Here is a 60021-nt window from a genome sequence, read left to right as displayed (position 1 = left end):
TGGAGAGTGGCTTAAGTAATGAACAAGCTTTGTATATTCTGTTCAAGAATGAGAAAACTCGCAATATAAATGAAAATAAAGGAGTTTTATTTCCCCAATTTTTACATTCTTTTCTTCTGTGACTTTTGCTACAGATATTCTGGAAAATCATCATCCTTACCCTGTTAATTGGGAAAAGAGTGAATATCAGAATGGAATTTTCGTTACACTTACATTCCCGATATATTTGGTTTTTGTTAAATAATCGATCAGAATCTGATTTGGTTCCAGCTTCGGACTGAAAACTAGACTCATGAAAAAAACAATTTAATAGCTATTGTCTTCATGAGTGCTCAGCTTTGTTAGGTTCTGTGGTCTTCTATTGATTCTAAAGGAACAAACTTTATTTATTTGCAATTTGATATGTTAATTCTTTGCAAATTAGTCTCTGGATAAAAACAATTGCACAAAAAATATTTTTTAGAGCAACCCATTGTCAAGGGATTAGGTTTAAAATATTTGGAGGTGTGTGCGAAACAAAAATTAAATTCTAAACAATAAGATTCATTGATAGATACGTTTATTGCAAATAACATTTTAAACTTAATCTAAGATAGGTCATGGCGAAAGTCAATAGCGTAGATATCAACAATATCCTAAGGGCGTATGCAAATAACGACGGAAGTATACGGAAACGTGTACTAACAAGATGAGATGGTTGTTAAATAGAAGGTTCAGCTAATTAGGCCCGACCAGTCAAAAACACGCCAAATAAGTGGAGCATACATGCTTAGCACTGCCTATTTCATGTAGGATTTTCTATTACATAGTATAAAATACGACAAAGATAAAGTTGGTGATGATGCTCACCCCTTGAGTGAGGGAGAGCGCGATCGTATGTATCTAGTGACGAGCTTAGCTTAGAAGTGAACTTCGTAAATGAGCGAACAATTGTATTACAGGACGGACGTATTCCCGTACACCCATAATCATGATCATCGGTGATAGATATTCCTGGCATTTGTTACAGTACCAGCTCCTTTCAAATTTTAACCTATTTTCAAATAGGACATCTTCATGCTTGTTTTCTCTTCTCTTTAAGTTTTTATTAAACTACTTTACCTTTGATGCCTTCATTTTTGCATGTCTTAATGGTCCCATTACACTTTATCATCTCCCTCGGTCTCACTAAGTTTCGCTTAACGACCGGATATTCATTCCTAGCCAAGACCTCAACTTAGCAGTTCCATGTTTGCTGCCATGAACATTACTCATGAAGGCTGACGGTCGCAAATGGCCACATGACTCGTCCAGCATCAAAGCCCTGCGTGAGTTGTGCAGTTCCACACAAAGCCGCTCCAGCCGAGCAAGAGCTGGTCTTCTAATGAACCTGCTGAGCCGAAGACTATCTGGGATCTTGTCCCCGCTACCGGGTAGTTCAACACGTCGTTGCTCGAACGTTGCACACAATTTGTTACGAGAATGTTATGTATTTGTATTGTAAATGGTCAGGCTATATATCTGTCGTAGTCGTCGTTTAGGAAACAAGTGAATTTCATAGGTAGAATTGAATGGTGCACATGGCTGAAGAAACTATTGTTCCTGAAATTGGTACCTTCAATGATGTCAGTTACGTGTGCGGTAAAAATTCGTGTATTTTCAGATTCGAACGTTAGGAAAATAGTTCATCTGTCGACATTTCGCCATGAACAGAAAACATTTCCTAGCGTGTTCAATATAATTACCAATTTTAATTTGTAAAAATTTTCTGTGATCTTTGTTTCTAAGCAATTGTAAATTGCCTTCTGAGTTGGAAATCTTACCCAAATTCTAAATTGAAATTAAATGAGAAAAATATTCATTGGCTAATGTTTTCCCGTCCCGGATTATTGAACAAATTTGATTTTTCGAGTTTAACACATGGTGCGTTACCAATCCGCTGTGTTCTACTCCGTTGTATTGTGCTCTCATTCATTCAAAAAATGTATCATCTTGCCAACGATGGCTCGAATATACACTCTGTATATAGTTTATTTTTCTGACGCTCAAGATCTTTTATCGCAAGCAACACAAAACTCGCATTCACCGAGGTATAAAACATTCTGTGTGATGCCAGTGCCACCTGGCACTTTTATACGCAGATAATTCAAAACATGGTTTGCATCACTTAGTACTTCAAATAGAACTTTAAGTATTTTTATTTTTTAGTACAAGAAAGGCAAAATGAATATGTCAGAATCATAACATACCATGATCATATAACACCGATGAATACGGAACACGTACGGAATGAAAGAACCCGTAAGACGCTTTTTAAAAATATCAATGATTGAAATCACTATACAATATACATGTAGGATGATTATTATATTACGGTGTTTTTTATTTATTCAACTAATTCAAACTGCTTAATGTTATGCGACTGCCGGTAAAATTTCTAGTTATCCGTAAAAACTTATGCTGGATTAGTAGCATTGCAAATTTTGTTAGGTAAAGAAGTAATTTAAATCGGATTTAAATCGTTGATAGGGCACAATTTTTTCAAATCAAGACGTGCCTCACACCAAAAAAATGAGCTTATGATCATTTCATGATTGAGCGATGCAGCTTTTTTAATGTCAACATTAAAATCAGGTATCATATAAATTTTGAAAGTGAATTCAATTGATTTGAACGCTTATAATAATTCTATAATCATGCTTCAAACTTCAATACATCCGAATATAATTCTACCCTATGTGAGTTGTGGAGAAGCTGTAACATTATTTAAAAAATTACACGGTTCATCACCTACTACTTTCTGCGAAATCGAGTGTATTAGAAATCTCTACTACATCATTTTACTGCTGTTAATGACTCGTCACCTTCCAGAACTATTTTCCCGATAAATTGGGTGTGAATCTTCACCCAAAGCACCTCATCTTCATTTTTCTGCTTTCTTTAAATTCCAAATAAATGACTTTCAATGTTTCACCGCTCAAATTTCAGCCTCTTCTTCAATTACGCCTACCGTCGTATTACAGTTTCGTTCTCCGTAACCTCCTGGACAGAGTCGTTAAAGACGGCGTGGTGCCTATAACGGAACCAATCTCCTCTGTCGTTCATCGTCTGTAATTAGTCTTCAGTTCAGCTGCGCCCACAAAAAATACCTAGAGGTGTTTCACACATGACAAAAAATGTTAAAAGACGAAGCAATGACACGAAGATGTTTCAATACGTTCTCATAAAGACTTATGATTATGATTTTACGAATGCACTTGTTTGAACATTTCGAATGCGTGTGGTAGCAATTGCATTAAAAATACTGAAAATGGCTTCATTTCAAGCAGCTTTTCCATTACAATTTTAGAGTCAGACACCGAAAAGTTTTACTCCAAGTTACGTATCGCGCATTGGGCGATACGTAGCACTTTTTTTATCACTTTAGGCCTCTGAACAGCAATTAACTGTTACTTGATGGAATATTTTCCTCCGTTCATTTCGCTAAATAGGAAACAGGAATTTCGTCCTTTATTACGAGTAATTTAAGTTTCTTTTAATGAGCAAGAAACAGATAAAAATGTGTCTGGAAAGTTTTATAACTGCTGACTCGACATTTCCTTGTCCAACACGAAAGAACTCAGTTCGAGTTTTTTCTTTCTGAATTTCGACACTCATGATTTATAATAGTCACTCATGAAGGGAATATAGATGTTTCTCGCTAAAAATATAAAAATTTATTCTATCAGAAATATAATCATTTCGGTTATTGATGAACCATTGTAGATTTAAATAATTATTCAGCTCCCACCCTAGTGCAGAATACGGTTGAAATATTTTTCCGTTAATTTCTCACCCTTGATTCCAAATTGTTCCTCATGGTACGCCTTCAAAGCAAATAAAATAAAATAAATCATCGACATTGACTACGATTTTTCAAGCTGATTTGTGTGTAACTCCGAGATCTTTATCCTAAATCTCTCCAAACCTCAAAAATATCGGTAACTAAAATTGCTCGATGATCGGGGATATAACATATGCTAACTTGACCCATACAGACTCATATGGGTGCGCTTGCTAAAAATTTTTATTTTTCTATACAGCTACTTCTCAATGTGTGCCTCTTCTGCCGTACTCAATGCTATTTTGAAATCAATTACGATGAGTGCACGTCAATTAGATTCTTCACTTCTCACAGCTTAGATTTTGCACGAACAAACCAAACTCTACAATGAGCATTTTAATAATATTCTCTTAATTTTGTTCTGCTAGAAATGTTGAATATGTCAGTGAAAGATAATTATAGCCGCTTTAACCCATGAAAAACCTCGATGTTCTGAAACCGAAGTATTTGAGTTAACTTTTAAAATGTTATACAAAATATCTCTCACATGTTTTAAATGAATTTGAAAATACACACGAGTCAGTCCAACTAAAATTTATACACTAATCTTATTAATCAATCGGCCATTAGTATACATACTACAATTATTTGTAAGCATAGTACAAAGAACTAGTTGATCTGGGAGCTCCCACACAAGTGTTGAATGCACATACGAAGTTTTTCCCTGAAGTGAAAAGGAAGGGTGTTTAACAATGCCTAAGCCATTTGAGTTAATTAGAAATGAAAGACGTTCATAAAGCTCATTGCCACTAGTTCAATTTACCTACCAAATGACAACGTAATTAGAACGAAATTGAGAAGCAGATCTCAAAGCTACGAACAAGTGAAACTTCATCATGAAATTGCTGTAAATCCGTTGGGTGTGGGAAAACGCAATAAAAATGCACTTTAAGGTGAAAAATCTGAATGTTTTGTATATTACAAAATTATGAGGTTATAAATGATTTGAATCCGTTTCTAATTTGAAATGGCATTTCGAATGACATTCTAAACATTTTTGTAAATAAATACTCAAATTTAATTTCTTAAATACTATGATACGAACTCATCATAGGTTAAAATACCTGAAAGATTTCTATGCAGTGTATCGCCGAAAAAAATATTAGGTGAATTGGTAAGTTCGAATGAAATTTCACTTTGAAAAGATGCGTTTCAAGGTTCAAGACTGTGTTTAGAACACATTCCGGAATAATTTCAGTTTAATCAACAGTAATGATCAGCTCGCTAAGAAAAATGGAAGCAAAAATAAAAAAAATCATTTTAATTTCAAATTTCATTTTTTTTTTAATTTCATTTATTCGAATTTCATTTGTTCAAATTTAATTTGTTCAAATTTCATTTCTTCAAATTTTATTTGTTCAAATTTCATTTAAATTTCATTTTTAAGCTTAATTTTTATTTGTTAAAAAGAGTGAGAATATAAAGAATTATTTCGAGGTTTTCTGGACGTCTGCCATCTCTCTGACGTGCTTTCATTCCATTCAAATTGAGCCTTGAATATTTTTTCTCAGATACGGCAATATCCGGCCTAGAGTTCGCAAGACCTGCATATTTATCAGCGCTTCGCATGATGATTCCATAATGCGGATTTATACCAGCTAGCCCTAGAACTATACACACAAATTACTTCTCATTCAATAAAAAATTAAATTTTTCTTATGTAATTTATCACTACTGATATTGAAATTCCAGGAAGATTCCTGATGAATACAAAACACGTTCCAGAATCTACTAAACTTAAATTAATCTTAGTCAGTAAAATCCACAAATATTTTTTGCAAGTATAAGCCAGAGAAAGTGTTTAAATATTTTCAACGTTACAAGAGTCGACTTAATCAACAATTACTGATTTACACATGAAAAGGTTATAAATTGCATTTAGTTTGAAAAAATTTGGGAGTGGGAGTGCGGAACAAGAATAAATAGCAATGTTACTGTGCTGCATGTGCAACGCCCGATGTTTAGCGCTAGGTATGATGTGAATTAATAAGATGCGAATTATCAAGAAAAGGGTGCGAATTATTAGGATGTTACAGAGGGATGTATTAACTGGCTGTGATATAATGGGGTATTTTTAAATCACTCCAATCGTCGTCATTAATACGAATATTGCTGCATATAGTTGGAAAATACCTCAGATCAAAACGAAACAGATAATGCCTGCCTGACTTGTGAGGTATTTTTTAGAGTGATCGAAGGAAGAAATAAAGAAATAAAATTTAAATTTGTATTGTTATACTGTTTTTTGAGTTAAGGTTCTATAATTCACTAGCAAAATAATAATTTATTCGTGACAGAATTTCTTTTAAAAATTTTCTTGTGTGCTAAAAAAGTTGCGAATTTTATGATAACATCAAAGAAAGCATGAGCGTTCGTATATTTCCTTTTAACAAATGCTTAAACTGTTCACATTATTGTGAGTTTAGAAATCTGTGAAATTGCCCATTAATAAAAGTTGACTCTTTTGAGAGAAGAAATGCAACTCTAAAATATGCTCAATATTTTTGATATTGTGTAACCAATATTTAGGTATTTAGCTACTAAATAATCATCTTCAAATGGATGTCAAATGGCAGCCGCCAGTCGATGAGCTATCGACTTGATCATGTTTTCTTGCTCATGCTCGAGCGTGACTGAGTTTGTTGACGTAGTTACCTCTCATAACAAGCTTCGCTTATGGTAAATATGTGACCTAAAGCACCGGGATCTGATTGCGAGCCGTCCGCACTTCGTCAAGTCCTAAAATATCCGCTTGTTGTAATCTCTAGATGCCAATTTCCTGCCAGTCGGGTTCAATTTAAGGGGCAAAATACTAGCAGTGAGGCATATATTTTTATTTGGAAAGAAATACAATTTCCGGAATTTAATTAGAAAGTAATTTGAAGGGACGAAAAATTTCTTAGAGCGGATGTTTTTTTTCGACTTTCAAAATTTTTCCTTTGAACTTGAATGTGCAAAACCGTCAGCGGGTTTCTAAAAGCAATAATTAACAATTAAAAGCTCATTTCAATCATTAATTTTAAAATTCGACGACATTTTTGGCATTATTTTTTGTCAGTCTTGAGTTAGTCATTTTTGCGAAGTTTATCTTCATACAAAAATTGAGTACCACTTAAATCATCCATCGTCGATTATACAAATTTACATTCATCATCAGATGGAGGTAAGGAGGTAAATATTCTATAAATATCATGATAAACAACAAAATTTAGACACGATGAATATGTCTTGAGCCGAAATTCTGGCGCATTGGGAGTACTCTGTATTTAGAATTTCAAATTTTAATACTATAAATAATATAGAATGTATAATTTTTTAATATAAGCCCAAATATTTCAAAAACAGTACGTGACTGTATGTTACTCTTTTTGTTGAATCTCTTTTAAAGATTATTATGGAAGTTGACCCAGTTTGATTATTTCAGGAGCTAATTCCGCCAGTTACGATCCATTACATCAATCTTTATTGATTTTTCATTATATCTCGTTATCGTTATTCGAACTCCAGTGAAATTGATAAGACGCTAATTGCCCATAGATTGTACATCGTTGAATGAATGAAAGTTGTCTTGTTTTTCGGTACATTGAATTATTTTATAACGTAAAGAAAACACCAAACAGTGGAAGCAGACTCTTTTTCATCCAGAAATTCATACATCATCATACATTCATCATACATTTTCAAATTTTGTATTGCAACTGCTTTTGCAAAAGATTTTCTAATAAAACTAGAAGTGAATAAATTGTTCACACCTAACAATTTATTTCTTGTGAATCGAAATGAATTTTTTTAAACCAAACGCTGCAAAGTAAACTTTGCTGTAACAAACCGTGTCAAAAGAAAACTTCAAAAACGAATCATGAGGCACCGCATGTATTGTCTCGATCTTTCGGGCAATAGATAAATGTTACGAGCTTGCATATGGGAAGAACAAGAAAAATATCTTTCATTCAAATATCTTTCACGCTCATGTCGTAAGCCAGCACCGTGCGTGTTCTTTATCGCATTGCAGCTTTCATCATTTGGTGAGCCTTCCTATGGCTGATGCTGCTTAAAAAATATCGTCTTCAATATCGATTTCAAAATAATTATCAATAAATTTTAGTTGAAAAAATTATTTTACACCAAAAAGTGATAAATAATCTACACAGAATGTACAATAAATATACCCAGCACTTAAAGTTTCAAGCATTTAACTGCGGGAGGAAAAAAAATGCAAATTGTATTTTATAATAAAGTAATACTTAACAACGAATGCAACAAGCCCGTATATATTACTGAATCGTCGTTGGATTCAAGATCATTGAGAACTTTACTCTAGAGGAACATCAGTGTAATCTGAAAAAATTTCGTAAAATTGTACTTCATAAATTTGCTGTGGAAGATGGCTGAGTTTCAGTTTGGATACCGACGACAAGCCTCACCAAATTTAAGAGTAAATATATATTGATCAGGATTTAAATTTATTTGCACGCTATTATATTAACCAACATATAAATTGAATGTATTTTGACATTGCATTTAAAAACATATTATCAGATTTTCATTTTGCCACGTGTTCATGAATTTTATGTAAAAATATTATACCAAAATTTACCTCAACAAATTTAAAGATCCTATGTTAGAATTCTGAATCAGGGATTATGTTAGAATTCAGGGATTAGAAATCCCTGACATTCATTTTTGACATTGAAATTTATTCAACCATTGACTTGAATTCCACATGATCCTGTAAAGATCAAGTTAAGGATTCAGTGCAACACTTAGCACTGCTGCGGTAGAATTCAGCTGTGCTTTCAGAGGCCTGTTTTATTGGAGAGCTTAGATTAAGTGCGCGGCTGGTGATGCGTTTTACGAGAGATCCAAACAAGCTGAGGATTTAGCTGTGCTCAGTACGCAGACGTCCCGAGGGCATCTCTATTGCGTTTTTCGCCTCCTTTGGTACCCTGCAGGAGGAAGGATCTCGCTGGCTTTGTTTTACGACGTTAATGCCCTGCTTTGTCACGAAGACCTGGTCTACGCGATGTCCCTTTGGAATATCTTGATGCACAGCATTCTCTACTTGATGCGAGAATAGCGGTTGTTTATCGAGGGGAACGAGACTTACTTAGCAAAGATTGTCCCGATAGTACCGAGAATTGCAGGACTTGCGCACATTATGCTCGTGAGTTTCGCTCGTCGCAGAAAGCATTAGTCGAGATTTGCTAGCAGACACTTGCTAATTTAATTGCGATTTGATAGCAAGGTTTTCATCGCTCTCAGACGTGAGCTCAGCAGATTCCAGTTAGTTGCAAAGTTTAAACCGAGTAAGGTCTCAGTTCATTTTTTTACATCTTATAAAATTCCTTGAGTTGTGAAAAAAGTAATTCGCTTCTCAAGTCTACACGAAGTTGTGAGAAAATGAAGAGAAAGCTGTACATTGATCTCATATAATGTCGATCTGTTGAGAATAATTATGTTCCTAAATATGAACAATGTCGACAGAAAAATATAGCTTTTTTCATTTTGGACTTATTTATAAGCTACTGCGCTTATCTGGAATTATAGCTTATATGCAGAAATTTAACTGTCCTGAATTCAACCAAGTTAGAAAAGTGATAAAATCAAATTACACTTACTCCTCCTTTTTAGATGTGTTACTCTCGTTTAGGAGTGAAGTTCTCTTATCTTATTAATCTTCGCTCTATGAGCATATGGGTGGATATTTCAGTCCAACTAAATCCAAATTAAAGGTAGTGATTAGACTAGCTAATTATTTTTACGTAGAAATATAATCATTGATTTTTCACCACAAGACCCATTACCGGAACCTTCATCGATTTTTAGTTAACTGTAAAACGGGATTATCTTAACAGGAACAGCATTACGTATAATCACAATTTTCCTTTTCTCTATACTATGAAGCAAGTAAACGAATTGATACATTATTCTATTAATTCGCTCTGATAAGATTTTAAGCTAATTACGTTGCATTATTTTCCAAAATTATTAGTAATTCTGTCGTAGGTGACGATATGATATTTGATTTATTATTTATTATTATTTATAAATACTGCTGTATATATTAATATGTATATTTTATTAATGATTATTTATTTAAAATAAATTTGGCGCTTTTGTACTGCAGTTCCCCTGGTACCAGGCCATTCGTTAATAATTGATGCTGTCAACAGCCTCCGAGGACACGAATAATTGCTTTCAATATTCCAGTGTCCATTGGAAAATAAAACCCTTTTTCCATTCAGGTAAATTATTTCAGCTTATATTTGCAGGAAATGTTTCTTAAAAAAAATTTTCCTAAGAAAATGTATCTCATTTTACAAGGTATTTCAATATCGTTTCAGAAAGCGTGAAGTAAACATTAGGAATTTCCAACATACTTTTTAAGAAGTTTTATGGATGGAATGATGTATTTTTTAAGTAATGCTAGAGTTTTCCGTCATGTAATAGATAATATTTATTTTAAAATGCTCACAAATACTCCTAAAATACTAATCTGCAAATATGTATAATGTTCAATAATATGACTAAATTTCGTCCCTTGATAGCTCAGCTTTCATGGTGCAATATATACTAGGTACATACAGTGTATACCATACGTTTATCCCTATTATTATACATAACTTTTTCATACATTTCTGCATGAAAATTGACCCAAATGTTTACCAGATCCAATTCCAAAGAACTAAAAGGAAAATATATATGATAAATCAAAGTTTTTTTGAAGCCCCATGTACAATATTCAATGCCCTGTTAACAATATCTTTTTGAAGTGTCTATTAATTTCACAGCCCAATTTGTGTATATTTTCTGTAATTGTAATTATTGTGTATTATGTATTGTGTATTGTGTAATATTGTGTAATTATTGTGAATTATTGTGACTAATTTTCTGTAATTAGACCTTACAATTCTTTTACTGTAGACCAATAAGCCATTTTGCAAATTCACGCGATCAAATACATTCAATTCAGCTGAATTAATTGACTCTGGAATAAATAACCTCAAGCAGCATATGTTGCGACCAGTACCTATATAATAATGTCTTCCGTCCCTTTCTAATTTGTAACTAACTTGAACTTTAATGTTTATTCAATATTTTTTGTGTAAGTTCGCATTAAAACAACTGGAGTCAATGCTGATCGATTTAACATAGATTTTCCTTCTTCACAACTAGCGTTCAAATTTTGTGAATAATAGAGATAAGCTGCGCCAATATTATAGTGCCCAGTCAGACAAAAGGATGCATCACTGAACAAGCAACGCTGGCCACTTAGCAAATTTACCGAGAGACTTGATATGGATGATGCTCTGGCTATCACAATATTATTCCACTAACAATAGAAGTAAATAACCATTGGGACCTAATACGAAATGATGGGATAATAAAATATATTTACGCTCCAGTATAAATACATTTACTTCCCATTTATTGGCACATTCTCATAGACGGCCAGCCAACAATGCATAGCTATATAAACTGGAAAATTCTGGAAACAAATTCAAAATCTTGAAACATTGACGTACGCAACTATCCTATACCCCATAATAAAAAATTTTATTTCGTTTTGAATTTTATTGTCCAATCATTAAATATCTGAATTTCAAATAATTCAGAAAATAAGTATTTGTTTCTGAGTGAATTAGTTGTGGATTTTTAAAAATATACTTAGTCCCACTGATCAATGCGCGCATAATAAATTTTATCTCTGAAAATTTCGAACTCCAAAATCTTAAAGAAGAATTTATTGTTATCGCATTTTTTAGTCATCTGCTGTTAAAAAATTTATCCAATCCCCATATTCTGACAATAGCAATAATAATTTTATAAATTAGAGTAATTTCCATCTGTTTAACAGTGGTTCACACGCTTTATACGAGTAAATTCAATGAATGGTGAGCGTGGTATAATAGAATAGCACGGCGCGAGACTAGCTTATAGGTCTTTGTGTCTCTATAGAATGCAGGCAAGCCATATTCAAAATCCTGAGTACACTAATAAGCTTTTCGTGAGGTATTCCCGATATTATAACTATAAAAATTCCAATTCAAGCATCCTTAATTATTATTCTCTTTATTTTTCACGAAATTAAGAATATATTCATTCAGATCAGAGTATAATGTTTGAAGAGGAACCTTTCCTCGTGATCAGTATCGTTTACTCATATTTTGTCGCAAAAATTAGATAATTTGACTAGGGGTTCCTTGTTACAACTTCTCAAGGTATAATTAACGGTTTTTAAATTATAAGACTTAACACTATTCGTATTCATTAATTGATCACCATCATGCAGTGGTTATTAATCATAAACATATCTTTCTTTCATTCGTTTGTCTTCGTATGATACTATCATGCCAATTAAATTTAATGAAATAGCTCAAATTAAATTTCAGTTTTTCATGTTCATTAAATTTCATGTGCAACCACCGTTGAGAAGTGCATGCATGAGAAGAAGTGTTGAGAAGTGCATGTCATAAAATTTCCAATTATACTATATATAAGTAATTTCATTTTTAGTAGTTTCATGCCATTATAAATACTTGTCAGGACACGCTGTATGAATTATTCTTTAGGAATTCAATCAAAATGATTACCTGAGTGTGATCTTTTTGGGTGCGGAAGAGTTCAGACGAGAAATTTGAAAAAAATTGCGTTGTAATTAATCGAATTAAAAATTTTCCCAAAAATCATAACTTGCTTTAGAAATGCACCCAAAACAATAAACAAATCATCGAATCGAAATCGAATTCTGTCGCAAAAACAAATAATAAAAAATTTTAAGGGATAGACGCCGTTTAGCATTATTAACGTAAGATGAAGAGACAACAATATTGCTTTTATAACTCTTTATTAGTTCGAAAGTAATACAGTCATTGTAGTTTTGAGTTACAGAAAGAGAGCTGCGGAATTCTATTAATTGTTGAAAGATTGATATGCCTTGGAAAGCCGCGGTTGTGAGTCCTGTCCGGATGTAATGTGGTTTAGTGAAAAAAGATTCAGAAAAAGATTTTATTTAGGTTTCATTTTGATTGATCATAACTTGCTTCGAAAATGCACCCAAAATAATAAACAAATCATCGAATAGTAGGCCTAATCGAACGGTCGGAAAAAACATTATGTCTTTGCAAGAAATTTAGCGAATTATTTTTTTGTGGGGGGGGGTAGAGAGAGAGAAGCCTCGCGACTTGAGTTCAAGCCACAATGCTCAGCTAGAAAAAAAAGGTTGAACTTGAATCTGAATCTTACTCTACAACATGTCTTTTTACCCTAAAGCTTGTCATCACTTAGCTTTATCCTTACACTCCTGACGTGCCAAATCAAATAGAAATTAATATACCCCTTCCCGTAGCCTGCACGTTCTCAGTGCTCACTCTCTTCATATATATTTGCAACCTCCATAAAAAATTTAAGAGCTCTAACAGTTGAACCTTGTAGTTATTGCAATCCACTTCCTGGCTTTTCTCACACTCATTTTGCCATCACTCCAACCTCTCATCCATCCGGGATCACCTCCATGCAGGGCCTTTATTTCTCACATCTATAAGAACGCATGCCACCGTGAGGCACTCTGCTGTTTCGTTCGCACTCGAATAGCGAATAAAATATTCATTCCCTCTTCCTACGTGTACAAAGATACTTTTAAAAACTGCATTTCTCCACTTCACGGTTTTGCATTAGCGTATAGTTTGAAACCCATTCCAATTTCTAGGCTCTGCTTATGTTGCATTGTATGCATGTGTATTAGTTGCATCGCATGCACCATTGATACCATGCATTGCTGTTAAGTAACAAAAATTATGGTTCGATTTGAAGTAAATGTTTCAAAACTGCACATCTAAGGATGGTAATTCGACTGCTCCTCACACATAGAAAACATATTTATAAAAACTATACCTCAGAAACCGACAGGAAATTTGCGATTTCCCTTTCACACTATACTGTTAATCATGCAAACTATTCTCACGATATCTTTTCTTCGTCGATCTTAGGTTATGATACATTAATACTGTGAGCTTTCGCCGTAAGTGATTTATTGGCTGAATGGCGCATATATCACTAAATTGTTCTATTTTATTAGGCATTCAAATTTTGAAAAGTGCCGAAATTACTTTAATTAAGCTAACTATAGTTTTGGGTTAATCACCCAAGTTTCTTAGGTAAATGACAGTTAAGAAACTATTCATACCTTTCTGGAGGCGGATCAGCATTATTTACAATTCAAGAAAATATTAATTATTACAATATGTAATATATGCACATCTATTCATAACAAATATTTTAAACGTTGTTTCCGTATTATTCAAGAATTATTGCCATCAGTTTGATTCCAAATGAAGGAAGTAAATAATTACGTACCTACAGTTCGGTACACAAAAATAAACCGAAATATTAATGACGGGAGAATTGTACATCTATTGTTCTAAATTATATCTCAAGGGAACTTTTGGTATATTGACAAAATGACAGAAAATGTAGTGCATAATGTCCTTATCGTGCGCTAACGATGCATCCTGACGCGATTAAAATGCGACAGTCAAGCATTGAAATGCCCCTTCTCTCTGTCCCGACCGTTATCAACTCCAGATAAGAGAACACTCAGAACAATACAGGAAAAGTAGAGCTATCAAGAATTGCTTTAAAAATATATATATTCTGTCGCTTCAGACATCATTTGCTGCATTTCTCAGCTGACTTCCAAGATCCGTTTTTATATTGTGTTGAAAAATATTAAATAATGCAACGATAATCCATGTTTCTTTCTTCTCAAATATTATTCATGACTAATTAGTTTATTTATTGTCATCTGCAATTATTACTGTCTTGAGTAAAATAGGTTTTGAAAAGTTTTGAATTTTCATTTATTTCATAATAACTTAATCAATGAAATGGTTTTTAATCTTGATGATGACGAGAAAGAAATGATGAAAGCCAAGATACCTACTTTGTGGTGCACTCCTGCCAAATTTTCATGAGACTATAATTAGTTTAAAAAAACATGCCTGTGGGTACCGTATGTGCACATATAAAATTAAAATTAACATATATTTTTACGGCCGAGCAAGAAAGCATGCCGGAACAACACGATACGTTATAAAAAATAACTGCATTGATGCCAGGAGTAAAAATATACCACTGACACATTACCGTTCTAAGCTTAAATAATGAATACAGGCTATTACATACTTCACTTTTGAACTTGGATAATCCCAGAACAAATTATACAAAGAACATCATCTCATCACTCATAACATAAATCGTATTGTCCGTTGATGGATGGATGGATATATTCCGAGTACTTATTTCATTAAAAGTCAGAGATTTTGCAAAACAGAACTGGCGGCGATCGTCTTTCCTTAAAAACTACCATCAAATAAATGAGTAAAGGTTCAGACGTTTCGTAATTTTCACACATGCCATTTAAATTTTTCCTGCGGATGCCTCTCCGTCTACTAGACGCGAGCGTGGACGGAATTATTTCAATGATTAAAATCCATTTATAACATACGAAATAAAATGAATGCTTGGTAATTGCATTCTTTTTTAGTCCTGCACAGCATGTATTTTAGCATATCATTTGATTGCTATCTATACATAATTTTGCACATGTCGCTCCTCCTATAATTTTTGTCGCAAAAAGAGAGAGGGAGGGAAAGGAGTGTTATTGAGTTGGTGTCTTCAGAGCCAGCTCCGGCTTTACAAGGCTGCTGTCGTAGTTATGAAGGCAGCTTATTACTACCCATCCGTTACATTTATCTTAACCGTTTGGGGGCGACTAACATTCAACATCAATCCACTCACCACACCAGCAACATTAGTTCATTCCCTGTGCATGGACAGAAGAGTCACGCGTATCATTCTTTGAAAATATGTTATCTACTTCTTATCTTGTTATAGCGTGAACGAAGTAAGGCTATAAGAACAAATTGCCAAGGTAATGGAGAACAGTTTAATTCAAAGTCTATGTGATATAAAATACCACTTCTCCTGAACCTAATCGACATTTCTGCAGTGTAAGAAAAGTAAATTAATTTATGATCAAAATTCGTCTTACTTAGTAAAGTAATTTATTTTTGAATCAATCGAAAATTTCCTCAATAATAATAGCACATAGTGTTAACCCAAAAAAACGGTTTTCCACAGATCTTGATTTCTCTGGCTTTTTGATGCGTTTAAAGAAGAATATCATCCAGAAATTATTCTTTGTTCGTTTGCGATCGAGCAGATGTTTTCTATGGCATATTATAAAAAATAATGTGAATAAGGATTATCACGTTAAATATTCATTTAATTCATTTGTGATAAGCAACATTGCTGCAACGTTGAAGCTCCAACTTAATATAAGGTAATCTAACTTCAATGTGAAGAGGTATACACGCGTTTCTCTTTAGGAGAACGTTCGATACGCGTTCTGTACTCGTTGCCTGAACGAACCTAGTGTCGCCTTTAAGAAGGTTTAACCGTGCACTGCGTGCAGCTGTTTATCATTCGTACTAGAGTACGAACTACGAAGAAAGAGGGCACTCGTGAATTTTGACCTGTGTTAAAGTTTTATGCTAAGACACCAAAAAGCAGAGACTAAGAAACTAACTTTGAAGAAATCAAGTATCCATCAGTGTCTCTGTAAAGTCTCCAATTCATTAACTGTGAGTACCTAAGGGCTAAGTTTGCTCCCGACACGAATTCACTTCGATTAATATGTGTAAAGTTGCGTAATATAGTGGAATTTATTAGTTCATCTGTAGTGCATAACATCAAACGTAAGAACGTAGATTTTTGTCTCTTTTAACTTTTTACAGGCGCATTTATTTTGCAGTTTGCTCATAAAATTTGCTTTAACTGAAAGAATAAATTCTACTGTTGCTCAATTGTCACGTTTTCTATGATTCCGGTAGTCGCTCAAAGAAAATTTCTTTAGTCAACTACTTTATTTCAATCCCCGAAAACGGACACATCGCGAAATTGAAATGACAGCTGATTTACTACAGCCACTTACGAAAATATTTTTAAGCTGGGAGTTGAACTGTTGAAATGAATTAGTTTGTGATTTGTTTCAATTCGGAATAAAACAGTCGTAGGAAGTTGCAATATACTAGTACCCACTACCCAATAGGATCATAGGATGTTGCGATTTCTGTTCTATAATAAAAATTAGTTCGTGCTTAAACTAAATTATTATATTTTATTTGAGGAGGTGTATGTTTGAAATTTAAAAAGATGTATAGCCGTGCGCTTATCCACGCAATTGAACTGAATAGATGTTGTGGCTGACATTAGCTCACATTGTAAGTATGTTGGATACGGCTTGACAATTGTAATCTAACATTGAATATTGATTATCTACAGGTTTCCTGATCGCTCCGAGGCCAACTATAAACGACCCACAAACACGCCGTCAAATTTGTTGAACTATTTTGCTGTCACATTCGAAATGGAACTCTTATCGACGCTGCTGGATGGCACAAGGAGGACGTTCCCGTGGCTGAAAGATAACGACGGTCGGCGTCGTCAGTGCACAGTGAAGCTCATGGTCCGGCAGATTGACGGTGGCGTGGCCGAACACTGGGCGCTTTATTTCGATTGGACCGATCGAGCTGCCACGTACGAAGCCAACGACGAAGACGGGTACCTAATTCCTTACTGGAATAGAGGTTATCCGGATGTTACCTACACGTGGACGATGTCTCGTCGCTTTAGCTTGGAGTGCTCACCCCAACAAATCAATTCTAAGGCCCGCCAAATTTCCCTGAACGGCTTACCCTACTTACTGACTGATAGGAACTGTCACCATTGGGCCATTGAACTCGCTTCGCAGGTTGGTCTCAACATCAATGAAGCTCTGGAAAGTTACCTTCCTGGAGATTTGAAGAGCGTCATCAACTTTGGGTATGCCATCAACAACGCAACGCAATGTTTCTCCCAGGCGGGGTCATTGTTCGCTGGGTCAACGGTCTCCTCGAACACAGGTCACGCTCGTGCCCTGGCTCGAGCTGCTCCAGAGGCCGCGATGGTTTCCTCCAGAGTATCTCGCGCCTCTGCCAGGGCAATGGATGGCGCCGATGGACGACAGTTGCAAAGGATAAGCAGCGACGACTCGACGGAACAAACTTTCAAGGCCGTGGCTGGGGCCGTTATGTTCGCAGGATATGCTCTTGGAACCCTACTAAAGAATATTGCTGGTGATGAGGATGAGTCACCAACCACTCAGTCTAGAAGAAGTAATTAATGAGATTTCTACTAAAATGTGCATATAGAATCTAAAATAATTAGATAAATGCCTTGTCTGTTCTGGTGCTTATAGATTTGCAAAATAACTCATCTTCTACTGAAAAAAAATTATTTCCCGGTCCACACTCCACAATCATGAACAAGAAGTGTGGCTGCTTGTAGTTTAAATATTTTTTGAAAAGGCTTTCTCATGAGGCACGATGCCTGTGGCTGTGAAAGAATTTTTTTTAAGGGCTTTATAAGTTGATTATGCCTTTAAACTTGTGCACTTAACTTGCTACAGTAAGCATTTTTCCTTCAAAAATCGGGCATAATTTATGAAGTAGAACGTGTAGGAATATCTTCTCAAGACATTCCGGTATTTGAAGAGAATCTATACCGAGTATTTCATTGATTTTTTTCTCTTTATCAAAATTTTCGGGTCAATTGGGTTGTAACAAATTGATTTATTGCAGCCCGGTAAAATCTGGCTGATTTATTTTTTTTACAGTTATGGACTTTCCTTGTGGTTATTTTGTTTGATAACAAAACCATAACTCGTAACCTTTAAATATTAATTAGCTGCATTAATAAAGCGTCCAAATGCGAAGCTCGCAAGCTAGTAATGAATGTGTTTCAAAGCACGTAACAGAAATGTCATTCTTCAGATAAATGATCTGAATGAGTTGGCTTTGTACAGGATTAGGAAATTGTTCACGTGGTTTTTGACAATTGGCAAAATTTTATTGCTCGTTTCCAAACCTGGCAAATTATGATAAGATGTCAATCAATGATATTCTTTGATGATTATTGTAATAACTTTCTCGTATGAGATTATTTTATAATCATGAATGTTCTTCAATGATATTAGGTATTGCTTAATATAGTTTGTACAGTTCAGTCTTTTTGTTCAATTATGCTTTACAATTTTTCTCACACGTCCATTATATACATTGTGTTAATTAGCACAAGGTTTTATGGACGATGTAGAGGTGTTTTTTTTATTTCTATTGTTCCGCTAATAATTAGAACTAATCTTTTACTAATCATCGTTGCTTCAATCATAATTGAAGACGCTAATCCGTAATTCAATAGTTTGAACACTCAATAATTTTGAGGGATTTTTGCATTTTTCTGTGGAGTAAAAATAAAAATAGCATCTAATTATTTTTCTCTGCTTTTGGAAAAGTTTCAAGCTGTTTGATAGTTCTCTTGATTTATTTAACTTCAAATTTATTTTAAATTATGATTAGTTAGCGAATTCGTATAGCATGGTATAAATGTGAACCTAGTGGCCTTTTCAAGTGCCAGCTATACGATGGTCATAGTTCGCGTTAGGTTAAGCATAAATCGCGCATATTTTAGCCTTGTGCTTAAAAGGACATTGTAATTTTTAGCTAATAAAGTTTATATTTGTTACGATGTTCTCTATCTTCCTTCATTGACTGTAGGGGCAGTATAGTAACATTGACGTTACAAACATGTTCATAGCACTGAAGAAGCTTGATATAGCAATTCGCTGCTACCTTATTCTGATGATATTGATAATGATCAGACTATGAAGAAGCTCAGAAAAGCGTTTCATTTAGGTTTTGCTCTTCGAGTGGGTGCAATAAATCCGTGAAGGCTTTAATTCGCTTAAACACGATATGTCTAAGGATTTAAGTTAAAAAAGTGATGTTAAATTTGATAGAATTCTCGATCTGAGCCTAAAATTCTTATATTGTCATCTAATCGTCTAATCACTAATGTATTGTCGTTTTCCTGATAAGCTACGTAAGATGTTGTAATTTTCCCAGACACCAATAAGGTTTAGATAGAACATGCCTCACAATCGTTGTGTACACGTTGTATGTAATCAACCATACCAGTTCGACGATGTTATCATATCTCGGAGTGTTTCCTTTTTTAGAAGACGCCGCCATGACAATCGCCGGAGAAGGCAAATGCTACCCATCAGCCTCTAATATGTAGGTAAATATGAAGTTTATTTTACCCAATATCATATGCCGATTATTTTGCACGTTAAAGGAGTTTAATTTTTATATAACGGTGGACTGCTGGGATCTAGTGAGTGACGCCTGGAAACAGTTTCAAATCATTTCAAGATTATCTTGTCTTAAAGCTGGAAACACTTTTTTGTAGAAAAGAATACTAACTCAAAATCTTTCATGACTTAGCAAATGTTCGCGCACCACGCCCAAAAGACCGTTATTGGTACAATCGTAAAAAGTTGGAAACCACTTTTCACATATGCAATGCAACCATGAACAGTATTCTGGAATAAATGTAATCGCTTATAATCACATTCGCACCAAGTCTAAGCTTTGACTCTTACACATGTGTTTGTTGTCTTGAGCAATCATTTTTGAGATTATCCCACCTTAATTTCAAGAGAAATGTACTTTTGCATTGAAATACAATTATAAATGTTAACATGCGAGTGTCGATACAATTGGGGATAAATGTATGATTGTTGAGTTGATACAAGAATGAATGGTGATACAAGAATGAGTATTTAAATCGCGTTTTTTGCTCGTAAACAAAAAGATGTATTAAAAGACGTGTAGAAGGCATGAGTTCTATGTCGCGATCTATAACAACAGCGGCTAGCTCTTGCTGCATAAACACCGTGGATGCGGCAATAATATATCAACAAAAAAGATTGCATTAGATAGATTCAACTTAGTTCTTTCATTTCTTTTCACACTGTTCCACATTTTTGCAAGCGTCATAATCGTTCTTTGTCATTTTTTTCAGACCACCGATTTTCCCTTGATAACTCTTAGGTGCGAGTGTTTAATTTCAGTTAAAAAAATTCTACCTTCTACCCACTCATCTCGGCCCGCTCCCTGATTCTGAAATGTTTTTTTAGAGGAGGCATGAAATCTTCATTCCCTCACCAACCAAAATGGATCTTTTCCTTCATGGACAAATGGTTTAACTTATGCTATATAAAAATATGAAGTTAATCTAGTTATGACTCATTTGTTGTGGCATCTTCTCAATTCATAAATCGATTTGAGAAAGAATATCACTATTTCTGTTAGTAGAGAAAAATAGATGTGAACAAATTTATTTTATAAATGATTATTTTTTCTCTTACTACTTATTATGCCGGTAAACTTAACAAATCAAATGTGTTTGACATTAAAACTCAATTATGAATTGGGACCTGTATTTTGCAAAAAATCCTGATTTGCATGTGGTTAATGCATAGAATATCCACGCTTACATCTTTTACATGGACTTTAAAAAGTCATTTTAGAAAAGAATGCCATGAAAAAATTAAATGTGTAAAATCTACTGGAAAATAATTATCATTAATAAAAAAAATATAACTCAGTACTCACTGCAGTGAGTGACAGAGAGCGCATTTTCTCGTCGACGAAAACTTGAGGTCACGGACAGACGGACAGACGGACAGACAGACAGACAGACAGCCAGACGGACGGACGGACATGGCGAGCACAATAGTACATTTTTTCCATAAATGAGAAAATGCGCTAAAAATACTCATAAATTCTACGGTGCTAAGCATCTAACAGACAAAAAGCATAACGTCTACGTTGAGGCTGTTACTCTTTGTACGATAAGCTAACCATGATTGCGACAAGATATGCACGTGTTTATCTTTGGACGCGTTCTGTACTGCCAATGTTGCTTGAACGGACCTTGTATCGCATTTAAAAGGGCTTAGCCGTGCTGCAGCAGATCACTTCTATCGGGACACGAAGCAAGTATTAACTGCCGACCTGTGAAACAGTGCCGACTACTATTAAAAATCCCAGAAAATCAGAGAGGAATAAAATAAATCTGAAGATTTCACCATTGCTTACACTGTCTTCCATTTATTTGAGGCGAAGAGGTTCTCATAAATTTGTAACAATTTGAAGGTGAGTGACATCTTCCTGACTAGGGTGTGAAAGACTTTGGGAGGGAATTTTTATGATTAAAGAATAATGATAGCCAGCAAACACCAGCAAGACGAGTCTTTATAATACAGGCATAAAATTATTTCAATAAAGAATATCCGGCATGAAGAATGGACTCGGAACGCTATGTGTATATCATGTCGGCTGAGACGTTGAAAATAAAGTAATCAAGTTGGTAGTTCCGACTATGTTCTCGAGTTCACTTGATAAACTTTTGGTTCGAACATTCAGCCTTATCTACATCCTTATAAACTGCAAGCTATACTACTCGGAAATAATTTCATTTCATCAATACTGGCTGTAATCTGAATTTCTTGTATACATTTCAAATTATGCGTGCGTTTGTTTTAGAAACTTGTGATATGAAACCGAATGGGTGATTTGAGCGCTTGCACACGCAATACCAATTGTCCAGCTATATCACTAAGATTTAATATTTGATACAGGGGTTAGCATGATCACACATAATAATTAAGTTGAACATGGGTCCAAAATTGAAATATATTATCCTCAGGTCTCCTGCTCGCTCAGAGGCCAACTCCTAAACGACCCACAAACGCGCCGACCAGTTTGTAGAAGAATTATTTGGTTGTCACATTTAAAATGGATTTGCTTTCGACGCTGCTTGATGGCACCAGAAAAACGTTTCCGTGGCTAACAGATAACGACAGTCGTCGTCGTCAGTGCACAGTGAAGCTCATGGTTCGACAGATAGACGGTGGCGTGGCCGAACACTGGGCGCTCTGTTTCGATTGGACGGATCGAGATGCAACTTACGAAGCCAATGACGAAGACGGGTACCTTATTCCTTACTGGAATAGAGGTTATCCGGATGTTACCTACATGTGGAAGATGTCTCGCCGCTTTAGCTTGGAGTGTTCACCCCAACAAATCAATTCTAAGGCCCGTCAAATTTCCCTGAACGGTTTACCCTACTTACTGACTGATAGGAACTGTCACCACTGGGCCATTGAGCTCGCTTCGCAGGTTGGTTTTAACATCGATGAAGCTCTGGAAAGTTACCTTCCCGGAGGCTTGAAGAGCGTCATCAACTTTGGGTATGCCATCAACAACGCAACTCAATGTTTCTCCCAGGCTGGGTCATTGTTCGCTGGGTCAACGGTCTCCTCGAACACAGGTCACGCTCGTGCCCTGGCTAGAGCTGCTCCAGAGGCCGCGATGGTTTCCTCCAGAGTATCTCGCGCCTCTGCCAGGGCAATGGATGGCGCCGATGGACGACAGTTACAAAGGACAAGCAGCGATGACTCAACGGAACAAACTTTGAAGGCCGTGGCTGGGGCCGTTATGTTCGCAGGATATGCCCTTGGAACCCTACTGAAAAACATTGCCGATGATGAAGATGAGTAACCAACCACTCAGCCTGTAAAAAGTAATTAAGGAAATTCATACTAAAATTTACGAAGAAAACTTTGTGTTATTAGGTAAATTACTTGTGTATTCTGGTGCTAATTGATTTGGTAATTACTTTTTCTTCTACTGGACATCAACTACGTGACATTTGTCCCTAAACAATCAGCTGTAATTTATGTCTGAGAAACGAATTGGAATATCTTCACACGTCATTCCATGAATTGAATGGAAACTATACTGGCTTGTTCGTTGATATATATGTATTGATTTGCTTTCATTTTCGTATTCGCGTATCGATTAAAGGGTATAAAATAAGTTTTTTACGTAACATTTCTCTTGTTTGATGTGATCTTTAAGAGTTATTACACGGTCACTATTCCTCCGATTTTGAATGTTTAATGTGTTTAATATTCAACGCGCGCACCCTATAATAGGAAGTTTACCAAAACACATAGTACAAGTTTAATTATGAGAAATGGATTTCCTAAAGCGTTTGACTCGTACAGTACTATGAAGACTGTTTACGTTGTTTTTGTTTTCAATGAAAAACTTTATTGTTCGATTTCGATCCTGACAAATTATATATTATGGCATAAATAGCAGTCATATATATATGCTTGAGAACATTCAAGGTCAGTCATACAACCATACTTTACGATGATGTTTGATGCTGATTGTAGGTATTACTTTATTATTTAGAAAATATTTTATGGTGAAAACGTTTTTTAACGATATAACTCACAGATTGAAATAGGTTATAAGTATACGTACCTCTTAGTTTAAATTTGCTTGCTTATTTCTACCACACGTACAGTAAATGTCTTAATTTGCACAAAGCTTTATCGGTGAAGCAAAAGTGTTTTAATTTTATTATTCCTTAATGATTGACTTCCTTTTTTACAGTAAACGATTGAAGACGCCAATCCTTGATTGCTGATAAATTCGAAAATTAACTATAAACTCAACTGATCTACGGTACTATAAATCGTTTTTTGAACAGAAATTAAGAATAAAGTTAGATTATGATTGTATATATGTTTGGTAAAATGTAGGTAGCCATGCATTGATTAGTTTTTTCTTTAATTATAAACTCATTCCAAATTACGATTGTTCAACGACTTCATGAACATGTACAGTGTAACACGTAGCTTTAACTTCATCGTATGTACACCAAGTGGCCTTTTCAAGTGTCAACTGTACGATAATATGTACGTACTGTGCATCATATTTGTTTGGTATAAATCATTCATGTTTCAGCCGAGTATTTAAATGTTATTTGGTTACTTCTAACTAATAAAATCTATGTTTATGGCGATGTTTTCTGTTTTCCTTCAATGAACCCTCAAGTGAATTGCCTCAATGAGGTTGGAAAACATGTTAACTGCATTGGAGAAACTTACTATGCAGCATCTCGCTGAACCGAATAGAAAAGCGTTCCCCGGAAGTTTCACTCATGGAATGAGTGAAGTAAGTCCTATGAAAGTCTCGAGAAAGTTTTTATTTGCGCAAACATGCAGGTTTACCTCTCATGAAGAGCGGTAAAAATTGTAAGTACTCTCGAAATCAGCCAGGAATGCTCACATTGTCTATGAAGAATTAAATGATTTTTCTCATTAGATTGTTCTGTTGAGCACTGTAAGATGTTGAAATTTTTGATGACAGCTATAAGGACTTAGACATAAATTGCATCACAATCACACGTCGTATAATATAATGATTCAGTTTCTGTTTGACGACGTTCTCGTATCTTGATACGCGTAATCTTTTGACAAAACATGTCAATAGTCAGTGTAACTTTTCAAACGAACTCTCGCGTCGAATGCACTTTTAACAATCAATTAAAGTGTTTATTCGTAAATTGTGAATTCGTTCCTGGGCCAATACATCTTGAATGAAGAAATTGTCGCACAAAGGATACGAGAAATTTATAAAAAGCCTTTTCATGCCTGCAATTAATTTTACCTTCGTAGTAATTTTCTACTTATACGCAATTACAGCGCAAAATTATTACAAGATGAATAATTTTAATCGACCAGTGTTGGCCAGTTTAAATCACAACTGGAGAAATAAAAAATATTCGCTAAATGTTTCACCATTTGTGTTACAATTGTGCAAGTTTTATTATTATTTTTTCGAGGCATCTCTTCTCCAGTGAAATTGCGTTATTTGGTCGTCAAAGGTAGCCGGATTAAGCCATTAAGGTGAAGGTTACTTCCAAAATAATTTCAAGTCACTGCGAATTTCAGGATTACAGTGTATTTACTCATGAAAACAATTCATTGTATCCAAGAAAGTATTCTAGGAACACAAAAATTTTCTAATAAAAATTCTAGGTTATCTCAAAATTGGTCGACTTTTTTCAGTGAAGGTGAAAAAATTTACTTTCCAGTTATTATGTAAAGCATAAACGAGAAATTTTTTGCACATTTTCGACCATTTTTCGAAAATTAGCATGAGTTGCACAATTAAAATACGTAAAATTAGTTTAGACTCATAATAACCGGATGATCACCTTGGAACTCATTTACAGTACAATAACTAGACGCCACAGTCATTCGTTAGCATAACTATGTCAACGTAAATGATTAACTAGGTGATGTCTGGTTTCTGGTCGATTCTATATATAGCACTATTTTTTAAAGCTAGCTGAGGCTGGAACTTTCTGATCAAATCATGCAGAGTAGCTGCTCTGAAGCGATAGACTAACCCCTCGTTTTTTTGCAGAGTAATTTAATTCTACAGGGTAATCGGTAGTGCATGGTTACCCGATTTTTCAGGGTAACACGGTGTTGCGAAGTAATTCGGTGTTGCAGGGTATCCCGGTGTTGCAAGGAGGATTTTCGGTCAGATGGATGATGGATCTAAGTATGGTAACTCAAGCTTGTCAACTAATCGGTAAATATCTAGCTTGAAACTTCACTAATTGATCTAATATACAGCGAAGAAGATTACAGCACAAAAATACTCATTTGTAGGTACAAGATCTTCCAGCATACGAGTGGTATTTGCCATACGAATTAAGTTTTTTGTGACAATTGGCCAACGGAGATCTCTCGGTTCCAATTCTCTTCTACACCAGCAAAAAATAAATATTGAAAAAAAAAATAGTTTCAAACAGTTGAAGTCGCTAAAAAAGGCAATGGAGATAAATGTTAAAACGTATTTACCAGAATGATTTACACTTTTTGGTCTAACAAGGATTTGAACAACAAGATGTGCTGGTGGAGAGAGCTCGCGCGAACACCAGTTGAGTGGTTAACAGTTGGTCATCAGAAATGTCAAGGTGTATATTTCTGAGCGAGTTTTTACAAAGACAACCAATTGGGGCAAAAACACGTTTGGGATTTCCGCGAACTCGACTCCGACGCATTGATGTTCAAGTACAGAAAAATTCGAAAATTCTGACATAATGCAGTTAGGGCACGGAAAAGCTGACGTCAAAAAAATATTTTACTAGTATACGAGCAACGTCAAACAAAATGATTATAGTGTATAGATATAAATATAGTAAGATAAACGGGCTAAATAAAAACGATAATAATATAACATTATACATATATAGTGCTTGGAATGTATGCTTCTCCACAGCACATGAATACCTTTAAGAGTTGAGACAGTCATGTTTGAGCATTTGATAGCCTTGACTTTGAATGACCTTCGTGTTTATGACCCTCAATTTTGCGACCTGCGTTGCGGTGAGCGCTTCTGAGGAGCTGGATTTTTTAAGGTAAATCTCATGACAGCTATTAACCAGCCAATCAACTTTGACCCATGCATTCATTGCCGAATAGAAACTAGTTTTTAAAAATAATCTCTTCGTTGGTTGCAAGTCGGTAAATCGCTAGTCGTGTGTTGCATGGTTGGTCCGCAGGTACTGATGAATTCATGTCATTGTAAATACTTTTGAGAATGTGAAAACTAGGAATGGTCGTGTCTGAAAAGGAATGTGCAATAATTTCAATTTTATCATGCAATTAATTGATGACCCTGCATTTTCATGCTATTTTTGCACCTCAGTTCAGACGGAATAAGTGTGATATTGATAATTAGCCAAACATAATATCAAAATAGTTTATTCATTTTTCTGTATATTCCCGCTAGATGTATAATATGACAAAAGAGTTTTCTTATTTTGTTGTGCAGTACTTTGGATGTATGCAGGTCACCTCAAGGGTCTGCTGGATTTAGAATATTTTTCTGCTATTTTTTTCTGTTGGAGCCTCTTTCAGATTTATTTGAGAGCGATTTATTCAAATTATTACCGTACAAAGAATTATCCGCTTGCTGACATCTGTCACAAATTTTAAAATGGTCCACCGTCAATGACACACGAGTCGCCACAAATGACACACGAGTCGCCAAAAACTGCACTTACCTTGCCGTTCGTCACCGAAAAAAACGTACAATACAGGTTAGATATCCGATTTATAGGGTTCAATAACCACATGATGACCGCCAAGCGGTTTTGATCGCACTGGAAATATGTGATTTGGTTCTGTCCATAAAATAGATCGTTTCTATCGAATGCCGTCGACCGTTGCGAGGTTATCGGCATTGACGTTGACGTTATCGGCATTGACGGTAAATGTGTCTCGTGCAATAGCACATTTCAAAATACATAATTATAGGCTACGTCAGTGCCAGCATTAAACGAAGCAAGATGAAAATGCTTTTAAAGCAGCAATCTTGTGATATAACTAACTCTGTTACCCTGTGATGATAAAAAGTTTAATTTTGTTGATCTGAACAGTCAGAACGTCATGATATTGTCGCCTTCCACACGGCTAGCTGCTACATTCTTCAAGGTCAGCCGCTTCCTCCTGCATTTCTTAGCAGTTCTAGACGTAAGACGGTTCAATATCTAGTATTATTGCTTCTGATCCTCTGCTTCTTCTGTTTTACTTATGTTCGGAAGGTGCTGCTGTGCGGTGTGATCATGCTATGTTAGTCTTAGTTATATTAAGCTCTTGGGTATTAATTCACTGTCGGCCAAGTTTTGCTTCATTTGTTGTTCTGCTTCTATTGTTGTTTTGTTTCTATTGTTTCTACCTCTTTTGTTCTGTCTTTGTGCATTGATAATGTGATCTAAAAGGCTGTGGTTATTTATTTGGAATATTAATTTTGATGCTCATTTTAGAGCGTCAGCATCGTAGAAGGTATAGATTCTACTGCTTGGCTATGTTCTCTGATGGCAGTTTGTTAAGAATGTTAGTGATATAGAATTTATGTGATAGAATTTAACAATAAAAAGTAGGGAATGGCACTTGAAATTAAAATCAATTTGATCTGATCTGAATATTCTGATATCCGCACGCATCCTCCATCCCAACTTTTTATGAATTGAGTGGCAGCAAATTTCTAAAAAGACATGACAGATGACACTGAATAATCGCTGCCCCATCCAAATTCTGAACATAAATTATTTGATAACTGACCCAAATTTACCAGAGGATGAACGTTTACCGGACGCGAACTGGGTTCAGTTTAGTGTCAAATAATACTTAACTTTATCCACTCTGAGTATTTCGTGCAAATGGTCGTGAATTTATTAGCATTATGTATTTGTGGATAGCTTATTCTTGTTTCTTATAGCTTGGAGTGACGAATATTCAATGATTTTCAACATCTGCAACTTTATAAATTTACTTCAATGTCACAGTGGAAGAAGGTGCAGTAACGATTCCGTGCGTGTTAAAAAGATAAGAGAAGCACACGCATGTTGCATCGTTTCGTTGCATTGTGATGTGCTGCATGGCGTAGCGGTCCTTAAAAAAAATACGGAAAAGAAAAACCGGGACGCCATTGCTATTGCTTCAGCTTCAGTGTTGCACGAGTGTTGAGAGTGTGTGGATGTCGGCGATCGTCGGTCACATCGGCAGCTGCTGGATTACTAGAATCACGGATAAGAGATTTGTTGCACGCTTCCGTTCACAGCTTTGCTCTGTCTAGTCAGAGTTTATTACTATGTCATCTATTCATTAGCTTTGATGTGGGCAATTTTTTAGGTGTTTGTTGAGAAAGAATTCAGGAGTCTAAGATCTCGATAACCTTAGTTAAAACCGACTTAACCGAGTTGTTATCCACTGTTGGTAAACTAACCGCTTTCGTGACTAGGTAGCCTATGTCTTCGTGAATCTTGAGGAGTGAAGAAACTATTTGAAGATTTGAAGCAGTTTTTTTTGTGATTAGGTCCATGCGTGCTGATATCCGTAATTTTTTTTTTCAAATAAATTGAATGGAACTCTGAATCTTTTCCGCTGTTGAGAAGTCGTAGTACCCGGTTCAAATATACAATCAACAATTTTTCCTTGTATCATTTGTGATGGTCTAAAAACTAAATCTAAACTGAAATGCCATCTTCGCCGTCATTTGGGAAGTTGGGATTTGGGAAGATATTAAAAGTTTTCGTCTAATCTAGGCCTACATAATTATGTCTATGTGTGACGTGTTATGTCTTTGCCGTGCACTTGCTTGAATTTTGAATCTTAATCAGTAAATGGGTAGCCAGGGTAGGTAGGTAGGACGATTGTCCCACTTGTTTCACTCCATAAACTTTTCAACTCGTTTACGTAATCAGCCAAATTCGGGGTTCAGAAGTGCCGAGGGCCCGAGGCACTCCTGGCTGACTGCACTACTGAAAGGGGGTTGAGTGGAGGGGCCGACGTTGTTCCTATCGATTGGCCCGGTTTGTGACATAGATCATAGGTGACGTTCCTACGGCAACTTGATATTTTTGCTGTAAATTGAATGGTCCAAGATGAATATAGTTCAGTTTTTCCCAAACTGTGGTACATTGATTGCTCGCTAGTTATAACTATTAACGGTATAGGCGATGACATTCCAGAATCCATTCTCAGGTGGTGTGCTACTTGAAGTTTCGGAGTCACGATCGATTTTAAGCTTAGGTTAGGTATTATTACATAAACGTTTGTTATGTATCATTTTCTACATTAAACGTTCATTAACGAACAAACTCATGATAGTGTTGTGAAGTTCATCACTGTTACTCGCTTCCTACATCGCCATACGGTCTTATCGTGCCACTTTTTATTCATACATTACGCTTGATCGCTAATTATTAGCACGCTGAATAAAATGATAAGCTACTGGATTACTACTGACGCTACTCAGCATGCAATAATTATATATCGTTATTCTGCTTTTCGTTATATATCTATCCAGTAATTGTTAACGTATAAGCTTCTCTACTATTTCGCTTTATGCAATTCTAATATTTTCCATGAAAGTTCTACAGCAACAAATGTCATCACATGATGCATAGAATTGAGTCCTAATATCGTTTTAAAGTTGTACTCGTTGATCATATATATCGTGTGTTGCCCGGATTCTTATCAGCTACGTTATCTCGGCACACCTCGTTGTTTTGATCATTGCTTTCGGTATTGACGACTGACGAGCACGTGGCTAGTTTCGATTGTCTAGCACTTGTCGAATAAATCTAATGAGATAGCATTACTCTTTCATACTGTTGAAATTGACGATGCATCTAAATGGTATGTCACAGCCGCGTTGAGGCTGTTATCTCTTACGCAAACCTCATGAATCAACATGAACAAGTACTCATGTATCAACACAATGCAAGAATTCCGGGTCTAGGTTTCTTCCTCTCAGTTCCTACATTAATTCAGATGCGACTTTGAACATGAGGTTCTAGAATTTATTAGGCGACTTGAGAATGAGTTTGTTCTCTTGATTAAATTTAATTCAACTCCATTAACGGAATGAAAATTTGTTCAGTGGCTAGGGCGATGCGCATATTAGAAATTCTATTTTGATTGCTCTTTAAAAGTATTTTCTGCTGTTTGTTGACAATATATAAATTCCAGTAGTTGTCGATGATGAGTATGTGAGGCGGCAATCACGATCATTGGCATTCATCGCGACGCTCCGCTTACCAAATTTTCTCTATGCTAAGGCCTCCATTTATAGCAACGCTCCGCTTGTCAATTTTTCTCTTTTCCGAGACCTCCATTTATCGCGACGCTCCGTCTATACATTTTTCTCTATTCTGAGGCCATCATTTATCGCGACGCTCAAGTAATAAATTTTTATCTATACCGAGGCCTCCATTTATAGTTAGGCTCCGTTTACCAAGTTTTCTCTATTCCCAGGCCTCCATTTATTGTGACGTTGCAGGGACGGCCTTGATAGCTTGCCATGTTTTACTTCTTACCTTGACTCGTGCCCGGCATCTAAACCACTCGTGAGCTTCGATCACTCATGATTGCTGCACCATTAGCCATCCTGCTTCACGTCACGCACCAGTCATTCGAAAACAAAGTAGATTTAATGTTTCATTTGTTAGAGAAAATTAAAATTTTAGTTGTGTCTGTTGTGAGTAGAAAAGTTTTGTGGAATTCCATTGGCAACATCAACAAGGTAGCACATCATTTATAATGCATTTATTATTGTGTGGTAATGATGAACGAGGCTCTTTATATTTGCCAACTAGAGAACGAAATCTGATGGTTTTCTCCGCCTCAGTTATTTGTAGTAATTTTGTCCTGCCCATTCGTTGATGAATGATTCGATAAATCAACTGCGTCTCGTGCTTAATTTAGCGAGAGCTTCAGCTTGTTGCTAACATGCATAATAATGTAGCGTTGTGCATAGTAAGTTTACTTGTTTTATTGGTCATAAGGTGCTGTTATTTATAGAGACTACTTTCATCCCAATGTAAAATAGTGTGAAGTCAATTCTACCGGAAATGAATAGAAACCGCTTAAAACTTTATCTTGGAAGATCTCTGATCTTGTCAGTTGGGTTCGTAAGTTCGAAAATAAACTAATCTTATCATCCTGCACAGAGAAGACGACGTGAAATATTTTCATTATTATCATTTAATTTAAAAAATCGTTAATATACAAATTAAATTTATAATTATTCTCTGCATTTCGGAATGTAAACCTCCTCAGCCGAATTTATGTAAATATAAATAATCACGACGTGTTGGCGCTCATCATAATCATTTATGTAACCAGAAGTTTCACGGTATCATTATGACCTTAATTTGAATTGAAATATGACTCTGTTTACCAGCATACAAGGTCAGCTGTGAATGATGTGACCTTTCATGTGTTTATGCTGTTCGTCGAGTTTTTACTTCATCTCCTTTCACTGATGTCCAAGTTGTTTTTTAGTCATTGACCTCCTGAAACAATAATCCAGCTTCTTGATCATCCTTGACGTGAAATCGACAGCACTTTGATTTGGCCTATATGTAATATATTTCGTAACTTCTGTTTTGAAGACATGGCTTTCTTCGTCTGTTGTCCGAATGTTGGCATTGTAAATAAGCTCACACTCGAAGTTGTTCTTCTTCGCTAAGTCAAAACCTACTTATATATCATTTTAATGTTTCAGGCTGCGAAGCGTGCACGAGTTGTTTAGTTACAATTACTTTCCAAATCATTTTTTGTTTGAAACTTAACTCTCAGTCTCTCAAGAAGATAAAAAGTTGCTTCGATACATTAACATTAAGTTATATTGTATATAGTGCAGCCTTAGCGTACTCTTACTACAAGAAGTATAGTCGAAATAATTTCAGTATCCAGTTTCCATAAATTTATATGTCAACCTATAATTAATTTTCTAGTCTAATGAGTGTATCTTCATTCTTCAACAAAAAATTCCATCTCAATGTTAACTTCAGCTCACTCCAGCATAAGGCCAGTATGTATGCATTAATTCACTGCTGTTCATTCTGTCAATTGTGGGAAAATAATTGAATTGTCTAGTTTAAGGTCTCATGAGCTGAACGATTATCTTGATTATTTGAGCATTAAATTGATCGCATATGGACTCATGAGTAAAGACCAGCTCTCGATATCGAGCCGCGACATTGACCTACAATGATTTCGACGAAGTCTATAGGAGAAATTTTAAGATAGTTTCTCTAAGAGAATTTTTTCCAGAAATTTATTTATGTAAGTAATTTGCAATTGCTGCTTTACACAACCGTTAGACGAAACTCCTTACCGTTAGACGAAATTCCAGCGTATGGTATGTTTTATTTATTTGGTTTGATTTTACTCAGCTGCTCAACTTCTAGAAATTTTGGTCTCCGCCTGCTTATATAACATTCTTTATCAGACCCAGATTAGAACATCCTTCTACATGGCGATAATTGACTTCGTGGGATTCGCTAAGAAATTAACATGAAGGTTGTTATTAATTTTACTATAACCGTATTTTACGGTAGAGATAATTTTTTTAATTTTTTTATGTTGCAGATTGTTTATTTAGATTTGCACAATGCAGATGCATATGTATTTGTATATATATATGGATTTCATAGAAATAGAGTAAATATCCATATTAAGTTTGTTGAAAATGTATAAAAAAAATAACAACAAAATAATAAAATATAATGAAGACAAGAATTAACTTTTTATGCACCTGGGTTAAATTTTATGCAAAATACACCTAAAGTTAAGAATAAAATAGATGTAAATATTCTCTGTGAACAATTCAAAGATGAACTATTGAAAGGTTCCTAAATTTTGTGGAGTGACTTTATTTTTTGGATTCAGTTAAAATGTTGGAAAACTGCTTTTCGGTGAAAGGTCGTGCATACCTCGTCCAACTTGATCACACAGGCCTTTCGTGGCACCTTGCTGACTCAACTCTAGGTGAGTGCGTAGAAATTATATCTAGTTAAATATTTCTGCTTCTCGATGAGACGTGCGACATGAATGGCGATGAATATTTTTGCTTTTAGATCTAACATTTGTTGAAGCTATGTCCGCACTTGACGCTAATACACAGTATGTTTTTGAAATGGCGTTACGAGTATCAGTATCACTGATCACTCAACGGCAATCGGCCTTCCGTTCCATTTGCGTACGATATTCTGTAAATATTACATTGGAAATATTAAAACAACTCTCGAAAATTAGTACAATAACTTAATTAACGCTGATCAACTTTATCTTTTCCTCTATTTGACAACTGTTTAGAATTATTGGACAATTAATAATTATTTTATGAATAATTTTTTGATCAGACCTCTGAATGTGTGGGGATCAGTGGTGAATAGTCTGATAATTATTTAATTATTTTTATATCTTGAATTAAATCGCGAATGAGATTTAGAATGGTTCGGATAACCTATAAGGTTTAGTTGATATAAAATTATTTTAAATGCTTCTGTCCCGATTTTTGTTTTCAGATGTATATCACGTGCCGGCACACCAGTTGCTGAGCTGCTGGAACTGCGTCAAGGGGTGTGTGGATTGCTGCCCTTCTCTAGCGGATGTCTTTCATCCGACTTCGAATGAGAGCAAAACTTATTCCGAACCGTCAACAACTGACTTGCTCAACAACCATGAACAACACCCCACTGTTACTTCATACGCTGCGGTCTCAGCCACAGATGTGGATGTATTCGTTACTAAAAACGGCCACGCCATCACAAACGCATCTCCTAAACAAATTTTTCCAAAAAGTGGGCAGATAGGGCCTATTCCTAGCCCCAAAACTTCGATCGCCTTCGAAGAAAATGCCCCTGACCTTTCATCTAAGCGTCCTCGACTGCGAGCTCAAATAAAGAACTTGTCTTTGATATCGTGTAAGCATTCTAAAAAAGACAAACATGCGCTAGCTATCGAAATATGTGAACGTGTGCTGCCGTCTTCTAGTATTCGGTGCGGCTCTGGCAGTGCGAGTGAAGTCGTACGAGATTGGCAAACCCGGGTAATTGTCTTCAATCACGACTACAGAGATGTTGTCTTGACCTGGTACAGAGCGCTGTGGAAAATTATATTGGGTAAGATTATTAAGCTATTTATCTTCCTAAATTCAGAGTGCAATTCAGGTACTTTTGTTCCTTTTTGTCTTATTTGTTGAAGTCGTAGAACTAAATTATACTACTAAACTAAATAAAAATTTAGTTTAGTAGTATAATACTAAATTTCATTAATTATTCGCGGTAAACTAGAGGTGAACGTCATATCTGACAACGCTGCATCGTTCATATGACTTGACAAAATTTGGACGGCAAAAGAAAAGCTGCCGTTCTTTAAATAAATATATTGAGTTTGAATTCACGTTTGTAACAGTTAACATTCAAGCTGTTCTGTGAAGCTTTTTCTATGAGTCTATTTTGGGATCCGACGCTCCTTCACTTGAATTGCTAGCCTGTGCATTGTGAAATATACCTGTGATGACTGACCATGACTTTCGTTTTCTATGTCTGGCTAGTCACGCATCTTCTGGTTGTGTTAGCTTCCATAGAGTCGTGCGCTTAGAAAAACTGTTGGATGTCATTCATGTTCAGTTAGAAGATTTTTTCTTAATTTCGTCGAGAGCAAGTTTCATTGATTGTATTATTGCCTTTGGCCAGGTAATTTCAAGGTCTCAAGTGTCATATTTAACATAACGTGGTGTTGTCTAAATGGTTTTCGAAGTTCTGTCCTGCCACTCATGCGCGAATTATTGTTGGATTTTTACGAGCAAGGCTCTGCGTGAAAGTTCGTTGGGTTTCTATGGTTTCTCTTTCACGCCAGTTACTGGTTTGAAGTATGGATGACTCTCTCTTCTAGCCTACCTTATGGCAGTCGCTTGCTGAAATGATGGTTTCACTGGAAAGTCTGTCTCGCCCTAGACACAGTAAAAATGTTTTAAATTTTTTTCGAATACTTATACTGTATGTAACGAATGGAATTAATAAAATAGATCCCTGAATTTTCCGCAATTATTTCTGTGCTCTCATTCTCATCATCGCTTCTATACTTCATACGAAATATTCTTCTGTTGTTATGATAATTCAATTTGGTTTACGTTATATTATATTACGTTTACGTTATAAGTTTTTACTGCATTTCATCAGCTCTAGCATATTACAGTCGTCTTTTGTTATATGTTACCAAATACAAGAAATGAAAAGTTTTATTGTCCACAGATGTACCGAAACGTCCTTGTCGCTTGGTGGCAATCGTAAACCCGTTTGGGGGTAAGAAAACAGGCGCCGACATCTACGCGAGACGCGTAGCCCCTTTACTACGACGTGCAGCCATCGCCGTAACTGTGGCCATGGTAATTAATATATTTGAGTTTCGATTCTGCTGACCTTGTTTTATCCAACTTTTATGGAGCTGTATTTCCTAGATCTTGAGGCACTCGTTGCAAGATTTTATCTGTTAAATCAGCCTTTCATTATCGAAGCAATAAATTTCTAATCTAAATTTTCATCGTAACTTGATAAGTGCTTAGTTAGCATCAGCCACTTATTCAGCACGTGTGTACGAATATATTACTTCAGGTTGAATACTAACCCTTATTATAGCCTCAAAACTTTTGTTTACTTGCGATCAATTAAAAAGAATTATTCATGAAACTTGCCCGACTCGTATTTTTTCATTTTTGTGATTAAATATTAACTTGGAAATGAACAAACCTTCATTCTGTGACGAGTGCATTTTATTGCTTCCAATGTAAGTATTGTTCTATCAATATTGCAAGAATAGTTCTTAGATGTTGAAACACGTTCTTCCTCTTGCGTTTAAATTCATATCACCTAGCTCTTTAATTGTTCTGGAGTGTGACCATAAATGTTAATTCACTTACGACTTCAGTGGTGAGACTTTTAACTCGACAGCGCACGACTTTCTATCCGCTGAGGAGTCAAGCTTGTCGAAATTAAACCTGTATACACATACTGTATGTACTCCAAGCTTTCTAACTTCGGTCGAGTTGAGACTTTTAGCTAATCATTTGTAGAATTTTCTACTAAAAAAGCTCTACATATTCTTAGTTTATTTGTTTAACTTATTTTTGAGTAAGATTTTCATAGTGAAGTTAATTTATAGAGAATTATTCGGATTCAATTTTCATCAAATAATTTACACAATTTTAAATGCAGCTTTTAGGTTTGAAGAAGTGTAATTTTTATGATACAATTTTGAGAGAATGTTGCGCATGTATGATTTTTTGAAAAAGTAAATTTGCAAGTGCTGTTGTGTATCGTTACTAAAAAGTTCTAAGTCAGGTGTTGCATTCTTGAAGAGTTTCCCAGAAAACTATCCACATTGAAAGCTTCCAAATTTGGTTAGTCAGAACCGCTAACGAGAAGGCATCCGTGAACACATTTATTACCGAAAGCCGCCATTCTTCACGCAATGGTTACTTGTTAAATCTCAATATGCTTAAAAAAATTTATTTCACAGACAACTCACCTTGGTCATGCTGAATCACTCGCTGAAGAAGCAGCCAACACACCAGATGTAGACGGGGTGGTGGTCGTGAGCGGGGACGGGGTGGTCGCCGAGGTGGCCTTGGGCTTGTTCAAATACGCCACCCACAAGCACGGTGGCAACCTTGATGACATGTCTGCTACCGTCCCCAAGTCGACTATCCGTATCGGATTCATTGCCGGTAATTCTTCCGTATTTACGTATTTAGGTGCTTCTAATTGATAGGTCAAATCATGATGAGAAATTGAAAATTAATTATTCATTAGTCGTTGGAGCACGACAAATCTTACAAGCTCCCCTGTCGTAATACTTCTCAATCGAAATCTCGTTTATATACCGGCCCAATCTCGTTTGAATTCGTGTGATGGATTCAAATTATATTTTAGTTGCAAATGAAGTGCGCATTGCGTAGGCTTTTCGTCCAGCACCGAACTGCAATGTGAGGCGGCCACACTATATGTTCACTTTCAATCTTTCGAAGCCATGCGAGAGCGGCTCAAACCGCCGTTGCTGCCTTTACTTTTAGTGTCCACACGCGTTCATTCAATATCAACATTCAAAATATGTTCGAGACGCGCGGTCTTAGTTCTCTGAACGTCGCGGTGCTCGAGTTTCAAAGTACGAAAATTTGATCCTTCAGTGTAAACACAATATTGTAAGGATAATGAACACAATATTTGACAGAAAGCGATTTATGCTGATGCCATGTAAAATTTTCGCGAAATAATAAGGGCGGAAAAAATCTCATATCGTTACATTAATGTTAACAATGTCAGTACACCCAAGCTTATCACGCGCTGCTATGAGGCAGTGACCGCCGGGCTTTCTCCTCGGTTCTTAGTGTTTATGCGTTTTTGTGTAGGGATGGTTTTCTTTGGTTTGTAATCGGTTCAATGCTATAGTTGGCGTTTGTGCTCCTGCTGCAGCAAGTCGAATTTAAGCCCACTTAATTTGAACCACATTTTGTAATGTTTTAAATAATTTGTATTTCCGGTTTCACCATCTTACCAGGTCTTAAGATAATTATTGTCTATGTCTTAAATTTTGACTGCGGCGGCAATTATTATTTGTTCATGTTGAACGCCTTTTCTTTAGAAGTTTTCCGCGACTGCCATATTTGGAGTTGATCGTGTTTATTATAAGTTTTCTTTGGCTCCTTTGGTAATACGTAAGGGTCTGTCGAGGGCGTATCCGCACTACGTCTTACATCAGGTAAGCTGTTTATTTTCGTCAACTTCGACGCGAAGTAGTAGTAGTATAATAGTTTGCTAGCGCTTCAGCTATCAAGCTATTTCGCACCGGAGGTCATAGTATAACATCGCCAGCTAGGCGGAAGGTCTCAATTATTCAGTCTCAAATTAATCATCACCCACAAGGGGCGGAAGGTCTCAATTGTCCAGCCCGCTAAATCTGGCTCGAAAGAGGCAGCGTTAGCATCTCAAACAGGCGAAGTGACAAGGAGGGACAGGTGAAAAGCAACAGAAACTAAGATACTCGAACAAGAGGTCGCTAACACGGGACGTCGGCCGCCCGCACGAGAGGGACAGAGAATCCTACCTACATAATAACTTAACCCCACAACTGAGATCAACGGTCAGACACCGCGAGTTCAGCGGTGGGGCGCTCAGGAACAATCCCCCCAGGAGCGCGAAATCCCATAGGACTTCTGACGAGCACAGACACGCGTCAGAAGTCCCCCCTGAGGGGAACTTCCGACGCGATGGTCGGTTGAAACCTTATCCGTGATATGAAATTGTACTCTAAGTAAGAAATGATTGAGCCCTACCACCTTTTTGCTTTTGACGGTTTTGTATCTTTTTAGCGCATTTTCTCATTTATGGAAAAATGCCCTTTTGTGCTAGTCATGTCAGTCTGTCTGCCTGTCCGTGACTTCATGTTTTCGTCGACGAGAAAATGCGCTCTCTGTCACTCACTGCAGTGAGTACTGAGTTACATTTTTTCAAGATTGCTAGACCCGAGACCTTCCGCCTCGCTGGCGATGTTATATTTTGACCTCCGGTGCGAAATAGCTTGATAGCTGAAGAGCTAGCAAACCATTATACTACTACTATTACTACTACTATGCGCTAGTTAACCTTGTGCCATTAATGTCCATAAATTTGTGACTAAATCTCACGTTTCCTACACAGGAGGCTCCACCAATGCCTATGCGTTCGCTTTAAACGGCAGCGACTGCCCAACTACGTCCACTTTGCAAATTATTATGGGTGGGTAATCATCATTTAGAACACTTCATCTAATAATTACTGGTGTATATACATTTAATAATTTGTATTGATGATAATAATAATTTAGTGACGGTTTCTAGTTACCTTCACTTTTCTCGCCCTTGAAATTACTTTGAACAGACTATACATATGACTATTTTTAAAATAAGAGGCACTAATTGTTTACAAACTCAATTACGATGATTTGATGACTGCTGCAGGCGCTGAGCGGTTTGTTGATATCGCCGGGGTGTACTCCGAGAATCGCTTGCTTCATCTTAGCGTAACTGCAATACATTTAGGCTTCGTGAGTCGCACAATGGAAAATAGCATTAAACTCCGAGCTCTCGGCCCCATCAGAGACGTCATTAGTGGGACCAAAGAGTTAATTCTCAACAGGTGAATTGTATTTTTGCTGATTCTTTTTTCATATTGAATTTCAATTGCCCCCACTCAATCAATGGTCGCTGTTTGATACCTATGACGATTACAAGTAATGTAGGATTAAATGCCATCCTTCTACTATGTTAATCTGAACAGGATTTTCACGCATGGTAAACGCTGTCACTGTACTTCAACTATTCATCTAACGTCAGCTTTTCTGGAACAGGTCTGACTCGTACAGCTTTCGTTTTCTTGGGAACGCCAATCAAGAGTCTTCTCCATACGATGAGGATTTTTGTCATGCTGGTTGTGTTACTTGCAATTCCGACAGCCCCGACCAAGCCGCCTCCGCTTGGATTGAGGTGAAATTTATATTGTGGTTTTAATTCTTTTCGACTATTTGCTTTATCTTCTCTTCTCATTCTTGCTTTTATTGAATAATAAGAGCATGATTTTATTCCGTCTTTGATATTTATTAAGAGCTGGTAACGTATTATTTTGGCAAGCATTGTGCGTCACTACCTCGTGCCGTATATTTATGCCTCCTCTTACAGACACAAGGCGATTATCACAGTGTAACGGCAGCACTCAACACACTTGAGTGCCGTTACTGTAAGTACGGACTCTCACCAGCGTGTCATATCGGCGATGGTACAGCTGACCTACTGCTCAATTACAAAGCCCCTCTCATTACCGTTCTCAAGCGCTTCGTCACGATGTCAAGCTTTAAGGATCATGTAAGCAGCTTGATTATGTTTGAATGTGTTTATTAAGAGTAAATTTAACCATATGACGTACTGACATATACATGAAAATTATGTCATGGTATACAAGTTGATTGAAGCTTTGTTTCATGTGCTTCTCAATTCAATTTAATGTTTCAGCTAAGGCGGAACAAGGTTGATGCGTTTCGTAGCAGTGAAATTCATTTCAAAATGGATGCATTGACTCCAATCAACTGCGACGGCGAGCTACGACACAGCGCAGAGTTTATCATGAAGTATGTACACACAAAATCTCGCGAGGTTATACAGATCCCCTTATAGTGGTTAAGAAATCTGAGTATATTTATTAATGCCGGAAGGATTGATTCTTTCGTTGAAAATCGTTGCAACAATAGAATACCAGTATAAGTAATATCAATGCCAGTTCACTTCAAATCCAGATACAGAAATCACATAATACGAAGCAACAAGAATATCTCATTCTTATTACAGAGTTCACCGCCAACGCTTGGGGGTCTTCAGCTGGGGCCGGGAACCCGTCAGTTCTATAGATTTATCCAGAGTTTCCAACAAGTTTATTTATTAATATGATTCAATTTTATTGTACTTTAGAAATATATTTTTGAATACACATATGAACAAATCCGCATACATCTTTGCTTCTCAACCTCATCGATTCTCACTTGAGTAAAAACTATTACGTTTTCAAGGGAATGTCTTATACTTAAGAGATACGTTGGCAATGTAAGATTCATGGTCGTCCTGTAATAGCTCTCATAACTTGGACATCACGTTTACGATATCCGAGGACTCGATACCCGGACACTTCAAGGATAAGTAAAAATAATATGTGATCATATCAATGTTACTTTATGTAGAATCATTTTTCAGTACCAAACCTATTGTTGTGTCTTTACAAGCCAAGCTAATCTTGTATGAATAATGAGTAACTTGGGTCGTTGATTAAATAATAAATAACTTGGTTCCCACTACCCCAGGGGAGCACGCCATAGGAGTAAATTTGTGCAATATATAAGTTTTACTACGCTATATTTTGCCTGACTATGCGAGAAATAACACGGAATGGAAGAAGAGATCCTAGTTCAGTTAAGTAGAGAGTTAACTATGACCCAGCAATTATGAAAAGACTACAGACTGGAGAGCCATTGCGTACTATTTTTGTCATTAGCATAGAATCTGAATTGGTGACCTCCGATTCCTGATGTATATTCATAGCTCCGTACCGTTTTCGTAGGTATCCCTAATTACAATGAATCGTTTACAAAAAAATAACCGTACTAAATGCCACCTTGCTGCATTATATAACAGGAATGAAAGTTTTACACAAAATTATCTACTATTGGGAAGGCAACTGAATTGATAGATAACATACTTGGTTATAAACCTATGGTGTACGCCCGCCCATTAGGGTTATGAATCGCGGAGCTCACTGGATCCGTGACACACCATTCGTACCACACGTTCTTGCTTGTGACGCACCTCCAGAAGTGTATCTCGATTATTTCGCCCGCATGTACATTGATAGGTTCCTGTAGGTTGAAATTCAGTGAGAAAAATGCATATTAAAAGCTCGTACGATTTTTTTCACTCTAAATACAAATAGGTTCAAAATTTGTGCTGACATGTTTTTGTTCAATATTAACCATGTATTAACACTGCATTGGATCAATTTGACTAGTGTCCATGTGATCAAGGAGACGGTACGAATTATTGACTCTTGAAATATTTTAGATGAAGCAAATTGGCTGGGAGCTTCATTTGGGTTAGAACTCCGACCATGAAGTTAGAAGTAATATATACACTTGTGCCCGAAATTATTCATACCCCTTCAGAAATATAATGTATTTCAATTTTAAAGAACAATAAAGATCATTTACAACTTATTATTCTAGAAAAGGTTATCATTATAATGTAAAACAAATTTAATGCTAGAAAATATTTAGAAAATAACTTTCAACAGTAATTATTTTTAATTCTGTGAGAAAGTAACTGTTCATAATTATTCGCACCCTCTTATTCCAGATCATTTATCATAATATTTGAGAACTATTAATGGAAACAGTAGTATATACTCAATAATTGTATTTCAAAATTCGGCGTTATTTAGCAGTGTAATATTTTTCTCTGCAAAGCCTGAAAATATTATTTTTTCTACAATATAGAGAAAAGCTAAAATGTTGCTAAAAGTTTGCCGATGGCAAAGAAAAAATAGCTCATAGTGATGGTCTCAGAAACAAAATTGTAAATTCCCACAAAGAAGGGCTGTGATATTAAACAATACGGTATCTAAGAAGTTTGATGTTCTTACGTCTACAATACAGAGCATTAGAAAACGTGCAATTCATTTAAACACTGTGGATAATCAGTTGGGTTGTGGAATAAAGGGAAAAATCTCCCCTAGATGTGGTAGAAACGTAATACGCTCCATTTGCAACTATCATAGGATCACTAGCAAAGAAATTCTGTCAAATTTTGATGCTTCAGGTATGGAGGTATCAAGACAAACACTGCAAAGAACAATGCGTCGTAACGGACTGGAGGGTTGTCGACCCAGGAAAACTCCTTTGTTAACAATAAAGTATGTGAAAGCACGTATTAAGTTTGATCAAAATCATGTCAATTCCCCAACCTCATTTTTCTCCAAGATGTTGTGGACAGATGAGACTAAAATAGAATTATTCGGGCATAAGGATGTTGCTTACGTTTGGAGAAAAAAGGTGAGGCTCATAATTCAAAGAACACAATCCCCACAGTTAAACATGGGGGTGGTAATCTTGTTTCTTTAGGTTTCTTTATCTGCTAGGGGACCAGGAAATGTGATTAAAGTAAACGAGATCATGGAAAAATAACAATATGTTGATATTATCAAAAATAACATCAAGCAGGATGAATAAAAACTTCTCTTGGTCCTGATTAAATTCTTCAGCAGGATTATGACCCGAAACACATATCGAAAATAGTCAATAAGTGGTTCAAGGATTCTTACATCAATGTCATGGAATGGCCTAGTCAAATTCCCGATTTCAATCCGATTGTGAATTAGTGGCGAGTACTGAAAATAGAGATGAAAAAGAGATAACCTAAAAATTTGGAAGAATTTGAACGGTATCCCTATAGGACGAATGGACAAAACTTAGCGTCATTGCATGCAGGAACCTTGTCGACCATTACCCAAAGCGTTTACAACAAGTTATAAATCGCAAAGGCCATGTTATCAACTATTGATTCAGGGTACGAATAAATTTGGTCAATAGTCAGCTTTATGCTTCCTTTGTATCTCTTTACCAAACAGAAAAATAATGTTTTTTTTGTTTCTAAATACATGTTATATGGTTCATATAAATGGTTTACATCTCCTCTGAAAATTCAGATAATTATTTTTCGGTCTATTTCTCGTAATTTGTCAAAATGACGTTAGGGTATGAATAATTTCGGGCACAAGTGTATATATAACGATTAATCGGTGTTCATGTAGATTCAGACAGATTCTTCCACGTCTTTGCAAGTATGTCTTAAAATTATGGTTACCAGCACACGATACTTCAATAGACCCAGCAAAGGATAAACAAGAAGCATCTCTCATTCGACAAAAAGGTCTTAGTAATAGATCAAGACAAACCTATCAAGTTGTTACGAATGCTGCTTCTACAAGCATTCGAATCCAATAGCTGTTACTAAACATGAGACTGTTGTTGTCATGAAGCAAGTAATTTTAATTAAGCATAAATATACTAAAAACCGTATTATCATTACACTAAAAACCGTATTATCATATTATCAATTCATAATCTTAGCGCAACACATGTCTCACACATTTATAAATAACAGACCAGGTCATCAGTCGTTTGCCTTTTAGAGTGCAACAAAAGAAATATTGTCTACGTTACTCACTTTGATGGGAAAAAGAATAGGGAACCATGAGAACATGCCAGGCGAATGCGTCTCAGGTCGGATGCTGATCTTCACTTCTTTGTACAGCGTTGCCTCAAAATAACCTGCAATGGCGTGCATGGCGCTATCTTCCGTTACGCGGAATTGCAGAGCTTTGTGGCGTCTGTTGTCAATGTGGGCACCTGCAATGCAAAATTTCGTTAAAAAATGTCGATAGATTATTTCGGTTCACATGAACAACACCTGAAATATTACAATGATCATGACGCGAGATCATTAAAGATCATGACGTAAGATCACTTGATTTAAGCCTGCGTTTTGTCTTAATAACCAAACTTTAAGCTACTTGATACTCAACACACAACACACATCTAAATGTATACTTCAAAAACATACAGTAAATACAGGAAAAGTTGTGAATGTAAATAACTTTTACCTTCGGCAGAAATTTCTATCATCTTAAATTGTGAGATGTAAATTAGTGATAAAGGTATAGGAGTCACTACTAGGAACGTTAATTTTATTGGCACTACTCTAATTCATAACATAACCTTGCATATAAATTAACAATAATCATGTAGAAGGAGAAATGTTAATAAAAATTTGGTGAGAACAAAACGTTTAAAGGCACAAACACTCACTCCTATTGGGATGATTGAAGGTGAAAAGTTCCTGAGAAGGAGCAATCTCCCTCTTGTTGTGCAGGTAAACGACATACGGCGTCTCATAATGATGCAGGAAGTGCTTGTCCTTCTCGCGACAGCTCCGCACTTCGTTGTACAGCTTCGGGGACTGCAGCGGTGCGATGTATGAAGTGTAGCTGCTCGGAATACTGATCCCATCCGCTGCAAGTGAAACGTTTCAAGCAAAATATACATGTTATGTGCGACGATTGGCAATAAAAAATAATACAAAAATGTGAAAAAAAAACGGTAACAAATTGGCAATTTTTCTTCTTCTGGGCAGAAGCAATGGTGAATTACCAAGATAAAATGAGCGTACAAATTCCCTTCATAATTGGCAAAAATATTCTGTAAACAGAGCTTATCATTGCTAACTTAATATTAACTTTATTTCAGGGGTATTTATTAATTCTCTTCTTGCTGAAAGTACACATTGCTGATTTTTTTTCGATCACCTTTTGTAAAAATTTATTTGAAAAAAAAAAAAGACATTCAACTTGCATTTAAGAAATTTTTGAGCGCCATCAAGACACTCGGGCGACAGCTCATTGTCGCCGAAAGAACCAAGAAGTTCAGACACAAGAATGTCAGCCTCCTCAGGCGCTTGCCAGTCCCGCATGTCGCACGACACAACTGAAACCTGAGAACCACGGTTAAGTTTTACAGGGGTTTTACATTATTTGTTTTACAAATAGTGAAATGGAAAACAAAGTGCTGAGAATTGGTAAAAATGTCGGGAAAAATTTGCTCGAAATGAGGAATTAAGACACTATGTCAAATTTGATCTAATTAATAGAGAATAAATATTTTAAAAATTAAACAGATGGCTACTATGTAAACAGCTCATCGAATAACTAAAGCTCATAACGGGATAGTCTCAACGCAAACAATTTTACGTTTTTCTAAATTTCACGCAAAGATATTGAACAATATGACATTGAAGAAATTAATATCATGTAACCTAAAACTTTTGAATTAATGAATGTTTCTACACTAAAAAATTCAATATTGAACTAAAACTGTTGCGATTTTGTTAGATCAAGTCCGGGTGACTTTAAGAATGGACATCGATGTCAATAGTAACTAGAAATACAAAATATTTAACTTGAAATATATGATTTCTTAAATTAATTTTACTGATTAGGTAATTTACATGTCAGCTGATTGCTTCAGGATAGACTCAGCTCAAAAAATACTCCGTCTTAACGGTTTTTGCTAGTGTTGGTAAATCGAGAAAAAATTCGATCATTTCATGAAAATATTAGACTTTGTGCTAGCTTTTTGGCCACAAAGTTTTACTTCAATCGCTTTTAAATAATAATCAAAACCTGTCATTTCGAGTGAACTTCTTTATATTGCGTTTTCAAAGAGAGGGAACTATAACATCGAAATGTTACACCGATAAAATTTCCTTCGAGTTTTAAGAGAAGGTACTTACGTCTCAACCTTATTAAACTCTTTTCTATTTCATTTAGTTCCAAGCAGTTTTCCATGATTCGTAATAATTTTTAGAATTATACTATTCAAATACTATCCAAATTACACAATATCAACTCGGATATCAACAGCTGATGAACTACCACTCACCTTATCTCCCCACTCCATCTCCTGCCATGCATGTAGGGTTAGGACTGCGTTGGGGTTTTTCTCGACGGCGTAGAGCTTGATTTTGCGGTCAGCTTGACTGGCCGCAGTTAACGCTCGCCGCACCAGAGGACCTCGGCCAGCTCCGACCACCATCACCACCCTGCAAGTCACCAGTTGATCAAGAGGCATAAATTCTGAACGAAAAAACTACACTTAAAAATTACATGTGATCAACAATACAAATTTCCAGGACTGCAATTATTTTCAGATTTCCAGAGACACAAGGTATATTAATATTATAAAATTTTTTGGTGCAAATATGCCAGCTGAAAATTACTAAGAACTCATCCCTTAAGAAATGATGCCGAGTTTTCAATCCAACAAATGTGCATTCAACTTTCACCCAATGTCTTGTATGCCACGTCCATCAAGCTTGAAGAAAAGGCAGCATAAGTTGCTGTTTTGCGTAGAACATTTTTCAGAGTTGAAAAATTAAGGTTATATATACTTTCAAAAAAAGAAAATTGACAGCACCCTTAATATGCATATACAGAAGAAAAGCATGTGTATCCATCACTTGAAAAATAACACGGATGCGGAATACAGATTTATACTATGATACTATTCAGTTATGTTTTTCTACAACGTTTTCATTAAAAGTGATATTCACCAGGACGTCATAACAAAGTGCGTTTTCTTAAAAGTTGATGTTTAAAGTAAAAAAATTCAGTAGCTTTGGTTGTTTGGTAAAGTAACTTGCAAAGTATAATATTCTGCGAGTTTGCATCATCGGGTGCTTTGACGTGAGAAAAATCTGCATTAAAGGCACAAGTTCAGAGCAAATATGCAGAAATACTTCGGCCATTACTAACACGGTGCGTTCATCTTTGTTTTCTTCGGGGACCAAGTCTACGAGAGCATCGTAGATGGCGCGCTCGTACTCCTGGTATTTGATGGGATCTTTCTCGAACACTTCATAAGTTTGGCTTTCCAGGTTATCCATTAGCGGCTGTAGGGGACACTGCAGATAGTCTTCGTAGCCACGCACATACTGGCTCATTGCATCCTCGTTTTGCTGCTCGCTCTGTAAGTAAAAGGAAAGTTTGAAGGGTACAAAAATTATTCGGCTCGTTTTGGCCATTTTTTCACTTCCATTACGTGGGCTTATCCGATTCTGAATTAGTTAATCAACAGATGGCTAGGTATCACAAAAAAGTCGGGCCTCCACTCGAGAAATAAGTTAATTTAACAGGTGAGCAGAGGTAGCAAAAAACTTAGGTAAGGGGGTTTAGTTGTTTCTGAATTAGCCGATTAACTGATAGATGTCACTTATGATGTCGGATCTCAAGCAAACTCGATGAATATTTTAATTTTACAACTGCGCAGTGGCTGTAATAATTTCAGTTATTGTGGTTTAGTTGTTTCTAAATTAGTAAATTAACCGATAACAGCCGCAAATAGAATTGGATCGCCACAAACCCACGAAATATGTTAATTTCGCATCTGCACAGTGACTGCATTAATAGCAGGAATGTGGGTTTAGTTGTTTCGGAATCGGTTAATTAACCGATTTCTACCGCAAATGAGGAAGTCATCACCAGACTCAAAAAATATGCCAATTTCAACTTTAGCCTCTAATGGATAACCTGGAGAAATGCTAAGGCACATGTTACACCTTTTGAATAAAGTGACGAATAGAGCGTAAAAACCAAATTACAAAAGTTTGCAATATATATATATATATATATATATATATATATATATTAGTGTGCCAATGAAATTAATGGTAAAAATTATAATACAGTTTTCCCATGTTCTCATCCTCTAAAAGTTTTCCTTTTCACCTTAGTACAAAGCAAAAAAAAAAAACTTGAATGAGATATCTTAATTTTTACTGGTTGCACAAATACATCATTATTTTGTTAATAAAGCCCGTTTTGAATTATTAAGAAATGGTAAGTCAATTTGTGATATAAGCTGATCTAATTATTATTTCGAATGATTCAATATGGCTAATTTTCACTAATTCACTGAAAATTAGCTGTTGCAGGCTACATTCTTTGTTGGTAATGTGATATTGAAGTATCATTTCTGCTAGATTATTTTTCCACAAGATTCCAAGCGGAACTGATGAAGCGTAAGTAACTGTTTTTTGCAGTTAATTGATGTTTGGCAAATAAAAAAAGAATCCAGCTGACATATTCTGATGTCACTGCAAGCAACACTGCAACACTGGTACAGATATCGTAGCATTCTCCTTCTGCAAAAGAAGCTGCAGAAGCTGCCTTGAAGTTTAGCATGCAGGCAGTCATGTTCATAACTAATTATTCATACAAAATTACAAATGTTTTCAACTTGTTAATGGAATGTTCCAGTTGTCCATGTTTCAAGCTGTTTGATTGCTTCTCACAAGTATGGAGTCGGAAAAACCGGAGAGTGTAAATAATGCAAAAATTTCAGCCAACGTGAAATTAGACACTGAATTCGTTAACAATTCTTGACCATTAGACTAAAAGAAATACAAAATTTTATTTCTTTTACTCTGGGGCTGCGCAATTCAATTATTTCTCTTACAATATTCAAGTCAAAATATCTGGAGTAATTTTTAAAACTAGGTTCACGCGGAAATTGATGTCGAAGTAAACGATGCAAGCGACAGTAGGGACTATAAAGCCTCACACTGCAAACACTGAAAACAAACAATTCGCACCTGCACGATGTGATCAAGGTACTGTTGGTAGAACTTGAGGTGCGGGTGTCTGAGGTGTCCAGTTATGAGGAACTGCGAATGCAGTTTGTGCAGTTTCTTCACAAACAGCTGGTGACGCGAGGACAACACTGGAAATCCTTTCTTGTTTGTCAGCCAAATACTTGTTGGCAATACAGCGCAGCGTACCGGTTCACCCAGCCATCTAGAGAACAATGTTCATGATTTTGTCATAGCAGAAAATTTTTTGTCATTACCAAACGCACAGATTACAAATTACAATTGATGACTATCTCACTATATTTATTTGTTTAGAAATACATTTGTGCAAATATATTTTGAACTTAAAATCTATACAACTATTCATTAGGTTACTTGTGGCGGACAAGTACAAATTCAGTTAGCAAGAATAAAGAAGTTAGATTAAAAATTATGCATTTATTCTACCTCTCTAAGACTTCTTCATCAGGCAAATCAGCCCCGATCTCTAGGCACAAGCCAATCTTCTTTTCAGTATTGGCTATGGAGTGGAATCTGTAGAGAGATGACAGTGAATTGGTTAGTAATCTGAAAGTAGTCATTCCATTATGACTTCTACGCAATAACAACGTCAATAAATTGCAATGGCAAACCTATTGAGACTAAGTGAAAATTCCAGTATCTAATAACGATATTAAATAAAAAAAACATTGTTCACAGACTACATGTCTTTAGATTACAGCATTGAAATTTGTACTTGCAATCGCATACAAAAATGGCTAAGGTCACACTCAGCAAATAGAGCCTCGTTTCCAATGGTATACAATAGGAAACATGCTTAAAACATACTGCACATACTTTAAAGACTCTTCAGAGACCCTGGTTGAAGTGTTCGATTAAAAATTTGAAATAGGGTTCAAGAAGATCATATTTACCTGTTCCACCAAGTCCAGGTGTCAGTGTTGTTTGGTGCTTTAATATCGCTCCTGAAATAAGCAGCCTCGTCAGCAGGTGACACCAATGGAACACGCACCCACACCTGCCACAAATATAACATTAATTTTCGTAAGTGTGACTTAAACATAGCTAGTTTTGAAGTAAAGCATATCAGGCTTATTTTATTAATAATGAAATCAAGACAATTTTTAACATGCGGATACCGGGATACGTGAAAAAAATCTAATGCAGCATGTGAGAGGATATTATTACTGATTTGTAATTTTTCATTAAGGCAGAAATATGACTTTGGATTAGGGAAGAAAATCTGGACATCAACATTAGCAAGTTTTGATGTTTATTCAGCGAATTTTAATAAAGTTTCATGCATGATTTCAAACTTGTTGTCTGAGTTTATATAGAGCAAATGGAGAACCTTCTCTCGTCACATGTAAAGCCGTGAAAAAATATACAATAAATATCACTAAATAAGACATCAGATATGCTCAAATTTCTAAGATATGCTCATTATTAAGCACACATTTCTTACATCTAATTCGAAATATGTTTAAAAATCCTTTCAGACCAACAACAAAATTAATAAAATATAGAAAGACCCAAGTTATATCACAAAATTCTGCTTGAAACCATTCAACATAACTTTTGTATACATGATGAACATATCTGCTAAAATAAGTGCACACCAGGTAAGAGCAGCCAGCCACCACTTTGTTATGCAGAATCCTGGCAAGATTGATGCAATACTGTGACGTGATTCGTGCCATCACAACGGGAACACTCAAATGAGATGCCAGAAGAAGCTCTTGCTGAAGAGATGCCTCACTGTTGGCCACAACGTTCCTGTTGCCGCTATCACAGCCCTGACAAGCACTTGCATTTAAAGCCACTACGACCAAGTTGCTCCAATCTGAAACATTATGAAGAACAATTAATAAAGAACTGCTGGATAGCCAGTATATCAAATATGATTATAGTCAAATGGAGTAAGACGGGATTGCAGCCTTCATGGAGTAAGAAAGAACTGGCCCATGGTGTGCATTCTAATTGCACTGCATTTAAATTGATGAAAGACTCTGTTAGAGTAATCATTTTCAGTCATTCCAGTATATGTTTCAACACTATGCTGAATATAATGAATTTTTTAATACAGTACTCTACAATGAACCAAAGCAAACTTACTATAAATGCAGGCTTAACGAAGTTTTCTCATGACAAAAACTCTAATGTGACTGATATTAGAGTTGACTTCCTGCAACACAAACAGTAACAAGTGGTTGTTTCATCAAGTTCTGTGTTTCTCGATGGATAATATTGAATATCAGGTCCATTCCTTGATTGAAAATTTTGTACCATAAGAATTACAAGTTAGTCCTGTCTTACCCCAGCCTGGTCCCATCTTACCCCACTGAGGTAAGATGGGACCGGTCAATATACTGTAAACTATATCATTTTCAGAAAGTCTGAGTTGAGGTCTGGGAGCCCATTGCACCAACACACCTAGTGGTAGGTTTGGGGTTTTGCAGTCACTCATGGTATATGTGCTACAAGCTTGTTAATGATTTTTGTCCTGTATTTCCCAATCTGACTATAACAGGTAGGACAGGAAGCACATTTGGTTAGAATGCCTCACTTTTTATATTTATTGACGTTGGTATCGGAATATTAATTGTTAAAAAATGGAGCCGTTGTGCATTTTAAAATAATTTTTACAACACTTCTCTTTAACTTCACTTCTTGTTGTTTGTTTGTTTGTCTGCTACAAATCTTATAATCGATACCTATTTTACACAGTTCTACCTCTCCTATCGATCTGAAATTTTGCACACTAGTGTAAAGTTGGAGACAATGCATGAATCAATTGAAAGAATGAATAATTTTGAAGATTTAGAAAATTATATTTTTAATATTAAAAAAATTGAAAAAATAATTGTGTCTGCTACATATCTTATAGGTAATCAACATTTAACTCTGATGAGAACCTGTCCAATCAAACTGAAATTTTGCACACTTGCATAAAGTCAAAGACAATGCATGAATCAATTGACAGAATAAATAATTTTGAAAAATGTAAATTTATTTTAAATTTTAAAAATGAAATTTAAAAATTATTTTTTTTATATACTTGATAATGAAATTAAAAATTCATTGTACATGTGTAACATCAGAGACGCTGGATTCTTTGGAAGTGTTGTCTTTAAAAAGTAATTTTTAAACGCATATTATATATGGTTTCATTTATTTGCAATTGGCTTTTTAAAGCAGGGGTTTAAAAATAGAGGTTAGATATGCCACACACACAGCCCTCCGGCGGATGGCACGACACCGTCGGGGACTAGAGCCTGATACCTCTTGTAATAAATGAACATTTTTTTCCCAAAGCAATGATTATGTATACTGAATCAAATACAATGTGAAACTGCCTTCTGTTTTAGTGAAGAAATGTAAACAATGTTACCCCCACTCGGTCTGTATGTTTCAATAAGTACATTAGGATCCACACAATATGTGAAGTAAATTGTTTGTTACAATAAGTCACCAGTTCATGTTCACATATCCAGCTATTGAATTACATCCAATTTATTTGGGAAGGGTTTCCATAGAACATACCAACCGTGCTATCAGAAGCTGTGTTTGCAGAATTAGTACATGTTAGCAATAATTGATTTTCATTACTTAGAAGAGGGTAATTGCAATCAAATACTCATTTGTCATAATCTAAAGAATTAATTAGTACCAGATGTTGACAGCAGCATGTCTGATCTGGTGAAGGGACCTGGCCTGGCTGCCGCAGCTCCTGACACATGTTCTCGAACAAGGCGTGGATGAACAAGAGGTATGCTTGTGAAGTCATACCTGTGGACAATGAGACATTTTTAAAGTCATGAAAAAACTACAATTTACATAAATTTCATTTGGTGAACAGACTGAAAAATTTCATCTAGATAAGTAACTGACCTCTATGATTATTGAGAGAATAATTGTCAGTAGCATGGTGAAAGGAAGACATGTATATTTTTCAAAAGTCTCTAGCTTTGTACCAAAAATATATGGGTTATTTTCTTGTAAAGCATTGATAAAACTATGTAGACTTAAAATACCAAAAACAAAATTATTTTCTTAAAATGCTAACCTTCACTCAAAGGATTTAATAACTAAAATTATTTTGTCTACAAAATTAATTGAATGATATTATACAGAATACTTAAAAGATTAAGATTTTTAACAAAAACCCTTAAAAGATTTTATGTTACCAAAAATGCTATCAATTGGTGTTATCTCTAGCTACTACACTGATGAAAAACGAGGAAAAATATCAATAATTAATGAAGTTGAGAGCTCCAACCTCATACATTTCTGACTATAATAATAAACTATTGGTTGGGAGTACCCAAGAAATTTATAATTAAACTTTTCAGGCATAAAAATGACCACTCACCCATTTTGACTAGTTTCTTGAAGAGCATCTCGAAGCTCGTGCACATGAGCAGGCTCAAGTCCACATGATGCTCTCATGGCACACGTATTTACAGTTAAAGAACTACTAGTAACTAGTTTATAATATAATGACTAAATATAATGGATTGTTTTGGTACAAAAACTGAAAATAAAAGTGATCATGTTTAAGAAGATATACAACCTACCCAAATAATTCTACATGGTTCATAAAGTTATATATATAAAATTTGGGTTGATGTCATTGTACACGCAGTTCTGTCAGACTTGGGCAACTTGCTCCTAGCAATTATACTATGCTATACCTTCAACAAAAAGTCAAAAACCAATGCCTAATAATAATCCAAATTACCTATAAATCAGAGTGAAATCTTTTCCATTTTTAAATTAAACTGAATACTTGACAAACACCAACACAGTTAAAATGTTGGCTTATGCAGCTTCAAAAATCAAACTGTTAGATTTCATTTACATATGCAAATTCTATAAATTAATTCCGATAGGTTTCAAAAATCTTGTTACAGCTTGGAGAGTCCATTTTTAATACACAATTAGCCAATTATGGCCGAGACATAAGTTGAACTTGTATTTAAGATCCTCAAGACCTTAAGATCCCCCCTCCCCCCAGGCCCCAGCCAACATCTATCTAGAGTTCACTTAGTAAATGATTTAGGCACTCCAAGTCCCACACTCAGGAAGATGTATATAAACGGGAAAATTTCCCATGCATAAATAGTTTTTTGAAGCCCTAGGTCAGCACAGTTTGCGCAAAACAATCTAATTATATTTTCTTTGCGCAGGCGTTTGCGCAAATCACGGTCATCGATTCCACGCCGTGCAGCACTCGGCACAGGCCGCGGAGCCGTCCGACACACTTCTGATTTAGACACAGTTTTCATCTGAATGGAATGGCAACATCGTCTGTAAATTTCAAGTAATGCTGAATGATCTTCGACTCTATAATTAACCTTCATCGTTGCAATAAAAATGAAAATTTATAATTAAGATAGATTTCTTCCAGTGCCTGTGTCTTTTTATGCAATTAGCACTTATTAGCAGAGGTGGGCAGTAGCGCACTACATGTAGCAGCCGCTACGTTTTCAGTAGCGGTAGCGGCTCTACATTTAAGGCAATGTAGCGGTAGCGGTAGCGCCTGCTACATATTTAAGTAGCGATATGAGGTTTTGCCGCTACAGCACTACCGCTACATTTATAGATAAAGCCTTTAGATTTCACTTAAGGGGACCGGCTACTCTCCAACAAAATTTTTTTGTTTACAGACGGACCATTTTGAAACTTGGTACACATATGTAAAACAGAAATCTAAGACCTTTCTGTTCATGTAAATTTAAAAAAATCAAATAAAACGTGGAATTAATAGAAAACGGCAAATAAGGGGTACTCTAAAAAAGTTTATAACTTTTGCAAATCACATGCTACAATGTCGAGACACATATCATTCGATTTGTAACAACAATACCTAGCGACTGTAGAGCCCTGATTTTTCATTTTCCTCATTGTTTTTTTTTTTCACGTTCTTCCCATTTTTTTCCACATTTTTACCCCCCCCCACCTTCCTCCCCCTCCCATATTTAAGTCAAACCATGCACATATTAAAAAAAAACTTCTAGAGTCGCTAGGTATTGTTTTTACAAATTGAATTGTATGTCTCTCATTGCCATAGCTTAAAAACTGTTGGAGTAATAATTTTTTTAAGATGGCGATTTTTGGATTTTTAAATTTTTCAGGGGAGCCAAATAAAGTAAAATTCATTGAAAAACATAAGAATATGCCCAAAAAGTCTTGATATTGTAGCCCAAGCTTTCCCATTGCCAATTATTTGCATTCAAGGTACCAGCACGCGTCTTTAGATTTACACAGTTATTTTTATGTTTCTCCTTCCCTACATGGATGTCTACTTTAATCTACCAATCTCAAAAATAATCCACATATATATACAAAAAAAGACTGATTTTTACATGTATATGTGGATAATTTCTTAGATTGGTAGATTAAAGTTTACATCCATGTAGGGAAAGTATAACATAAAAATAACTGTAACTTTTACTTACTGTATCTAACCCTGGGGTAACCCATACTAGTTTGGTTAGGTTAATTGCAATAAAGTTGCATTGATATGTTTTAAAAATGTTTTATCATTAATATAAATGAGTAAATCCCAATAGCAGAACAATAAATATTTAGAGATTTCCAATAATTTTGGCCATTGTAGCGGCTAATGTAGCGCGCTAAATTTTACTGTAGCGGTAGCGCCCGCTACATTTAGAGCATGTAGCGGTAGCGGTAGCGCCGCTACATTTCCAAGTAGCACTGCCCAGCTCTGCTTATTAGTGGGGGCGTGAGCGCGTTATGGATGGTGAATGATTTGCGGTGTGGTTCTTTAATCTTGACTTTTGCAGTTCGCACAATCCCGGCCATCAATTCTAAGCCGCACAAGAGCAGTTTGTGGAGGAACAGACGCAATACTCAGTACAGTATGCCTTTAATTATCCTTCAATAATATATGATATTTCTTTATACGGAAATTTCGTGAATGAGAAATCTAGAACTTTATTTTAGAAGAATTATCTCAAAAGTCATATGGCAACACTGAACACCGTATTTTTACATTTTGTATGTTTAATAGCCGCAGTTTACGATTACCGTATGTTCCGTATCCGACAAGCGGAAGAGTCAGAAGTAACCCGGAATCCCGGACATTTCTTACATTTTATTATTGTTAGTTCGACTCGGGTAGTTGATATAAACTTTGATGACCAACAAAATATAACTTTTTAATAGGGAAACTTCATATTTATTATACTACAAGTAATGATCTTTATTTAATTATAGCCATGTTGAAATGTTTATTTTTGTGAAGCCCGCTCCTAGATCATTAATGTTTTTATATACCGTAAAATGGGGTAACTTAGACCGGCGGGGTAACTTAGACCACTTTTCGTTTTTCTAACAAAAACCCCCAAAACTCAAAAACTATTCAACATAGAAAAATTTTGTCAATGGGCATTAAAGGCCTAATACTGAGGCTACATAACACAATAAAAAGATTTAAAAAGTTTGTATATCTAATAGGTTAAAAAATTAAAAATGTTACCCATGAAAAAAAGCCATTATTTAAAGCCTGTCAGAGTACCCCCTCCAATTTTTTTATTTTTTTGGTTAAATAACTCCAGGTCTTGAAGCATTGTAGTAGAACCCTTCTAGTTACATATGTAAATGACAAATTTTAGGAAAGTGTCATAGTTTGCAAATGGGGGGCGCTGCCCCCAAATGGGGTAACTTAGACCACCTAATATCAGCCCTGATGGGGTAACATAGACCGGCTTGGAAGTTAATATAAAATTACCATATATAACATATTTTATGTTTGACAGCCTATTTATGTTTTTCCTTTATGTTTCAGACTACAGAGTCTTATATATAGTAATTTTAACTAAATTTCCAAGCCAGTCAATATTACCCCATCAGGGCTGCCACTTGGTAGTCACATTTCCCCCATTATGGGGCGGTGCCCCCCATTTGCAAACTATGATGTTTTCCTCTAATTTGTCATTTGCATAGGTAACTAGAAGAGTTCTACTACAATGCACCAAAACCTGGAGTTATTTGGAGTTATTTTACCAGAAAATATAATTGATTTTACCACCCGGTCTAAGTTACCCCAAGAGCTGGGGTAACATAGACCATCACTTTTTTTGAAAAAACATCAAAACTATGAGAGGCAGGAGCCAGCAATTTATGGTGAGTAAAGCTAGAGTATAGACCTGTATTTTGCATGTTTCAATTCAAGTTTAATTTAGCTAGTAAAAAAATGGCATCATTTATAAAAAATAAAGTGGTCTAAGTTACCCCATTTTATGGTACATCCTCATATTGTTAGGGACGCTCGCCGCTTCCATCAGATCTTAAAATGTAAAAGTTTAATAGATACAGATTTGTATGAATACTGCCATTCAATATTGTTAGCTACATTAAATTGAGGGTGGAACATGGGAAGGGCAATGATTAATTCATCTGAAGCAACCTTTACAAAATATGTGTCAAACAAGCAAACGGATGTCATGTCAACCAGAACTCGAACACCACAGCAGAAAGTATTTTATGCAGCTAATGAATTTCGCAAACTTTGCTGGAAGAGAGATTATTGAATTTTAGAAAAAAGGGCAGGATAATTCAATGAAGGGTGGTGGCAGAACTGCAATCTTGATACTCTATTGCAATTCGTGCTATGATAACCTACGTAACAATTTTCATATGATAGTTATAATTTTTGCACATTCAAAGTACACATGACATAACATAACACACCCAGATTTGGAAACCATAATTGCTCAAATGAAGCATAAATAAACGACAGACCATTGACTTATCTTGCAAATATATATATATTCATATTTTGTATCACATAGTATAATTACACTTTGTAATTATGCCATATTGACCTAATTTGTATAGTCCATTTGCGCGCATTGTTATTAGGTATTGATCGTGTTGATTTCGCCAGCCGGGAGGATGTCAGTAATGTAGTCCCAACATTGGCATGCAGGATCGTACTGTTGACGTACAGGTTCATACCCTACTTGCCGCAACCAGTCCAGTCATTCATTAGAAGGCACCGATGGCACATCTAAAGCCATGTTGCCTTCTTTAGTTCTGTAATTCATGTCCGATTGTATTGTGATCTATGAATGAATATTCATTACTATGCTGACTCTTAGAACCTGAGTCCCGAGTTGACGCGTTCGTAATCTAGTTAATTCATATCCAACCACAACACAATGCGGATACATGTTTGTGTGTACCATCAGTGTGATTACATAATTTGCTTTGCCACGCGTCCATATTTAAACCATTTTAGCTTTCTAAAAGTACGGTGCACGGCGCATTTTTTTACCGGCATAGTACGGCGCACCCCGCAGGTTGTTAAAATGACAATTTAAATTCCCGTGCACCTGGCACATCTTCCTGACCATGGACTCTAACCAAAGACCATGCTCAAAAGCACCATTCCATGATAAATACCATTATACGTTATACCAATTACCAAGCCACCCTGGGCCCCTGGCCACCCACCAGCAATGCCAAAAATTGAACTTAGCTTCTCAAGGCTAGTTAGTAGTTCCTCTCATCTCAGTGCCACTAGTGGACCCAGTACCCAAGGCAATTTGTTGAGTTGAAGCAAAATAGTTAACATCACCAAAATTACCATTTACCAAATCAGCCAAAAGTTCCAGGACAATCCTATCACTCAACTTAAATTTGTTAGTCAATATGTTTATTGACATATAATATCCTGAATTGGCTGGATATCATAATACAAACTCTGCTGAGTCTGCTCCTCTTAGAGTCTTTAACCAAACTGACACATGAGTCATGGCCAAGATTTATTGCTCTAACAAAACATGCCAGCTAATAACATCACCTGGACATGACATCTAAGGTCTTACTTGGAAAATTTCATCAAACTTCAATAATACTGCTTCTTTGGTCTGAGGCTAAAGAGGAGTCTTGGGTCTTGGCATTTGGCAGTTTTGGCAAAATACTCATTTCCAGTATGACAGCATGCACTGTATTCTAAAAGATTGGAAATTTTATACTTAATGAATCTGGTAGAGTGGTAGCTACCTGACCATAGTGGCAAAGCCAAAGCAGAGAATTTTTTAGACTCTACCTCAAGTTCATTTTTGAGTCCTATAAGTAGACCAGTAAAGGGTATTATTGCAGATTAACTACATCCAAAAAAAAGGGTGTTTTTTTTTTTTAATTATATGTTTTTTGGGGTGTAGATTACGAATCTGA

The 60021-nt window shown here is 35.8% G+C and overlaps 4 protein-coding genes across 5 annotated transcripts; 3 read left to right on the top strand and 1 right to left on the bottom strand.

Annotated features, from left to right (window-relative positions):
- The first annotated feature begins 16290 nt into the window (after positions 1-16290).
- Positions 16291-18310, top strand: LOC108665598. Of its 2 annotated transcripts, none has more exons than XM_018152373.2 (2): positions 16291-16506; positions 17207-18310. In XM_018152373.2, exon 2 carries the CDS (start codon positions 17292-17294, stop codon positions 18084-18086), a length of 795 nt encoding a protein of 264 aa, XP_018007862.1. In that variant the 5' UTR covers positions 16291-16506; positions 17207-17291; the 3' UTR covers positions 18087-18310. The 2 variants fall into 2 exon arrangements, with proteins under 2 accessions (XP_018007862.1, XP_018007863.1); XM_018152374.2 differs by having other exon boundaries at positions 16291-16510.
- A 3488-nt stretch (positions 18311-21798) lies between these two features.
- Positions 21799-23499, top strand: LOC125178424. The gene is made up of 2 exons (XM_047882122.1): positions 21799-21963; positions 22517-23499. Exon 2 carries the CDS (start codon positions 22606-22608, stop codon positions 23368-23370), a length of 765 nt encoding a protein of 254 aa, XP_047738078.1. The 5' UTR covers positions 21799-21963; positions 22517-22605; the 3' UTR covers positions 23371-23499.
- Positions 23500-33776: 10277 nt separating this feature from the next.
- Positions 33777-41567, top strand: LOC108665614 (ceramide kinase). Its single transcript, XM_018152389.2, has 10 exons — positions 33777-34025; positions 34565-35161; positions 36296-36429; positions 37560-37767; positions 39737-39814; positions 40036-40213; positions 40425-40560; positions 40753-40935; positions 41083-41198; positions 41416-41567. Exons 1-10 carry the CDS (start codon positions 33932-33934, stop codon positions 41507-41509), a joined length of 1818 nt encoding a protein of 605 aa, XP_018007878.1. The 5' UTR covers positions 33777-33931; the 3' UTR covers positions 41510-41567.
- A 255-nt stretch (positions 41568-41822) lies between these two features.
- LOC108665615 (protein arginine N-methyltransferase 5) lies at positions 41823-54341 on the bottom strand. The gene is made up of 12 exons (XM_018152391.1): positions 54185-54341; positions 53483-53601; positions 51432-51655; positions 50727-50830; positions 50260-50346; positions 49816-50017; positions 47978-48189; positions 47106-47265; positions 46020-46158; positions 45477-45680; positions 44836-45017; positions 41823-42473 (listed from the first exon to the last, which is right to left on the bottom strand). The coding sequence occupies exons 1-12, from the start codon at positions 54259-54261 to the stop codon at positions 42321-42323; spliced, it is 1863 nt and encodes a 620-aa protein (XP_018007880.1). The 5' UTR covers positions 54262-54341; the 3' UTR covers positions 41823-42320.
- Positions 54342-60021: the final 5680 nt, after the last annotated feature.

The sequence above is a fragment of the Hyalella azteca genome, unplaced genomic scaffold, assembly GCF_000764305.2.
Source record: "Hyalella azteca isolate HAZT.00-mixed unplaced genomic scaffold, Hazt_2.0.2 contig9708, whole genome shotgun sequence".
Lineage (NCBI taxonomy): Eukaryota > Metazoa > Arthropoda > Malacostraca > Amphipoda > Hyalellidae > Hyalella > Hyalella azteca.
Note: the sequence above shows the minus strand (reverse complement) of the source record. Positions and strands in the feature narration are given on the sequence as shown.

Coding starts and splice junctions, on each gene's coding strand:
- LOC108665598 (XM_018152373.2), top strand. CDS start 17,292: ATGGAACTCTTATCGACGCTGCTGGATGGCACAAGGAGGACGTTCCCG.
- LOC125178424 (XM_047882122.1), top strand. CDS start 22,606: ATGGATTTGCTTTCGACGCTGCTTGATGGCACCAGAAAAACGTTTCCG.
- LOC108665614 (XM_018152389.2), top strand. CDS start 33,932: ATGTTGGAAAACTGCTTTTCGGTGAAAGGTCGTGCATACCTCGTCCAA. Junction 34,026..34,564: donor CCTTGCTGACTCAACTCTAG/GTGAGTGCGTAG, acceptor TTTTGTTTTCAG/ATGTATATCACGTGCCGGCA. Junction 37,768..39,736: donor CCGTATCGGATTCATTGCCG/GTAATTCTTCCG, acceptor TTTCCTACACAG/GAGGCTCCACCAATGCCTAT.
- LOC108665615 (XM_018152391.1), bottom strand. CDS start 54,261: ATGAGAGCATCATGTGGACTTGAGCCTGCTCATGTGCACGAGCTTCGA. Junction 51,656..53,482: donor CATGCTGCTGTCAACATCTG/GTACTAATTAAT, acceptor ATAATGTTTCAG/ATTGGAGCAACTTGGTCGTA. Junction 45,018..45,476: donor CTTCAATCATCCCAATAGGA/GTGAGTGTTTGT, acceptor TTTGCATTGCAG/GTGCCCACATTGACAACAGA.